The sequence below is a fragment of the Bos indicus x Bos taurus genome, chromosome 18, assembly GCF_003369695.1.
Source record: "Bos indicus x Bos taurus breed Angus x Brahman F1 hybrid chromosome 18, Bos_hybrid_MaternalHap_v2.0, whole genome shotgun sequence".
In the NCBI taxonomy this organism is placed as follows: domain Eukaryota; kingdom Metazoa; phylum Chordata; class Mammalia; order Artiodactyla; family Bovidae; genus Bos; species Bos indicus x Bos taurus.
Genome location: NC_040093.1, coordinates 19,272,718 through 19,339,702, shown reverse-complemented (window position 1 = coordinate 19,339,702; position 66,985 = coordinate 19,272,718). Strand labels below are relative to the sequence as shown.

At 51.4% G+C, this 66,985-nt stretch overlaps 6 protein-coding genes and 1 pseudogene across 10 annotated transcripts in view; 4 read left to right on the top strand and 3 right to left on the bottom strand.

The window, feature by feature from the left end:
* Positions 1-6,872, bottom strand: part of NPHS1 (NPHS1, nephrin) — a 19,812-nt gene extending 12,940 nt beyond the window's left edge. Inside the window, exons 1-15 of one of the 2 annotated variants that reach the window (XM_027514169.1) lie at positions 6,104-6,161; positions 6,005-6,035; positions 5,782-5,966; positions 5,583-5,705; positions 5,285-5,413; positions 4,706-4,787; positions 4,221-4,324; positions 3,917-4,044; positions 3,658-3,829; positions 3,313-3,470; positions 2,920-3,064; positions 2,695-2,819; positions 986-1,172; positions 660-789; positions 345-517 (exon numbers count right to left, since the gene is read on the bottom strand). In XM_027514169.1, coding sequence (XP_027369970.1) covers positions 345-517; positions 660-789; positions 986-1,172; positions 2,695-2,819; positions 2,920-3,064; positions 3,313-3,470; positions 3,658-3,829; positions 3,917-4,044; positions 4,221-4,324; positions 4,706-4,787; positions 5,285-5,413; positions 5,583-5,705; positions 5,782-5,966; positions 6,005-6,035; positions 6,104-6,161 — 1,930 coding nt within the window. The other variant, XM_027514168.1, reaches the window with a different exon arrangement.
* A 3,105-nt stretch (positions 6,873-9,977) lies between these two features.
* KIRREL2 (kirre like nephrin family adhesion molecule 2) lies at positions 9,978-19,206 on the top strand. Its single transcript, XM_027513654.1, has 15 exons — positions 9,978-10,329; positions 10,555-10,704; positions 11,292-11,441; positions 11,611-11,771; positions 12,674-12,824; positions 13,096-13,201; positions 13,322-13,470; positions 13,788-13,915; positions 14,008-14,140; positions 14,431-14,531; positions 14,690-14,909; positions 15,386-15,490; positions 15,810-15,910; positions 16,248-16,313; positions 18,262-19,206. Exons 1-15 carry the CDS (start codon positions 9,978-9,980, stop codon positions 18,595-18,597), a joined length of 2,409 nt encoding a protein of 802 aa, XP_027369455.1. The 3' UTR covers positions 18,598-19,206.
* A 1,187-nt stretch (positions 19,207-20,393) lies between these two features.
* APLP1 (amyloid beta precursor like protein 1) lies at positions 20,394-30,147 on the top strand. Of its 2 annotated transcripts, none has more exons than XM_027514216.1 (17): positions 20,394-20,648; positions 21,497-21,640; positions 22,454-22,586; positions 22,817-22,929; positions 23,163-23,296; positions 23,409-23,590; positions 24,037-24,167; positions 24,543-24,617; positions 25,491-25,649; positions 25,733-25,861; positions 27,352-27,451; positions 28,370-28,477; positions 28,737-28,760; positions 28,959-29,020; positions 29,252-29,314; positions 29,447-29,590; positions 29,692-30,147. In XM_027514216.1, the coding sequence occupies exons 1-17, from the start codon at positions 20,520-20,522 to the stop codon at positions 29,788-29,790; spliced, it is 1,929 nt and encodes a 642-aa protein (XP_027370017.1). In that variant the 5' UTR covers positions 20,394-20,519; the 3' UTR covers positions 29,791-30,147. The 2 variants fall into 2 exon arrangements, with proteins under 2 accessions (XP_027370017.1, XP_027370016.1); XM_027514215.1 differs by having other exon boundaries at positions 28,734-28,760.
* A 3,541-nt stretch (positions 30,148-33,688) lies between these two features.
* Positions 33,689-41,992, bottom strand: NFKBID (NFKB inhibitor delta). Of its 2 annotated transcripts, none has more exons than XM_027514348.1 (12): positions 41,136-41,236; positions 40,390-40,490; positions 40,150-40,210; positions 39,564-39,781; positions 39,121-39,311; positions 38,934-39,039; positions 38,669-38,815; positions 38,503-38,554; positions 38,262-38,410; positions 35,511-35,627; positions 35,054-35,218; positions 33,689-34,342 (listed from the first exon to the last, which is right to left on the bottom strand). In XM_027514348.1, the coding sequence occupies exons 4-12, from the start codon at positions 39,567-39,569 to the stop codon at positions 34,289-34,291; spliced, it is 987 nt and encodes a 328-aa protein (XP_027370149.1). In that variant the 5' UTR covers positions 39,570-39,781; positions 40,150-40,210; positions 40,390-40,490; positions 41,136-41,236; the 3' UTR covers positions 33,689-34,288. The 2 variants fall into 2 exon arrangements, with proteins under 2 accessions (XP_027370149.1, XP_027370148.1); XM_027514347.1 differs by lacking the exon at positions 41,136-41,236 and adding an exon at positions 41,889-41,992 and having other exon boundaries at positions 33,691-34,342.
* A 138-nt stretch (positions 41,993-42,130) lies between these two features.
* HCST (hematopoietic cell signal transducer) lies at positions 42,131-44,796 on the top strand. The gene is made up of 5 exons (XM_027514415.1): positions 42,131-42,296; positions 43,353-43,448; positions 43,839-43,862; positions 44,277-44,408; positions 44,636-44,796. Exons 2-5 carry the CDS (start codon positions 43,406-43,408, stop codon positions 44,674-44,676), a joined length of 240 nt encoding a protein of 79 aa, XP_027370216.1. The 5' UTR covers positions 42,131-42,296; positions 43,353-43,405; the 3' UTR covers positions 44,677-44,796.
* Positions 44,797-44,903: 107 nt separating this feature from the next.
* TYROBP (TYRO protein tyrosine kinase binding protein) lies at positions 44,904-47,810 on the bottom strand. Of its 2 annotated transcripts, none has more exons than XM_027514396.1 (5): positions 47,669-47,810; positions 47,263-47,289; positions 46,967-47,101; positions 46,766-46,812; positions 44,904-45,139 (listed from the first exon to the last, which is right to left on the bottom strand). In XM_027514396.1, the coding sequence occupies exons 1-5, from the start codon at positions 47,721-47,723 to the stop codon at positions 45,074-45,076; spliced, it is 330 nt and encodes a 109-aa protein (XP_027370197.1). In that variant the 5' UTR covers positions 47,724-47,810; the 3' UTR covers positions 44,904-45,073. The 2 variants fall into 2 exon arrangements, with proteins under 2 accessions (XP_027370197.1, XP_027370198.1); XM_027514397.1 differs by having other exon boundaries at positions 46,766-46,809; positions 47,669-47,809.
* A 1,170-nt stretch (positions 47,811-48,980) lies between these two features.
* On the top strand, positions 48,981-66,124 carry LOC113875321 (annotated as a pseudogene).
* Positions 66,125-66,985: the final 861 nt, after the last annotated feature.

Here is a 66,985-nt window from a genome sequence, read left to right as displayed (position 1 = left end):
GAGATTTTAAGCTTGTGGACAAGGGAGCAATTAAGTTCAGAGCTGAGATGGGGGGTTAGGTTCAGAGAGACCAGAGTCAGACTGAAGGATGGAAACAGGGTTCGGGATACGGGTCAAGGTCAGGGGTTAGGATACAGGACAAAAAAGGAAGATGGGGGATGGGCAGGATAGGAATCGGTGCAGGTCGAGTGTCAGGATAAAGAGCAGGAAAGTTTCTGAAGTTAAGAATGAAAGTCAAAGACAGTATCCAAGTATTGTACTATATTGAATTGTATATTGTAACCCAAGTATTGTAGTATAGGGTCAGATAGGTATCAAGAGGGATGCCAGGCCTGCGCACGTACACAGCACGTTGAGGCGGTAGAAGGCGCTCACGGTTTCCCGCAGCTCGGTGCTGTGGGCGCTACAGGTCACGCGGTGGCCGTGGTCACGGGATGAGAGTCTCAGAAGGACGCTCCTAGCGGCGGCGGAACCTTTGAATGGAGCCCGGCGGGGCTGGGCGGCCACATCTTCCAGCCTGCAGACCGGGCCGGGAGCGGGACCAGAGCTAGAGTCTGGGTACTGGGTGCCGGGTACCAGGCAGGACGGCAAGTCGGGCGGGGGCAGGTTTCTGACTGTAAAGGAATGTGATCAGAACCGGGGAGGGACGGCACACTTACCTCTCCCCCTCCTTGTCCCACGACAAGTTGACTGGAGGGTTGCTGCTAACGCTGACGCACGTCAAGTTTAAGGCATCCCCGGGGCGTAGCGTCGACGCGTTGGCCAGGATCGTCACATTTGTCGGGGGGACTTCGGGAACAGGTGGGAGGAGCGAGGCTCAGAGGTGAAGAGGAGGGACTCAGCCCCGCCCAGCCGCGAGTGCGTCCTGGGCTCTTCAGCATCCACCCCTCCCCCAGCCGCCCCCACTCTCCCACCCCACCAGCCAAGGCTCCCTCTCAGTTCCCCGCCGCAGCAGCCCTCCCAGCCCCGCAGTGCGCCCCCTCACACTGCACCACGAGCTGCGTGGACGCGCTGAGCTGGCCGGCTTTGCACGTGAACTTGGCCTGGTTGTCCGACGGACCCGTGATCAGCACCAGCTCTCGGGAGAAGATGCTCCCCGACTTCTCCACACTTCCCAGCTGCACCCGCCGTGGTTCCTGGGGCGGCCGCGGTTCGGTCACGGTGCGCGAGTCCTAAGGGCCGAGACTGACTGGGGGACCAAGGGGAGCCCTGCCATCCCCGCCTCCCGAGACGTCCCCATTAGGTGGGCTGCCTCCAGCCCAGATAAATAAAGCCGTTGTGTGGTGAGGAAAAGGCGCCCCCTTCGGTGAGCATCGGCTAAGGCAGAGGAATGGGGACTAGAATTGAGCAGACCCCACCCGGCATCTCTCCCGTCTACTGGGTCCCAGGAGCCCCGAGATTTTGCAGTCTGAACCTGCCTCCAGTCCCACGCTTCACCCCCCACTCCCGCCCCGCTCCTCTGCTCTCTGGAGGCCTGCAACTGTCGGTGCCCTCGGCCGACCCTCAGCCCCACTCCTCGAAATTCATTCCAGCTATATTTACCAAACCTCCTACACCGGGAAACTCCCTTGGAATTCCCAAACCTTTCCCAGAATTTCTTCATTTTTGCCTCTCCTTAACTCTTTTTCTTAAAATCCAAAGCTTCCTCAAAGATTTCGTTTGATCTTTCCTTTAATTCCATTCCCTGGTCACAGATTTCTGAATCCACTAATGGCTTCTTATTATCCTAGTCCTTTACTTGAATCCTTTGTGTTGCCCTAATTCTTGGCATTTCCCCATCCAATTAAACGAGAGTCCCTTGGACAGAGATCAAACCAGTCAATCCTAAAGGAAATCAACCTTGAATGTTCAGTGGAAGGACTGATGCTGAAGCTCCATATTTTGGCCACCTGATGCAAACAGCCAGCTCATTGGAAAAGACCCTGATAATGGGAAAGATTAGGGCAGGAGGAGAAGGGGGTGACAAAGGATGAGGTGGTTGGATGGCATCACCGATTCAATGGACATGAGTTTTTGCAAACTCTGGGAGATAATGAAGGACAGGGAAGCCTGGTGTGCTGCCGTCCGTGGAGTTGCAAAGAGTCGGACACAGCTGAGCAACTGAACAACAACAAAATGAAATTTAATTTCATTCCTAGAATTCCTAGTCTTTCCCCCAGAATTTCCACTAGATTCCTAGTTTCCCAAGATTCTCCAAGAATTCAGTCAGAATTCTTAAATTTTAATGAAATTTCATTTTCTTACTCCCAATCCCAAGAATTCGACTTAATATTAAAATTAGTGATTTTTCAAATGTTCTATAGAATTACTAGTCTTTCCCCTTTATCCACCTTTGTCTTTGTTTCTGGAATTCTTACTCTTTCCCTAAAATTCTAGCCATTTTACCTTTATTCCAAGGTTTCATCAGAATCTCCTTTAGTTGTAATGAAATTTATTCCCTTTTCTCTAGAATTCCCATTCCTGATCCAGAATTCTTTAATTCTAGAATTCTTACTATTTTCCCAGAATTTCCTCAGTTTTCCTAAGATTGGATTTAATTCTTACGGCGTTTGTCTTTTCAGTTCCCTGCTGAAACTGAAAATCTCCGGTATTTTTCAAGAAACTCAGGTTGCCCTAGACTCTGGAGGAGAGAAAGAGCTTCATCTTTCCCCCGTGTTCCTGGCCACCCCACAACCCTTCTTGCTGGGCACCAACCTTGTACCAGGTGAGGGAAGGGTCTGGGTTGCCTCCAATGGCCAAACACACCAGCCTCACCCGGTTCCCAGCCCGGAGGCGCTGCCCCTCTGGAGGGCCTTCAATCCACAGCTTCTGGGCAGGATCTGTGGGGAAAGCTAGGTAGAGTGACTTCTCTCTGGGCTGGGGCCTGAGGTTGAGGGTCTTGAAGGATTGGGGTACCCCCGGGCAAGGGTGGAGGCTCACATTTCACATTTAGGGTAAGCGACTTCTTGAAGGTCTCTTTGGTGAAAGCCTCGCTAAAGGCCTCACACGTGAGGGTCAGACCGTTGTCCTCCCGTCGCGCCAGGAATGTCAGGTTAGACATGGAGATGTGGCCACCATGCAGGCCCTGGCAGGGATCGGGCTTCAGATTTGGAGACTAGGGAACCCCCATCCATGATACCAGCCCAGGTCACAACAGGGACCCATGAATCATCTCCACTGACTCATTTGTTAGACCCAGGGGGCCCTGGACGCCAGTCCAGGCTCCCTAGGGATCAAGGCTTCCCAGATTCCAGACCCCTCCTCTCCCGGATCCAGGAGATGTGCCCTCAGCTCCCTCCACCCTTGGACCCAGGAGCCTGACCCCCGCCTCACGTCCATGACCGTCTCCTCGCTGGGCTGCAGCTGCCGCCAGCCCAGCCACCATCGCAGGAGGACCCGTGGGCGACTGGACTTGGTGATGCAGGAGAGTGTCACGTTCTTGTTCTCAGACTGGGACGCAGATCCCAAGATAGTAATGGCACTGGGGGGGACTGCAGGGATGAACGGAGGAGAGACACTAAGCTGGGCTGGAAAGCTCACAGATCAGCCCAGACAGACAGGAGACTGGGGACAGATGATGAGGTCTTTGGCATCCGACCGGCATGGTTTGGGGGCACAAACAGATGGTTCCCTGGGGCATAGACTGACAACAGATGGGCAGCTGGCACCAGGACTCACAGGTGACCTGCAGCGTGACCCCACGTTCCTGGATCCCTGAAGATACACTGTTGTAGGCCTCGCAGCTGAGCCTCGCCCCATGGTCTTCCGGCCTCACGATCATCACTAAGAGGCTGCGTGCCACCGCCTGAGCATGTTCTGTGCCCCATGCTGTGGACACGGGCTGGCCATTCTGGAGACACGGACAGGCCTGGGCCAGCTCGGAGCCAGCGCCTGGCCCCCACCCTTCCCCCCACCTCCATGCCGCCTCTGCCCTCACCTTCAGCCACTGCAGTGTGGCTAGCGGATTCCCCCCTCGGGCCGTGCACAACAGCTCCAGGCTCTGCCCTGCCCGCACCTGCCCCTCATCCAGGCCTGGCCATTCTATGACGGGCGGCCCTGGGGGGACTGGGGAGCAACTGTCACTCAGTGGGCCCGGGGAGTCCATCCATTCTTTTCAAGTCCCACAACCTGCCGCTGAACCCCCATGTTTCCCCCTTGAGAACCTGAGCCTTCCATAATCCCTGTGCTCCCCGGGCCCCCCATTTCCTGTTCCCCAACAGCCGACTCAGTTCTCCACTTACACAGAACATTCATGGTGAATGAAGCCTTGATAGGGGTATCCAAAGCTGGGCTGGATCCTTCACAGACCAGTAACTGCCCATTATCCGAGCTCTGGGGTGTCACCCTAGGGTGGGAAATTGGAGTTCTTAAGTCAGTTATCATCTGAAATTTGGGTAGTCAAGGTAGAGAGGTGGGGATCCCAGGTCCCTACACCTAGTTTAAGTCTCTATGGTGATTTCCTTTAGGATCTAGAGCTCCGTGGAAGAGAGCTGAGGGTCAGCAGTGAGAATGGAGGTCCCAGAGGCCCACACCTGGCCAAAACCTTTGTACTTGATACTCTGGAACTAGGGTTCCTACAAAGAAGTTTTAGAGCATCCAGGTGGGGAATTGGGTCCCAGATGTACCTACCTGACCCAAGTTCCCATGCATGAGTCCCTAGGATATGGGGTTTTCATGGAGAAACTTGGAGGATCAGGCTGAGCGGGGGGCATCCCAGTTTCCATACCTGGCTGTGGCCTCCGTGGTGAAGAGTTTCTGCTGGGACCCCTCATTCACATTAGCAGAGATACCGGAAATTGTTTGTCCACCTTGGGGTTAACAAGAAGGCTAGACGAGTGGCAGGTTTCCCCCAGGGTAGATCCTGGAGGCCTGGCCTGAAAGCCTTCAGGATGAACATACAGCCCCCTCCCTCCTGGTTCTGGAGGCGAAACACCAGCTTCATTCTCTCTGCACATTCTGGCTTCCTTGAATCCCGGAGGCCCCAGGACTGGGTCCTGGGCCTCTCCTGTCCCCTCCCCTCCTTGCCAGGTTGTATCACCCACCCCTAGCTTCTCGTGTCTGCACCAAAAAGACACACATATCTCTGTTCGGAGCCTCAGCCTCTTCCCTGAGTCCTGGTCCAGCAATTACGAAAATTCTCAGTCCTTTCCCTGGATGTCCCCTCCCACTCACTGGGGCCCACACCACCCTCAGCATCTCCCCATGCCTGCTCCTTCATCCCATCTCAGGAGGGCCCTGATCACAGATACACCCCCTCCCCACTCCAGGGGCTTCACACTGCCCCCACCAGTTCACCCACACTCACTCAAGAGAAAGGTGATGTCAGGTGCTGGCTTGGCGTCCCCAGACACACAGCTGACCGTGTACTCCTGCCCAGCTACCCATGTGACTGTGCTCCCTGCTTCAGGGGTCAGCTGAAGCACCTTGGGGGGCACTGGTGAGAAAGGGTCTGGGGTGAGCTGGAACCGCCCAGAGGGATATAAGGGTTTGGGCTTTGAGTCTGAGGAAGCGGGGGCGGGGCTGGAGGCTTGGACTCCCCAACTCTGGAGATGGTGAGGGTGGAAGTCCAGACTCATGGGTCCTGGGGGGTCTCTCATTCATACCCAGGATGGAGAGGATCACTCTGGGAGACACGAGCTCAGGGCCTGTCTCTGAGCGGCCGACCTGGCACTCATACTCTGCATCATCGCTGAGGTCACACGCTTCAATATGCAGGTGGAATTCACCTGCAGGTAGGACCCAAGGTCAGGGCCGAGGTCAGCCTTGGCTGGTGGCTCAGGATCTCAGGGTCTGGCCCCTTACCTTTAGCAGGGTCTCCCTCCAGGCGATACCGCGGGAAGCTGGGGATCCTAGGATCGGGGCCGAGGAGCAGCCCGTCTTTGGCCCATTGCACCGCGCTGCCAGGGGCGCGGACCCCGCACCGCAGTTCAGCAACAGCCCCCTCCACCACTGTCAAGTTTTCGGGCAGAGCCCAGAAGCCTCGGGGGCTGAGGCCAGGATTGGCACCTGGGTCAGGCCTGGGGACACAGAGGTGTCAGTAGGAGAGGGCAGAGAGTCTGTCTGGAGAAGGGGCCACGGGAATGAGGGCCACCTGGCTCTGGTCACAGCCCAGGCTCCCACTCACCTGTCATCAGAAGCCCCAGGAGCAGTAGTGCAGCCTTGAAGTGGGTGCTCAGGGCCATCCCAGGTCCTCTGTCTTTGGTGTCTGCCGTATCCACGCCCACCTCCTGTGTCTGCCTGCCTTTCTCTGGGTCCCTCTTTATGTCTGCCCCTTACTTTTCTCTTTGTTTCTCTTTTTCTGTCTCCTTCTTTCTTTCTCTATTTCTCTCTTCCTGCCCTTTCTCTATTTCTGCTGTCCCTCCTGTATTCTATCTCATGCTCCTTCCTGCTCTAAGGTTCTCTTTCTCTCTCTCAGTCTCTATCTCCTTTCCCAAAGTCAGTCTCTGTTGCTCTTTTTTCTCTCATGCCACTCCCACCCCTGGTCTCCACTCACAGCCCCTCAGGGAGGACCCACCGCTGAACCCGGCAGGCCCCGTGAGCCCAGGAGAGCGAAGATGCAGTCAGTGGCAGAACTGGGCCTGTTCTCAGTCGATCTCGTCCTCACACTGCTCATCCTCACCTCCCCCAGGCACCCTCTTGAGTCTCCAGCTTCAGGCCTCTGCCGGAGGGCTCCTCCCAGCACAGCTGGAGCAAGAAATCCCCTGTCAGCACATGCCAGGCACATCCCTCGGTCCCTCCCTAGCCCCCATGACCCCAGGGGCCTGTCTTGCCCAGGGGTAAATGGGAGCAGGTCAGACCCAGGAGGTCCCAACACAGCATGGGGAGCAGAGAGCTGGGCCTAGCCTGGGGGTAAGACTCCCCCACTTTTCCTACCCTGGTACCTGACCTTCAAGTCCCTTCCTTACTTTTTTTTTTTATTAAAAACTTAAAAAAAATAATTTTATTTGTATATTTTTTGGCTGTGCTGGGTCTTCGTTACTGGACAGTTTTAGTCTAGTTGCAGACAGTGGGGGTTACTCTGTAGTCATGGTGCACAGGCTTCTCATTATGGTGGCTTCTCGTGTTGCGGGGCACAGGCACTAGGGCATTCGGGCTTCAGAAGTTGTGGCATGCGGGCTCGGTAGTCGCCTCTCCCGGGCTCTAGAGCACAGGCTCAATAGTTGTGGTGCAGAGGCTTAGTTGCTCCGAAGTATGTGGGATATTCCTGGATCAGGGATCAAAGCTGTGTCTCCTGCATCGGCAGGTGGATTCTTTACCACTGAGTCACCAGGGAAGCCCCTCTTCCTTCCTTGAGTAGACACCTCCCTCTCGAAGAGATTATGAATCTCTGCTGAGGAGTGTGCAAGTATGTGTGAGAGACTGGGAGAGTGCATATAGCTGTGCACACACATGTGAAATGCACATAAGTGAACATGCCTGGGGAAGTTGATAGTGAACTGTGATCTGTGAAAACTTGTGCAGTGTTTGTGTGTGTTTGTAAATGTCTCAGGTGTAAACGTGCTGGGCAATCAGAGTGGGTGGGAATGAAAGGTAGGGTCCGAGGCCACCAGCACTGAGCCCAATGTGCAAACGCTTTGGCACGGGTCTTGTGAGTTCTAGTTCACGTAGCTTCCCTCGGTCTCTTTCTGTCTCTTCTTTCCTTCTGGATGTCTCTGTCTCTCTCCCTCCCTCAGTTCATCTTGATTTATTTTCTTTTCTCCACCACTTTGAGACTGTCTCTCTCTGACCCGGTGTCTTTCTCCCCATCTCTCTCCGTTAGGTGGTTACCTCTCATTCAGCCTTTAACTCCGTCACTGTCTGTGCCTGTACACGTCTCTGTTTTTCTCTTAAATATTAATTTATTTGGCTGTACTGGGTCTTAGCTGTGGTGTACAGGATCTTTAGTTGTGGCATATAAGCTCTAGTTCCCTGACCAGGAATCAAACCCAGGCCCCTGCATTGGGAGCAAAGAGTCTTAGTCGCTGGACCACCAGGGAAGTCCCATTGTTTTTCTCTTTCTGTTCTCATCTCTACCTCTTTCCCACCCAACGCTCTGTCTCTCACACACACCAGGAGCTCAATAAATATTTGTTCTCAGTCAGCCTTGGACTACGCCTCTTTCTTTTATTCGTTTCTCTGTCTTTGAGTCTTCCTGTCACATATTTGAATTTTATAACCATATGCTGGTTGGCCTGCCCTCCCCACCCCAGTGTGCGCCTATACACCCACACGGGATAAGCTTCTTCTGCCTGCTGATCTCCTGCAGGAATTGGAACTGCTCGCTTTCTCTCTCTCTCCCCTCCATGACCCCCATCTGGTCCTTCTCCCTACACAAGATGAGGCATCTAGGCTGAGCCCCCACAGCTCCATCCTTGACTCTAATCTAGTCTGTCTTCTTCCCTCCCATTATTAACTCCTTGCCCTCCTCCCACGTTTCCTCTCCCAACTGGCCTCACGCCTCCTGGGGAATGGGCTGGGTGCACAGCTGGAGGTTCTGTCACCAGATGGTGTCCCTCAGGGCCCGGGCATAGGGCTGTCCATTGCTGGGACCTTTAATTAGCACGAACCTTCCACCCTCCACCTTGGATATTTTCCTTCTCTAGATGCTCCTGGGACCTCAAACTCTCCATCTTTCCATGCCTGTGGCCCCCAGAGAGCCAGGAGGGGGAAGTGATGTCAGGTGCCTGGAAAAACAGCCTTTCTACCTGACTTCCACCCCCATGACTCAGGAGTCCTGGCCACAAGCCCAGCCTATTTCAAAATCCAAGGGCTGAATCCCCAAAACAGAAGCCACTCAGACTCCAGAGCCCAGGTCACTCCTTCCCAAGGACCTGGGGGTTCAGGCCTGCAGTCCTTCCCCCCTAACCCCATACACACACACACACACACACACACACACACAGGACTTAGGGCAGATGTTCACTGTCGGCTGATTTTCAAATCCTTCTGGGCCTGTGAGGGGGTGGGAGAGAGATTGGTGGTTAAATCCACTGACTCTAAGACTTAAGAGCAGATTTTCTGACCTCAGGTCATCCTTTCCCACTGCACTCTGCTTCAGGCAGGGGCCCTAGTTGAGTCCCCAACGCCTCAGAAACTCGGGGTTCAGGCCATTAACTTCTCGCTCATGAGAGGTCTGAATCCCTAGTCTTAGCATCCTGAGTGGGGGTGGTGTCCATGTCCCTGCTATTTAGAGACACAAGAATCTGAGCTCAGAACAACGGAGTGTAGATCCCCAATCCCTACAGGTTTAAGAATGTCATACCCAGAGTCCCAGGCCCCTAGTTCCCCTTCTGTCGGCTTCGGGTTCCACCCACCTGCCCCGCCAGCTGCGCAGCGCACCGCCGGCCTGCAGCGTGGGAACGCCCCAGCTGGGCGACATGCAGCCGTCAGGACAAGCTGCGCGGTTCCCAGCCTCCCTGCCTGACTCAGCCCGGGCACCGCCGCCTCCCAGCCGTCGCCCGGCAACCACTGCTGAGTGGGGCGAGGGGGTGGTCCAGAACTGCAGGGTCCTGGGAAAGGAGGGGCGGGGGTTGGGGGCCTGGATTCCTGGATCTTAGGACGAGCTGTGATTTGCAGCGGTAAAAAGGCAGGCATTGAAGGCCTTTTGAGGTGGGGAGAACTGAACCCTCTCTTCTCGGGGGTCCCAGCAGCCCCCCAGGCAAACATGGTGCCCTCTTCTTGACCCACAGGCCCAGAGGAGCCCCGGGCCCCGCCTCCCCAGGGCGCGGAAACTAGCGAGTCCCCAAGGGTTCCCATTTATAGCTGCGTTTCCACTCAGCGCGGTCCCTCCAGTACCCGGGTTGAGCAAGTTTCTTCCACTCCCTCCCCTCCCTCCTCCTCACCCCCAGCCATCCCCCAACCCCGGCAAGGTGCAGGTGTCCAACCCAGACGGTACCCCCGCCTTCGACCCAGGTGTTCCAGCTCCCAGACCTTAAGGGGGCTGGAGTGTCCACCCGCTGGGGGGGGGACGCCGCTCTGAGTGCCCCCATTCATCCGCGTCGGGCCGCGGGAGTTTCTCAATGGGAAGAGGGCGGGTCTCCCAGGGGGCGGGCCGGGGCGGGGCGAGTGGAAACCAGCCCTCCAGGGTCTCTCCGAGACCTGGCGCGCCTAACTGGCAGGCGTTTCAGAGCGGCGGAGTCTGCGGCGGAGCAGACGAGGGGACCTCCAGGTCAGAGAGAGGGGAGCTTCTAGCCTGGGGCGAAGAGTCAAGAGCGGAGGGGACTCCAGGCCAGAGTGGTGGGAAGTGTGCTCCGAGGAAGGAACTGGCAGGGAAGCCAGTGCAACAGCAAGTCTGCTGGATCTTGGGGGACACACTTAGGATGCTCGTGCCCGTACTCCTCGTCCTCTCCTTCTGCCTCAGGGGGCGTGCAGGTACCGCTAGGGCCCGGCGCAGATACATACAGGAGAGGGTCGTTTGCCAGCTGTCGCTTTGCTGGGATAGATGGGGCTGAGGGTCCAGACTCCTGGGTCTGACGGAAGAGAACTCTGGGAGCCTGGGCTTCTGGGTCTGAGGGCAGAGCGGATTGGGGACTGGATTCCATTGGGAGCGCCTGAATATGCTAAGCTCAGCTCTGCTCCCTCGCCCCACTCTCCTAGGCCTGGCACCCCACTTTCTGCAACAGCCAGAGGACCAGGTAGTTCTGTTGGGAGACGAGGCCCGACTGCCCTGTGCCCTGGGCGACTACCGGGGACTGGTTCAGTGGACTAAGGACGGGCTGGCTCTAGGGGGCGAAAGGGACCTTCCAGGTGAGGCTTTACTATCTCTTCAGGGAGGGGCTGGCTCCAGGGTGAGGATGCTGGGCTTGAGCTACAACTGAAATTTCTAGTTTGACATTTTCAAGTTTAGGAAATTAATGGGCTCCGGGAAACATTTGGGTGTCTTGAATTTTCAGGATCTTCTTTGGAGCTGACCCATGGGGTTTGGAAATTTTTGTTTTGATTGTAAAATAGTGCATCAGTGCCAAATAGCACATAAAACATAAGTGGAAGATTTGTCAAATAATTCTAAAATAGATATCCGTGTAACGACTACCCAGCCCCGTTGCCAGCTCCCCAGAAGCCCTCCTTATTCCCTTCTCTCGTAGCTCACTCCCTCCCTACTACCTACAGGTAGTATCTACTCTGGTTTTTATGGCAATTGTTTTCTTGCTTTTTCTCCCCCTGAATTTATCATCCCCTTAAGTTTGTAGCGACACTGGACTGGAAAGGATTAGTGTCTCTCTGGTCCAGCCCCCACTTTTGGTAGTGTCTTTCCGGTGTGAGATGCCTGGGGATGGAGGCCTGGGACCAGGAACTCAGAACCACAGTGTGACTGTCTCTGTCCCTGACTCCAGGCTGGTCCCGGTACTGGATATCAGGGAATGCAGCAAGTGGCCAGCATGACCTCCACATTAGACCCGTGGAGCTAGAGGATCAAGCATCGTATGAATGTCAAGCGACACAAGCCGGCCTCCGCTCTCGACCAGCCCAACTGCATGTGCTGGGTGAGGACTCAGCCCACTTATCCCTGGGAGCCCCGGGGAGGGAAGGTCACCACCCTGGGGAGCCAGGAATATCAGAGTCTGGGGAGAATGAAGGAGAGGGCAATTAGAGCTGGGAAGATCAGGGTCTTTAGGACCCAGATCCAGCTCTGACCCCAGCTCCACCCTACAGTGCCTCCAGACCCCCCCCAGGTGCTGGGCGGCCCCTCTGTGTCTCTGGTTGCTGGGGTTCCTGCGAATCTGACCTGTCGGAGCCGTGGTGATGCCCACCCTACCCCTGAGCTGCTGTGGTTTCGAGATGGGATCCGACTGGACGGGGCCATCTTCCGCCAGGTTAGGTCCAAGTCTCTGTGCCAGCCCTTCCTTGCTCATTCAGGGAAATTCAGAGGTCCACTCAGACCACAGGCTCATGTAGAGGAGAAGGGCATGAGAAGGCAGAGATTCAAGGCTTGGGATCCTTGGTATGTACATAAGCATAGGGACTCTAAGGCTAGACTGTGTGTGCAAGCTAAGTCACTTCAGTCATTTCCGACTCTTTGTGACCCCGTGGTCTGCCAGGTTCCTCTGTCCATGGGATTCTCCAGGCAAGAATACTGGAGTGGGTTGCTATGCTCTCCTCCAGCGGATCTTTCTGACCCAGAAATTGAATCTGCATCTCTTATGTCTCTTGCATTGGCAGGCGGGTTCTTTACCACCAGTGCCACCTGGGAAGCCCCCATAGGGCTAGACTACCTGGGTTAAAATCCTGGCTCAGTCACTTGTTAGTTGATTGATCTTAACCTCTCTGCCCCTCAGTTTACTTATGTATACAGTGGAGTTAATAGTAGTATGCACGTCTAGGATTACTGGAAGATTAAATAAAGGAATATTTATAAATGCCTGGAAGAGTGACTGACATTAAGTACTACCTAAAGGTAGATGATGGAGAAGGCGATGGCACCCCATTCCAGTACTCTTGCCTGGAAAATCCCATGGACGGAGGAGTCTGGTAGGCTGCAGTCCCTGGGGTCGCTAAGAGTCGGACACGACTGAGCGACTTCACTTTCACTTTCCACTTTCATACACTGGAGAAGGAAATGGCAACCCACTCCAGTGTTCTTGCCTGGAGAATCCCAGGGACAGGGGAGCCTGGTGGGCTGCCGTCTATGGGGTTGCAAAGAGTCGGATACGACTGAAGCGACTTAGCAGCAGCAGCAAAAGTAGATGAAATCATCATTATTATTCACAACCTACAGACTCCTTTGAAGGAAGGAACCATCGGGTCAGTGGAGAGCATCTTGTCTTTGACCCCTTCCAGCCATGATGATGGAGCCACCTTGGTTTGCCGGGCCCGGAGCCAGGCCCTGCCTGCAGGGAAGGACACAGCTGTAACACTAAGCCTGCAGTGTGAGTGCACTCAGACACTGGGCTTTGAGCTTGAGGTCCTTGGAGAAAGAAGAACCTGGGGATGTGGATTTCAGGGCATGAGAAAGGAGGGGGCTGTGTACCTCGGTTCCCTGGGGGGATTGGGAACTGGAAGCGTAGACTGCTAGCTGAAAGGGAGGAGGGACTGGGGATCAGACTCCTGGGGTGGAGGAGCTGAGAACTGGACTCCTAGGTCATCAGTGGAGGTGTTCCATGTCCTTGCCCACTACTGCCCATTGACTTACCTCTACAGACCCCCCAGTGGTGACTCTGTCTGCAGAACCACAGACAGTGCAGGAGGGAGAGAAGGTCACTTTCCTATGCCAGGCCACAGCCCAGCCTCCTGTCACCGGCTATAGGTGAGGACCCAGGTCATTTCTCCCCAGCCTGGAGGACCAGCTTGGGGAGGACTGGGGCTAGGACCTGAGTAGGTGTGCCTGAGGAGCCAGGACAACACTAACACCCCCCCATCTTCGCAGATGGGCAAAGGGGGGCTCCCCGGTGCTCGGGGCCCGAGGGCCAATGCTGGAGATAGTGGCTGACGCTTCATTCCTGACTGCGCCGGTGTCCTGCGAGGTCAGCAATGCAGTGGGTAGCGCCAACCGCAGCACAGCGCTGGACGTGCAGTGTGAGCCGGGGCGGGGCCGTGGGTGTGGCCAAAGTGGGGTGAGCAGAATGGGACAGGGGCTACAATGAGGTGTGGCTACGCTGGGGATGGTGGGCCAGATGTAGGATTTAGGCGGGATTTGGCTGTGCTGGATCAGTGCCAAAGTGGAGCAGGGGCGGGGCAAGAGTGGGGCAGAGGCTTGTGGGCCGGACTTGCGCGCCGAGTTAACTGGGGGCTTCAACCCAATGCGCCCTGTGGGTGTCGTTTCTGAGTGTCTGCTCTGGAGTCAAAAGTTGCATCCCTCCCTGGTCATGTGGCCCCTCTTCGGTCTCCTCCAGTTGGGCCGATTCTGCAGGCAAAGCCGAAAGCCTTGTCGGTGGACGTAGGAGAAGACGCCTCCTTCAGCTGTGTCTGGCGCGGGAATCCGCTCCCACGGGTAACCTGGACCCGCCGCGGGGACGCACAGGTGAGGCCAGATCTGGGGCTTGTGGCCGAGGCTGGCGTAGGGGAGGGACTTCCTCCCAAGATCGTGCCCTTGACGCCCCTTCCCTTTCCCAGGTGCTGGCCTCCGGGCCCACGCTGCGTCTTCCCGCGGTGGGGCCCGAGGATGCAGGCGACTACGTGTGCAGGGCCGAGCCGGGGCTCTCAGGCCGGGGCGGTGGCTCTGCAGAAGCTAGGCTGACTGTGAACGGTGAGAAAGAGGTGCTCCCTAGTGGACCCGGTGGGTTCTGGGTTAAGAAGTGGGCAGAGGGGATGAGGTCTAATGGGAGTGGGAGTGGCCATGAGAAGGGGTTGGGGGTGCCTGGGGATTGCAGCTGGACCTACAAACGGCTAGCCTCAGTAGGGTTCACGTTTGTTGAGAGGAGTGGGATGGTAGGTTGAGGTTAATGGGAAGAGCTGAGGCCTGACCCCGCCAGCTTGAGAATGGGCTTTGGGGAGGGCGAGGCCTTTCCTCTGACTGGCCCGCAATCTCCAAACCAGCTCCCCCAGTAGTGACCGCTCTGCACTCTGCGCCCGCCTTCCTGAGGGGCCCCGCCCGCCTCCAGTGTCTAGTCTTCGCTTCCCCCACCCCAGAAGCAGTGGTAAGGAAAGTCCCCGTTCTCATGACCCATCCGGCCACCAGGACCTCCTAGACAGACTCCCCAAACCGCTGTGGTTACCTCTGACTTTTCCCAGACCCTGCCCACACCTTCCCGCCCTCCTGAGTCTCCTCAGTGACCTTCCTCTTTTGTGCTCCCAGGTCTGGTCTTGGGATGAGGGCTTCCTGACGGCGGGGTCACGGGGTCGGTTCCTGGTGGAGACTTTCCCAGCCCCAGAGGGCCTCAAGGGACAGGGTCCAGGCCTGATCTCCGTGCTACACATTTCGGGGACCCAGGAGTCCGACTTTCACCGGGGCTTCAACTGCACTGCCCGGAACCGATTGGGTGAGGGAGGCACCCAGGTCAGCCTGGGCCGTAGAGGTGAGATTCTGGGCCTGAAGACCCCAAATCTGAGGTTTTCAAACCCTCAAAATGCCGCAGTTTCCAAATGGAAGACCCTCAAAGGCAGAGCCTTCAAACCTTGGGAGCCTCAAAACTAGGAGTCCCTTGAATCCTGAGATCTGCCCCCCTCGACAATAATTTAAATACAGAATCCTAAACTGAAAGACCTCTCACACTTAGGGGCTCCAAAGAAGGCAACCTCCAAATATAGAGAATTGCAAAATAAAATACCTTCAAACTTTATGGCTTATTAAAGTCAAGGAATCTAAACTTATGAAACCCCAAGTTCATGTGCTCTTAAACCCAGAGACGCCAAGCTAGGGGACTACTAAACTTGGGAATCCCCAAACTTGCTGACCTTTGACCAGAGGTTCCCTTACTCAAGCCCTGTTCCCCAGTTCCTGCTCAGTCATCTGCTCAGCCTCCTCAGGAACCCCCTCCCCTTCTTCCCACAGATTTGCTGCCCACTGTGCGGATTGTGGCCGGAGTGGCCGCCATGGCCATGACTCTCCTTATGATCATCACTGGGGTGGCCCTCTGCTGCTGGCGCCATGGCAGGGGTCAGTGTCTGAGCCCCACCCCAGACCCCCACCCAGGCCCTGTACACTGGCTGCTCTAGCCTTGGGGCTTGTCCCAGTCCTGCCTCTCCAGACCCATTTTGGGCTTGGCTCGCATTCAAAGCCTGGTTCCCAGCTCAAGCTCTAACTCCATCTCCTCAGGGTCACACCCCTTACCCTCCTCGGTCAGTGGTCTCTTTGATTCCCAGCCTTCCAGCCTGATTTGCCCCAGTCCTCTCTCCTCCTGCTCACTGGTCTCCACAAACCGTGACCCAGCCCCATCACTTACCTTTGCCACCGCCTCCAATGTCCCTGGCCTCAGCCTCTTTCTCCAAGCAAAAGAACCTGGTGCGAATCCCAGGGAGCAGTGATGGCTCCAGTTCCAGGGGCCCCGAGGAGGAGACAGGCATCAGCAAAGACCAGGTAGGATGTGAGGGTCCCCAGACCTGAAGGTACCTCAAAACCCAAATAATAACCCAGTCCCAGTTGTGATCCCCATCCCAATCAGGCCCCCAAAACTCAGAGCCCTAGTCCCAACAGTGACCCCTAGATCCAAATGTCCCCCAAATCCAAGAATGCCCCATCCCAGTTATTCCCTAGCCCTGTCCCTAGGGCTCCTTGTTGTCCTATGTCCAGACCCCAGCTCCCAGGTGCCCTTCGCCCTTCCTCCCTGGCCTCAGATGTTCAACCGAGGGTCTCTGGGGTCTGGCATCCCCTGCAGTGTAGTCTACACTCCCTCTCACTAAGCACTATATCCTAGGGCCCCATCGTGCACACGGACCACAGTGACCTGGTTCTGGATGAGGAGGGGGCTCTGGAGACCAAGGTGAGTGCTGGGAAAAGAGGGGCTCCCTTCACTGTGTCTCCAGCTCTCTCTCCACTTCTGTTCCCTCCTTTTTCATTCTGGCCCCTAGGTCCCTCTATCCACTTCTTATTTTTTTAATATTATCTATTTATTTGGTTGTGTTGGGTCTTAGTTGTGGCACGCAGGATCTTCGATCTTTGCTGCCTTATGCAGGATGTTTTTTAGTTGCGACATGTGAAATCTAGTTCCCTGATCAGGGATCTAACTCTGAACTGAAACTCTGCCTTGGCCTTCTGCATCGGGAACAGGGAATCTTAGCCCCTGGGCCAGCAGGGAAGTCCCCCTCCACCCATTTCTTGCTGCCTCCTGGGCTGTCTCACCCACCTCCACAGTCTCAGTTGGTTTGTCTGCTGACTATGCCCACATATCTGCCCCGGCTTGGCCTGCATCTTGAGCCCCAGGTCAAGGATATACCCTGCCTGTGCTTTCCCCCTCAGAGGCCCACATCCCACATGTGGCCTCCTAGATGCCTCTCCCTGGTTGCTTCACCCAGGCCCCTTCTGCCTACCAGGTTCCACACTAGCTTTACATTTCCCCAAACTTGTCCCTCCTTTGGGGCCCCATTTTTTGGGGGCCCCAGTGACCCCAGTTCCCAGCACAGAGCCCTTCTCTCTCTCTCTACCTAGCAGATGCTAGTCTCTTGGCCTGAAACACTCCTGTCTTCAGGTGTGCACGTGTGCTAAGTCGTTTCAGTCCTGTCTGACTCCTTGCGACCCTATGGACTGCAGCCTGCCAGGCTGCTCTGTCCATGGGATTCTCCAGGCAAGAATACTGAAATGGATTGCCATGCCTTCCTCCAAGGGATCTTCCCGACCCGGGGATCAAACCCACATCTCTTATGTCTCCTGCATTGGCAGGCAGGTTCTTTACCTCTAGCGCCACTTGGGAAGCCCCCTTTCTTCACATACCTACCTAATTCTCTCCATTATTCCTCTGGTGTCAGTTCAAACATTTCTTCTTCTTCGTTTGTTTTTAAGATTTATTTATTTATTTATTGGCTGTGGTGGGCCTTTTGTTGCTTCCTGCAGGCTTTTCTCTAGTTGCAGAGAGCGGAGGCTACTCTCTAGTTGCGGTGTGTGGGCTTCCCATCTTGGTGGCTTCTTATATTGCAAAGTTCGAGCTCTAGGGCACGTTGCAACACATGTGTCCAGTAGTTGTGAAGCATAGGCTTGGTTGCTTCATGACACATGGGATCTTCCTGGACCAGGGATCAAACCAGTGTCCCTTGCACTGACTGGTGGACTCTTAACCACTGGGCCACCAGGAAAGCCCTCAAACATTTTTTGTGCTGGAAAACTTTTGCTTCTCTCCTCCTATCCCGATCATTCTGTTTCACCTGTCACAGCCATGACCACCATGGTCTAGGCTCCCCCACCACAATCTGAAGGTTCTCCCATCACTGTTCCAGTCACTCTGCCCGAATTTCCTCCATTGCATCCCTGACCCTTCCTGGTTCTGTCTGGTGACTCATCATTTCTCCTTTGACCTGCGATCTCCATGAAGATGGGACCAGGTCTATCCTAGAGACAGATGTTCCCCAGCAGCAGCACAGGGCATGACACAGAATCAGAGCCTCGGGGCTGTTGGGCAAATGCATGAATGGATGTCTTGATCTCCATTTCTCTCTCTTATTCCCTCTGCATCTCCTTCCATACCACCATGCCTTGGCAGACCTCTGTCTCTGCCTTTCTCTGTCCATCTCTTTCTGTTCTTTCATCTCTTGTTACTGTTTTTCTGTCTCACTTTGCCCTTCTACCAGTCTATATGTCTCTGGATTCTCTGCCTGCTCCTCCTTCCATCTTTTTGTCTCTCCCTAGATCTGGTTCTATCTCAGTGTCTCTCTCTATTCACTTACCCTCACCCCTGTATACCCTCACATACCTTACCAAGTCCCATTTTGTCCCCTCAGGACCCAACCAATGGTTACTACAAGGTCCGAGGAGTCAGTGTGAGCCTGAGCCTTGGAGAAGCCCCCGGAGGAGGTCTCTTCCTACCACCCTCCTCCCCTCTTGGACCTCCAGGAACCCCTACCTTCTATGACTTCAATCCACATCTTGGCATGGTCCCTCCCTGCAGACTATATAGATCCCGGGCAGGCTATCTCACCACACCCCATCCTCGAGCTTTTACCAGCTACATCAAACCCACATCCTTTGGACCCCCAGATCTGGCCCCCAGCACTCCCCCCTTCCCATATGCTGCCTTCCCCACGCCCAGCCACCCACGTCTCCAGACTCATGTGTGACATCTCTCCAGCTGAAGAGTCCTGGGATCTTCAACTTGCACAATGGATTGTCCTGATTTCTGAGTAACCAGAACAAACTGGCAACCCTATCCTTCCAAAATTGAACCTTGAGGGGAGGGAAAGATCATTGCAGTTGCCTGGGTCATTGCGAGAAAGCCACTGGGCTTGCCTCTTCCTCTGTATAAAAGAGATTCAAGAGGGCAGATGGGCCCTTTGCAGAGGGATGGGGACAGGGGTTATGGGAGTTAGGGACAGAGAAGGAAATTGCTTCCAAACATTGAAAGAAGAGATTTCAAGATGGCCACCCACATTAAGAAGAAAGGCAACATAAAGCAGATCAAGATACAGGACCTGTCCTTGCTATCCCTGAGGGGTACTTTGTTTCACCCATGGAATTGCTGCCAAAATGGCCATTCATTCCCTGGGAATCCAAGATGGCCACCATCTTGATTCTTTCTACCTTCCTTAAAGGCCCTGGAAGAACCGGACCCAAGGAGTAAGGACAGGGTGAAAGCTGTTGTGGTGGTGGGAAGGGGGAAAGGAGTGGTGTTGGAATCTGGGAATGAGAATATTTATGTTCAATTAAAAAAAAAAAAGTTGCAAAGTGAATATCTTAGAAATACCCTGGCATTATTACTGTCTATCAAGGAAGGGGTCCATCAAACCTGCCCCAAGGCCCTTCCTCTTACCCTAGACTACAAAGTGGCTGTAGAAAAAAAACATGAGCCACCCCGCAGCCCTTTACTATCCACTGAGCACTGCAGTCCAGCACGTAAAGAGTCGGACACGACTGAGTGACTGAACTGAACTGAACTGATCTGAGCACTCTAAACTCTTCTAAGATACATCTAGACAAACAAACATATGCAGATGCACACACATGACAGGACTGCCCCGGTCTGCTTGGGGAAGACAATTCTACACTGTATTTTGAGAAGAGAAGGAAGTGAACCCTGAAGGGGAGGCAGCAAAGGAGAAGCTAGGGGTGGGAAAAGAGAACTATCCTGATCCTCAGAGCAAGAATGGGGGTTGACCCTCATCTTGAGGTGATGGGTACCTGACTCAGCTCATCCTTAAAGAAAGGGTCTGGGGGCTTTGGTTCATGCATCCTTGATCTAGGAATTAAAGGTCTATGTGACTAGGGCTCCTGGAAAGCAGAGCAGAGAAGACTCGTTGATCTTAGGGAGAAAGGGTCGAGGGCTTGGTCTCTGGTTCAGAGAGAGAAGGTACCTGGGACCCAGGCTCTTGGATCTGAGGGAGAAGAGGACTGGGTGTCAACTGCTGTGGGGTTTTGTTTGATTGTTTTTTTTAAATCAAGCCATTTTATTGAAGGGTTTTGGAGGAGGGTCGAAAGGCTGGGAGAACAATGAGATCTGATCTTTTCCTGGCCAGAATCTCCCCAGCTTCACAGTCATTTAAAGTTCAACTGCTGTGTTCCTGATTGAGGACATTTTGGAGGCCTAGGACCTCAAGAGGGGACCTCAAGAGGATTTGGGGATGGGGTCGGGGCTCCTGTGCTGGCGTCCCTGGAAGAGAAGGAAGCCGTTTAGTGAGGGTCTGGGTCCGTGGGAGGAGAAAACTGGAGGTGACGGTCTTGGGGAACTCAAAATCCACAACTACGAAGCCTGTGACCCAGACTCCCCGGTAGGCCCTTCCATAGGCGGGACGCCTGGAGTCTCAAGGGGGCGGGGGCCTGGCGCAGGCTCCCACCCGGGGGTTCCAGGCTGCTCAGCTGTGCGCAAAGCTGCCATGCTATTGTCCTGGCCGGGAAGGCGGGGCCGGCGCGGGGCGGGGCTGGCGGCGCCGGCGCAGCTCGGGGGCGTCGGCGGAGGAGGCGGCGGCCGTGGCGCTGGGAGCTCCTGTCACCGCTGGGGCCCGGCCGGGCGGGAGTGCTGGAGACGTGAGGGCTCGAGGGCCCGGACATGGGGCCCGCCAGCCCCGCCACTCGTGGTCTGGGCCCGCTGCTGCGGTTGCTGCCACTGTTAATGCTGCTTCTTCGCATGCAGCTCGCCGAAGGGAACCTGGCCGGTGGGAGCCCCAGCGCGGCCGAGGTGAGGCCCGGCCGGGCCCTAGGGGGTGGGGGAAGGGGCGGGACCGGGCCTCTGGACCCCTGGGCGGGTAGGTCCGGAGCAGAAAGCGCAGTCTTTTCAGCCAGGTGGCCACCCCCCAGGCGCCCCTAATAGCACTAGGCATTCAGAAACCCGTAAGTCCAGGCCCCAGCGTCGTCCCGAAGTCTAGCCCCTTCAGACCCTCTCGACCTAGGTGACTCAGCCCCAGCCCCTGCCCATCTGAATAGGACCCGCCGGGCAGCAAGGCACCTAGAGCCAAGAATCTGGGCCCTTTTTATCCTCGGGACCCATATGAAGGCTCCCGCAAGGCTCCCAGAACCCAGGAGGCTAGACCCCCAGTCACCGCCCCCGCCCCAACCCAAGATGTAGCTCTCCATCCCCCAAGGACTTAGTGTCCAGGCCTGCAGGGCCTTGAAGCCAGGCCTTGTGGTCTTTCCACTCGAGAATGCGAGCGTGAGCTAGGGGCGGAGGGAGGAGGGGCCAGAACGCCTGGGTTCTGGCCCCTTCTCCCCCGCCATTCAAGTTTAACCCCTTCGAGCTCCAGTGCGGCTGCGCTGGGATGAGGGCGGGGCTTGTCTCCGCGGCAACAAGGCCGTGAGAATCCCGGGAGACCCCGAGTTGCCATAGCAACGGCAGAGCTGGGGCGGCCCCCGGCCCAGTGGGAGCTGTTTCCCAGGGAACCGAACCTCCACAGAGGCGGGGGCGCGGTGCTTGATGGAGGGGGCTGATGCTGGGGGTGTGACCATCTGGGTCCTAGGGAGCAAAGGACCGGGGGACTCACATGTCAGCGTCCCCCGTTCCCTCGCTGATCCCTCCGCCTCCACCCCCAGGCCCCAGGGTCTGCCCAGGTGGCTGGACTATGCGGGCGCCCAACCCTTCACCGGGACCTGCGCACCGGCCGCTGGGAACCAGACCCACAGCTCTCACGACGGTGTCTCCGGGACCCGCAGCGCGTGCTGGAGTACTGCAGACAGGTAGGCGGGACCGACTGAGAGGGGCGTGGCCAGCAAAAAAAAAAAACGGGTCCAAGTTGGGACCAGGTTGCCCTTAAGAAGCTAGCCGTGCAAAGGCAAGGTCCGAGGAAATGAGGGGTTCAAGAAGGCATGGGAAACTAGGGGACATGGCCAACAAAGAGGCAAAGTAAGGATAGGACAGGACCTGTTTTTGAGAAACTAGGTCAAGAAAAGAGAAGAACTGTGCAAACACGGCCAGCTGAGGACAGTGTCCAGTGATGAGATGGAATTTAACAATGTGGTAGACACTTTAAAGAGCAGGTGTAGGTGGGCATGGCAAATAAGAGGCGGGGCTAAGACATAAAGACTTCGTGGACTCGAGTGGGAAAGGGGTGGAACCCAATGGGAGAGTGGAAAGCTAGGAGGTGTGGCTATGAAAAAGCAGGTCTGACACAAAGAGAAAAGATCCTGAGAGACCAGAGGCGAGGCTTAAAGAAGGGTGGAATCTATGGGGAGATGAACTTGATTGGAGGAAGGGGCAGAAGCGACTAGAAAAGAGGTGGGCTTAGAAGGACAGCTTTGGGGTAATGGAGGGACCTTCATAAAGAAACCCGACAGGCAAAGGGGCGGAGCCTAAGGATGGAAGGGCGAGGTACTTAGGGGCGTGGCCAATGGCTTGTGGGACTTATATCTAAGTCCTGTTCTACAGAGAAGCAGGGCCTAGGGAAGAGTGGATCTTTCGAATACTAGAGCCTTTAAAGGGACACGCCAGCGCAGGGGCGCACGTGGTAGGGGCGGGACAGAGGGCTAATCGCCCCGACTCGGTGCCCCTAGATGTACCCGGAGCTGCAGATTGCCCGTGTGGAGCAGGCGACGCAGGCCATCCCCATGGAACAATGGTGCGGGGGTACCCGGGGTGGCCACTGTGCCCACCCCCACCACCAAGTTGTGCCTTTCCACTGCCTGCGTGAGTCACAGGCTGAGGGGTTGGAGAACGGAAGGTGGGGGGTTGGGTGGTAGTCTCCAAGGGGTGAGAGTCTGGCCCTGGTCTCAGGCTCACATTAGGGAGCTAGGTGCCTGAGTCCACAGTGGGACAGAAGCCTCTGAAGATAAAAGATCTGGATTATGGGGTGGGGGGTGGGGGGTAGGGCTAGTGGCTGTGGGAGTGTTTCACACCGATGCCGCCCCATTTTCCAGCCGGCGAATTCGTGAGCGAGGCCCTGCTGGTGCCTGAAGGCTGCAGGTTCTTGCATCAGGAACGCATGGACCAGTGCGAGAGTTCAGCCCGGAGGCAGCAGGAAGCGCAGGAAGTAAGGACCCAGCCCCTCATCCTCCCACCCCTCCCTGAGAACCCAGGATTCCAATCCCCTAACACCCTCCTCCTCCACAACCCGAGTCTGAGCCTCAGCCTCCTCTTCCCAGTGGGACAGAACCAGGAATCCAGGCTCCAAGCCCCATCAGCTCCTAAGACTCAGGCATCCAGGCTCCCCCTCCACCCTTCCTTACCCCCCAGTCCTGGTATCTATGCCCACTCTTCCCACAGGCCTGCAGCTCCCAGGGCCTCATCCTGCATGGCTCAGGCATGCTTTTGCCCTGTGGCGCGGATCGGTTCCGAGGTGTGGAATATGTGTGCTGCCCACCTCCAGCGACCCCCAACCCATCTGGGACAGCAGTCGGGTGAGTGAGAGGGCACCCTCCAGGCCCAACCCTCCAGGCTCCTGAGGCAGGAGATGGAAGCCTGGGGACCTGGGCCCAGGTGCTTATGTCCTTGGGTCTTCTGCTCCCTCAGTGACCCCTCCACCCGGTCCTGGCCCCCGGGAGGCAGAGTTGAGAGGGGTGATGATGAGGAAGAGGAGGAATCCTTCCTGCAGCCAGTAGATGATTACTTTGTGGAGCCCCCACGAGCTGACGAGGAGGAGGAGGACAGAGTCCCACCCTCAAGCTCCCAGACCCCTGCAGGGGTCAGCAAAGGTGAAGCCATCTCTAAACCCCATCCTCTCCACCCTAGAAGGAGGATGATTTAAGAGAGCTTTGGTGTAGGGGCATTTGAGAAGGGACCTGCTGGGGAAAAGCCCTGTGGGGGGAAATGGGAGGGATGGGAATGGCTTTGGATAAAGTAGAGGTGGAAGGGCCACCCTGTGAGGAATGCAAAGGGTAAGGGTGGTTTGGGAGTACCCAGAAGTGGAGGAGCCATTTGGTATGTCTGAAGGATTATTTGGAGGATAGTGTGATAGATTCCTAAACTTTGCAAGAACAGGTCCAATTCAGAACCACATCTCCTGTGATGCCAGGCAGCAGCTATGGTTGAAGTGAACACACGGGGGTCTCCACTGCGCTCTAGGAAATGCAGTTCTCTGGGAAGGGAAGCTGACCTGGAGCTGGGCTTCAGGCTGACTCCTGGATTCCCGGCCTTGCAGTGACTCCCACCCCAAGACCCACAGATGGCGTGGACGTGTACTTTGGCATGCCTGGAGAAATCAGTGAGCATGAAGGCTTCCTGAGGGCCAAGATGGACCTGGAGGAGCGCAGGATGCGCCAGATTAATGAGGTGATGGTACTGCGGGCCCCAGGATCCCCCATAACACAGAGCTCCCTAATTACCAGGAAATTGCTCAGGGACACGTTGAGACTACCTCTCAAGGTTCCCCCAGCCTCTATCATCCCCCAGCCCTCCACCCACTCCTAAGATGACCAAGGATCCCCAAGCCACCTAGAGTCCCATTGAGACATTACCAGATTCCATGGAAACTCTGATGCATGGTACTCTTCCACTTTAAATTCCTTTTGAATCCTCTCTCTCTTGGTGATCCAAGAGGCCGTGGGACTTAAGGGATCTGGAGACTCTGAAGAAGGATGGGATGTGGGGACTTAACTGGGTACGGCAGAGTGGCTTCTAGGATCCTGAAGCTCCCCTTGTCCCCAGGTGATGCGTGAGTGGGCCATGGCTGACAACCAGTCCAAGAACCTGCCTAAAGCCGACAGACAGGCCCTGAATGAGGTAGGACAGCCTCCAGAGTGTCCTACTTGGGTACTTGGGCCTGTCCACTACCTGGGGCATAATGAGCTTCAGCCTGGCTCAGGCTTTTTCTGGCCTCATCCAGCTTCACCCCTTCCTACTGATATGGGCTTCTCCTGGCCCCACCCCTACACTTGACTCCGCCCCTCTTAGCCTACATCCAATCTGACTTTGCTTTGCTCTTCCTCCTCCCACTGGCCATATCTTACCCTGTCTTAACTTGATCCTAACCTCTGAGGGCTGGCTCTGGAGACCTCTCCCAAGCTGGGGTCCTGCAGACACAGCCAAGTCCTTTTCAGCCTCTCGTTGATGCTCAGCCCTGCCCCCCCACCCCGACTCTGGCCCCTCTCATTTCTCTTTTACCCAATCCCTCCTCAGTAGACCCAGCCTCCTCACTCTCCCACCCACCTCTCTCAGCCTCACCTTGGCACAGCCCTACCCTGTGTAGACCCGGCTCAGCTTAGCCCCATTCCCTGACTCCTGCTCCTGCTCCACTCAGGCTTATTTAGTTACAGCCTGTCTCCAGGGGGCCCTGCCCAGGCCTAAGCCCCACCTTTCCTGCAATACTTGGTCCCTTTCAGCTTCACACAGGCCAGCTCTCTTCCTACACTCTTCCTACCCATACAGGGGGCTTCACTCGGGCTCCCAGTAGAGCTGGTTCTGCCCCTACTCTACCTGGTGCCTCCAGCCAGTCTCCTGTCTTCCAGTCCCACCCCAGGTCGACTCTGCCCAGGCCTGGATCCACGGCACGCCACCCCACTTATGGTCCAATAGCCCTCCCTTTCCAGACTCCCTTTGACCTGGGTTTCATCCAGCTGTGCCTCTCACCTGACCCTGTGCCCACCCCGTCACCAGCACTTCCAGTCCATCCTGCAGACCCTGGAGGAGCAGGTATCCGGTGAGCGACAGCGCCTGGTGGAGACCCATGCCACCCGAGTCATTGCCCTGATCAATGACCAGCGCCGGGCCGCCTTGGAAGGTTTCCTGGCGGCGCTGCAGGGGGATCCGCCTCAGGTATGGGAGCCGTGGGGGGTGGGCGGAGGGTAGAGGGTGGAGAGGGCTGGGACGGGCCTGGGCAGCCTCCATCCCTTCCACAGCCAGAGCGGGTCCTGCTGGCCCTGCGGCGCTACCTGAGAGCTGAGCAGAAGGAGCAGAGGCACACGCTGAGGCACTACCAGCACGTGGCTGCCGTGGACCCCGAGAAGGCCCAGCAGATGCGCTTCCAGGTGCTCAGCTCTTCCAGCTCCCAACTCTGCCATCCCTCGGACCTTGGTGTCTTGGACCCCATCCCTCAGATGCTTCCCTTGCCCCTCAGATCCTCTTTCTTTTTTAGCAGTTCATTTATTTATCTATTTCTTTGGGGCTGAGCTGGGTCTTTGTTGCTGTGCAAGGGCTTTCTCTAGTTGTGGCAAGTGGGGGCTACTCTTCCTTGTGGTGCTCGGGCGTCTCACGGCAGCGGTTTCTCTTGTTGTGGAGCACAGGTTCTAGGCGTGCGGGCTTCAGTAATTATAGCCTGGGGGTTCAGTAGTTGTGGTGCACCAGCCCAGTTGCCTCATGGCATGTGGGATCTTCCCGGACCAGGGATCGAACCTGCGTCCCCTGCGTGGGCAGGTGGATTCTTAACCACTGGACTACCAGGAAGTCCCTCAGACCCTCTATCTGCCCCTTGGACCTCCTTCCTCTCCCTGGATCCCCGCCTTCTGTGCCTGGGACCCATTCTAATCCCTCAGATCCCTACTTCCTGACCCTGAAACACTGCCTCCACCACCCACTGTGCCTCTGACCCTTTTCTTGTTTTTGAATTCCCACTTCCTGTCCTTTAGATTCTTATTTCCTGTCCTAGAATCCGCCTCCTGTGCCTAGAACCCTGTTCCTGTCCCTCAACGCTCCTTCTTCCCTAACTCTGCTTGTTTCTCCCTAAAACGCTTGTTCAGTGCCTTTAGATCCTAATTCTTATTTTTTGGATACTCTCTTCCTGTCCAAGAATACCGATTCCATGCTCTTGAGCTCCAAGCCTTGCCCTTGAACCATATCATCTCTAACTTTTTTTAACAAATTATATTTATTTTTAATTATAACATTATAATTTATTTTTAAATTTTATGTATTTACTTTAATTATAGCAAATTATAATTTGTTTAAATATAAACAAATTATATTTATTTAATTTTTGGCCACACCCTGTAGTACATGGGGTCTTAGTTTCCTAACCAAGGATAGAATCTACATCTCCTGCATTGGAAGACACAGTTTAACCACTGGACCACCAGGGAAGTCCCCACATGACTCTCCAATTCTACTTCCTTCTCCAGAACCCCCTCGAACCTTGCTTCCTACTCCCCAGACCCTACTTTCTACCTCTCCCCCAACTCATCTCCACTTCCTGTCTTCTATATCATAGTTGTACCCTAGACTTACTGCCTCCTGTGCCCAACTTTTCCTAGCAACTACTCCTTTTCCTTCTTCCTTACTTTCCTTCCCAAGACTCTCACATCCTATCTCCCGTACATCTTTTCCTTTTCATTGTATTTTGCTTCTCCCCATCCAGTTTCCTGCCCTCCATGGCCCAATTCCTGGCTCCTGTACCCTCCTTCCTGTCCACTGTTAGGTGCTACTATTCCTGGGACCCTCCTGACCTTCCTCCTTCACCCTGCCTCAGTCTCCCCTTCTGTAGCCCACACGGCTCAGTTCATCCCTCACACTCACTCCCCAACAGGTGCAGACCCACCTTCAAGTAATTGAGGAAAGGATGAATCAGAGCCTGGGGCTGCTTGACCAGAACCCCCGCCTGGCTCAGGAGTTGCGGCCCCAGATCCGTGAGTGCCTGACCATGACCCTCCAACCTTTGACTCCCCTGCCATTTCAGTTATCTGTTCCTATGTAACAACCCCCCCCCAACCCCGACACACACATACAAACTTAGTGGCTTGAATCAGTCATTTTCGCTGCTCATGATTCTGCCATCTGGGTTGTGCTGGATGCTGCTTCCGTGGGTCTTGTCGGTAGATAAGCATGTCGCTGGCTTGGGCTAGCAGGTCAGCTAGGAGCTAGGACTCTGGCATGAATGAGCATCTCTCTCTCAAGAGAGGCCTCTCTTCTCCATGGAACCCCTTCATGTGGTCTCTCCAGCAAGGCACGTGGACTTCCGAGGTGGTTCAAGCTCCCCAAAGCACCGAAGTAGAAACTGTCAGGTCTTCTTAAGACCTGGGCCCACTTGGTTAAAGCAAGTCACAAACCCAACCCAGGTTTACACTGTGGGATCTATTCAAAAGCATGAATACCAGGAAGTGCAACCCCCCCAGAGCCCCTAGATCTATTGTAACTTCCTCCTGGATGTCCCTAATTCTCCTGCTCTGTAAGGAGGCCATTCTCTGTTTACTTGGCTACACCCTGTCTTTGTTGTGGCATGCAGGATCTTTAGTTACGGCATGTGGGCTCTTAGTTGCAGCATGTGGATTCTCGTTCTCTGACCAGGGATTGAAACTGGGCCCCTACACTGGGAGTGTAGAGTCTTAGCCACCGAACCACCAGGGAAGTCCTAAGGAGGCCGTTCTCTTGAACTTCAACCTCGCTTCTCTAACATTCAGCTCCCTACTTTCCCACATCTCACGTATGGCTCCCCCCAATCATGCTGTTGTTAGGGTGCCATTCATTCACCCTAACAGGCAAAACAGATCCTGTTTTGTGGATCCCCGTGTTCATGAAATCACCCCCTCTCTGCATGTTCCACTCAGAGGAACTCCTCCACTCTGAACACCTGGGCCCCAATGAGCTGGAAGCCCCTGCCTCAGGGGGCAGCAGTGAGGACAAGAGTGGGCTACAGCCCCTGGATCCCAAGGGTGGTGAGTTAACCCAAATGCACATAACCCGAGACTTTGGGGGACAGGCCCTCAACCTCAGTTCTCATCCCCTAAAGTCTGGAGGTGTCTTAGCCACCGGGTGAGCAGTAGAGGGTGGAAAGGAATGTCTGGGGTTGTGGAGGCCTCTGGAAGGTCCTAGATCCTTCTTCCTCGGCCCCCGGGGAGTGTCCCCACACTTTCTTCAGTGATGCTCTCCTCTCTTCACGGTTCCACCTGTCTTGTCTCCTCTGGCTGCCAGCAGATACCCCCATGGCCCTTCCCAAAGGTGAGTAGCTCACAGAGTAGCCCCTGGTCACCACATCCCTCTGAGTCCTGGAGCCCAAAGTGGAAAAGGGCCCACATACTGGCAACCCCAGGCCTCCTGGGGTGGGGTCTGGTGCCCCTCCAACCCCTTCCTCAGGCGGGGGTATCACCATTCTGGACTCTCAGGAATGAGATAGGATTTGGGGGTTATGGTCCACAGAACAAGATGCCACGTCCTCTGGGAAAGACAAGATGACTCCCCTGGAGCAGTACGAATGGAAGGTAAGCCAGACAGACCTGTGGGCACCTGAGGCAGGGCGGGAGAGGGGCCTGGATTCTTAGGTCTTCAGTAGGAGTGCGCGGGGGGCTTGAATTCCTTGGCCTTGGAGGGAAGAAGGGACTGAGGACATGGAGTTCAGGGTCCTAGGGGAGAAGAGGGCTGGGGGATGCCCTCCTGGGCCCAGGGGAGGAGGGGGCTGGAGCCCAGACTCCTGACACCTCCTAATCCCCCAGGTGAATATGTCCATTCCAAGGGGCTTTCCTTTCCACTCATCGGAGATTCAGAGGGACGAGCTGGTAAGAGGAGGAAATATTCAGGGTACTTGGGGGGAGAGGTCAAGAGTCAGTGGCTAGACTGTGACTCCCAAAGCCACACAGGGCCCTGGTCAGCCTCAAAGATGACCCCGGTGCCCTCTCCTCCCACTGCAGGCCCCAGCTGGCACAGGCGTGTCCCGAGAGGCCGTGTCTGGTCTGCTGATCATGGGAGCTGGCGGGGGCTCCCTCATCGTCCTCTCCCTGCTGCTCTTGCGCCGGAAGAAGCCCTATGGGGCCATCAGCCACGGAGTGGTGGAGGTAAGGGGCACAAAGACCTGGAGTGGGGAGGAGCCCCAGAGCCCGGGAGATCTGTGGTTGGGTCCCTACAACCCACTCTCCCACCCCTGCCCCCATTGCAGGTGGACCCCATGCTGACCCTGGAGGAGCAGCAGCTCCGTGAACTACAGCGTCATGGCTATGAGAACCCCACCTACCGCTTCCTGGAGGAACGACCCTGAACCAACCCCTCTTCACCCCTTCAGATGAGCCCAGACCTTCCCTCTTCCTGGAACCCCTGAACCCTAACTCCCAGCCTGGGGGAGAGGGTGAAAAAGTTCATTTCAGACCCTTTGTGAGGGGGCTGGAAATTCTTATTTCCCCTTTCCAATTCCAAATTCCATCCCTAAGAAACCCCTGGGTATTCCCAGCTGCCCTCCCCACCTCCTTGAGACCTCCTCACTTTAATTTATTTTGTATGTTAATTTATTGTCCTTAAGGTGACCAGCAGCTTGGTCCCAGTGTCTGTTGTTCCCTGGAATTCATCCTCCCATGTGTCCTCCACTAATACCCCAATAAAGTCCTCTTCCCCACCAGGCCATCCTTCGTCTGTCTGGGGGAATCAGGGTGTAATCAGTCCTGGACATTGGTGTGCAACCCCGCCCAGACCTTCACATTTTTAAACTGTGTGTGCTCAGTCGCTCAGTTGTGTTGGACTCTTTGCAACCCCATGGACTGTAGCCTGCCAGGCTCCTCTATCCATGGATTTTTTAGTCAAGAATAGTGGAGTGGGTAGCTATTTCCTCCTCCAGAGGATCTTCCCAACCCAGGCATGGAACCTGCCTCTCCTGTGTCTCCTGCATTGGCAGGCGGATTCATTACCAACCGGGTAGATCTTTAAATTTGGGCGGGACCTTGGAAGGGGGCGGGGTCCAGAATCTAGGATAGGCTCTCCCGCCCACCCAGGAGCTTTCCGTGGTACTGAACGGACTGCCCCTTCTAGGCCAGTATCAGCTAGGTTTCAGGCTGGACTCCAAGGAGACTTTGCAAATTTCACCTGCCTTCTACTCATACACAGTCACATACAACATCCATCCCTGACCTGTGAGCTCAGTGAGGGACAGGGAATCTTGAACTGTACTTCCCATTCCTGAGTCTTCATCCCTTCTTGGGGAGGCGATAGGAATCCCCCTGGAGTGTGGAAATTCAACCACGTGTCCCAGTAAGACTCAAGTGTTGTCTGCGAGTGCATCCCATTTTGTGACATGCCAGAGCTATCCCTCTATACATTACTTGTTTCAAGAGGGTTGTTATGAGGATTAAAAGGAGTAATGTTTGTTGAGACACTGGAATTGTGCCTAGCATTTTGTAAGTATTTGTTGAATAAATTCTAAAATGACATGGGAGCAAACTCATAGCACCCTGTGGCAGGCACGGATCCAAGGGCTTCACATGCACTGGCACACTTAATCACCCCATGAAGTAGGCACTAGAGCTATCCTCATTAATAGATTAGGAAATGGAGGCAAAGAGACATTTCATCACATTTTCAAGGTCGCCATCTAGGAAGCGTTGGAGCTAGAAATTCAACCCAGAAAACCTGGCTCCAGTGCCCACTCTTGGCCATTTTGCTAACCTCCTGGCTAATAATCCATGTATGTCCCATATGGTATTCAGGTTGCTCACTGCAAAATTTCAAGTGGTACCATTCATCTCCTAGACATTGCAGATCGCATTTTTACCACAGCTTCCCAGCAGATGGCAGTAATATGTTGTGTCCCAATATCGGGATAGCAGTTTTCTGACAGACCTAAGGGAGGGAACAGTATTTCTATTTTTCCCAAAGGACCAATGAGCTCACAGTGGTGAGCTCTACATAATATATACATATAAATATAGGTCATGTATATTAAATATAGACGTGAAAAGTATTGGGAGAAAGATGTCTACATGATGCAAGCTGGACACAATGTTACAGTTTATTAAGAAGCAGTTTCTGGGACTTCCCTGGCGGCCCAGTAGTTAAGACACCGTGCTTCCACTTCAACAGGCACGGGTTCAATCCCCGGTTGAAGAACTAAGATCCCACATTCCTCATAGTGCGGTCAAAAAAAAAAAAAAAAAAAGAACCCAGTTAGAAACATCATTCTGATCTGGTTTTAACATCAGGTCAGAAATCTATAACTAGCACTACTATCAGGGGAAAACCTGCCTTTCTGTTTTCACAGCCAACAGTGATTAACAGGCTAACAATGGGTAAGGAGCTCTGAGCAGGTGGCATAGAAAATCAAAGGCCATTTTGCTCAATATGCTCAGTGCATAATTCCTTAAGAATATTTGCATTTTAATGGATATACTTAAGAGTAATTAGTTTAAAAAGTTTTATTGAAATTCCAGCAGGAAAAATAACTTTACTATTGCTGATTTGTTGCTCTTGTATCCCTAAGCCACTCTTATTTTCCCATTTAAAGCAATTTAATTCTTCTAGTAAAGCAGTTTTCTTAGAGATATGTTGGGCTTCCCAGGTGGCTCAGTGGTAAAGAATCTGCCTGCCAATGCAGGAGACTCAAGAGGTGGGTTCAATCCTTGGGTCAGAAAGATTCCCTAGAGAAGAAAACGGCAACCCACTCCATATCCTTGCCTAGAAAATTCCACGGATGGAGGAACCTGGTGGGCCAGAGTCCATAGGTTCGCAGAGTCGGACACAACAGAGCACACACAAACACATACAAACATGTTATCGTTGGTGGTGTCTGTGTGTGTGAATGTGTGTTTTGAAACACGTTGGGATACATATATGTCAACAGAATCTAAGATACTATCAAAAATAATACCATTATTTTGTGTACCACAAAGGAAAAATATGCTGACATTAAACTAGGTCACATAATTGACTGTAAGATGAATTCCTATTAAGTTCTCCCTAGAATTGATGAAATGTGACATATTTCTATGAATTTTTCACGGGTCAGCTGCGAATATGTGAGTACACACAGAGGCGCACACGTGCTGGTCCAAAGCAGCTCATGTGGGAGACTTGCGCTAGCACCGCCAATGACCCCACCTCCCAGTCTTCTTGTCCGTGGGTAGTACCCTCCTCCCCACAGATTCTGGGCTTGGCACATGACGGACTTTGAGCAGTGTGGTGTCAGCAAGCATGATGTAAGCAGAGGCTTGTTCTCTTGGAGCTATCATGTGAAGGGATCCTGCTACCCTCCTGGAGGGACCAGAGAGAGATGCTCGGTTCACTCTCAGGGGTTTCAGCCATCTTGATCGAACTCTCAGACATATGAGTGCCATTGTCCAGTCCAAGCAGGCCTCCAGCTGACTGCAGCCACATGAGTGACCAAAGCAAGACAGCAGAACTGCCCAGCCCAGCCCAGCCCAGACTGCAAAATCATGGCCATCAAAAGCGGTGGCTGTTTTAAGCCTTAGGTCTTAGGGTAGAGACACGGGGCCACACCCTCGAGTGTGCTTGGTTTGCTGTCCGAGAGAGGCTCCAAGCAGTGGGGGCTAACGTGGGTCAGAGGGCTCTCTGAAGGGATGAGATTGGAATGGAGGCCAGAGCAGAGGCTGTGGGGCAGATATGAGAAGAGGGCATTGTGGAGGCCTTCTGTCTTTAGTTAAGGTTTCTCCAGAAGCAGAGGCTGAGGTAAGGATTTGAGGACATGATTACCTGGAAGGGGTGAAAAACACTGGTGGGGGAAGCAGGAAGTGACACAGAAAAGGAAAAAGCTGCCACGAAAGGGCATGTTAGCAAGCCAGAACCACTGGGTAGAGAACTGGAGGTTCATCCCGTCAGGGAACTTTGAGAGCCCGTGTAGAACACACACAGTCATCCCCACTGATGCGGTGGGCCTGGAGCATTTACATACCATCTCCCTTCAGTCAGTCACTGGTTGAGGGCTACTGGAGTGGGAAGAGGCAAAGTGGGCACCAGTGGTCTGAGAAGGCCCACAGGCAAAGACTCGCGTGCTGGCCCTGGCGGTCAGACCACCAGGCGTTGAGCGGGGAGGGCGACAGGACGTGGACTTGGCCCCCCCACGGTGTTTGCTACAACACCCCACCCAGACACACTCACCCAAACACAGCTCCTCAGTCACTTCCCTGCACCCATGATGAGCGATTAGACAGTAACGGTTCCAATCCAGGTTGAGTTTAATCGGGAGCTTCAGAGAGGGGAGGGGATTCACTGGAAATACCGACATCTGAGACAGGGGCCTGGTTGAGTTCCGACTTTAAAAGACCTAGGGGAACCTAACTTAGGAGAGTCCTTCCTATGTCAGGGACCTGAAGGGGCTGGGTCCCGGGGAGTTCACTGGGTCATCTTGGAGCTCTACTGGGATGGTACCAGAAGCTATTTTGGGGGATACTCCAAGTAACATGTAAGGGAGTTATATCTGGGGTTCCAGATGTAAAGAGCTGAGTTAGCAGAGGGGACCCCAAAAGATCCTGCTGGGGAAAGGGGGGGGTCTAGGGTGTTTCACAGAAACAATCAAGGGGCCTCGATTTCACAGAAATCATCAAGCGGGCTCCTTGTGGGTGGGAGAGGGGTATCATATACTGCCCCAAATATTGGGGACTGTTTACCCCTAGCAGCCATTTTGGGGTTTTAATGTAAGACCCCAAAGACTGGACATTGTCTACATACATTATCACGGATTTGCAACATTAGCATACGCTGGTTGTCCCACAGGACGGTGGGGACTGGAAAATCAGTCCAGGTTCTGGGTTTGCGTCCTAAGAGGACAGGCCTGGGGGTGCCACTCGGCTCCTCTTCAATAGCTGCCGGAGCTGTGGACAAAACAAGATGGGGAAGAAGTTTGAGAGGCTGCGGGAGAGATGGGGCAGGCGCACCCTGTGAAGTTGGAGGTTAGAGAGAAGTGAGTCGAGTCAGATGGGTTTGAAGGTCAAATGTGTGGGAATGGGGGTGAAGCCTCGTGCACACAATGAATCAAGGCTCCTGAGCAAAGGTGTTGCTGGCTGGGAGTTCCCACCTTGTGATTAGCATTGAGGACTGGGAGTCCAAGGGGAGAAGCTAGGAGTCAGAGTCACATTTGAGGGTCAGAAGTCCCACTCTGAAGTCAGGACTAAAAGTCAGGGGGCTAGAGGTTATCCTGGGGATCAAAGGTCATGCTTTAAGGTCAGGATTCAGGGTTAAAAGTAGAGGTCATACTCTGAGGTCAGGGTTTAAATAGATATCAGGAGGAGTCACCTTATCAGGCAAGGGAGCAGACACTGAGGTCCAAGATCACTTTTGTTTTGGCTGTGCTGCATGGCATGTGGGACCTTAGTTCCCAGACCAGGAATCAAACCCAATCCCCTTGCAGTAGTAGTGGGAAGTCTTAACCACTGGACTGCCAGGGAAGTCCCTCAAGGTCACATTTTGAAGTCGGGGTCGGAGAAGGGTCAAGGTCACCTTCTGAGACCACAAATCACCCTCTAAAGGCAGAAATGGATGGGGTCAGAGGTTCACCCTGCAGTAGGGGCTGGCTCAGTGCTCACCCCCTCGGGGCCCGGCCCAGGCCGTAGCAGGTGGACAGGCTGCTCATTCTCCAGGTTGCGCAGTGTTGGATCCGCTCCAGCTGCCAGCAGGCACCGCACAATGGCCTCCTGGGCCGGCCCAGGGGGCAGGGCGGCTGCCATGTGGAGGGCGGTGTTCCCATGGGCCTGGAGACAGTGAGGGGAGGACTGCTAAGGATGCACTCAGCTGGCTTGGGCTCTCGACCTAACACTCTCTATATTGCCACGTTCACGTCCCACATGTCCCCTCTCACGTCCCAGAGCCCTGCTCCACACCACATTCCACACAGCCCTCTGTCTATGTCCAACATGTGTCTCTGGTCTAGGTCCACATGCTATACATCGTCCCCTCCACAGCCACAGCCCACAGGACCCCCAGCATCCAGCTGCCCGTCTCTCACATCTCACCCAGTCTGCACATTCCAGCCCAGGCCCCTACCTTCATGTTGACAAAGGCCCTCGGGTCTCCCCGTGGCAGTGCCAGTAGCAGCTGAACCAGGGTCGGGTTGGCAGCCTGCACAGCCAAGTGCAGAACAGTCTTGTTGCTCTTGATTTCCTGTGGGGAGGGAAATGGCAGAGGTCAGGCCAGTCCTCATACCCAGGCCTCCAGCCATGGAACCCAAGAGCCTTTAGAGACTCTGTTCCTCTTTTGCAAGCACCCATATGTACATCGGAGAAGGCAATGGCACCCCACTCCAGTACTCTGGAAAATCCCACGGACAGAGGAGCCTGGTAGGCTGCAGTCCACAGGGTCACTAAGAGTCGGACACGACTGAACAACTTCACTTTCACTTTTCACTTTCATGCATTGGAGAAGGAAATGGCAACCCACTCTAATGTTCTTGCCTGGAGAATCCCAGGGACAGCGGAGCCTGGTGGGCTGCCGTCTATGGGGTCACACAGAGTGGGATACGACTGAAGCGACTCAGCAGCAGCAGCATATGTGCATTATACAGTTGTATGCACTGTGCACTCTACAAGAATACCAGATTTAAGGGGGTGCCACTCAGATAATGGAGCCGTGGTAAAGACTTTGCCTGCCAATGCAGGAGACACAAGAGACATGGTTTTGATCCCTGGGTTGGGAAAATCCCCTGGAGGGGGAAATCGCAACCCACTCCAGTATTCTTGCCGGGAAAATCCCACGGACAGAGGAGCCTTGTGGGCTACAGTCCATGGGCTTGTAAAGAGTTGGACACAACTGAGCAATTGAGCGAACACAAGCACACATTCAGATCATAAGCACCACTGAACTGTATATTCATTAAGACAGTTTTCCAGCTCAGGTATCATTGAGAAAAAGACTCCTTTTCTAGTCCTCCAAAGGAGCTCTCTGGATCTCTGGACTAGCAGCTGCCCTGGCCAGCCCACATTCTACTGAACACCATAAAATGCACCCACATCCCACATGGACTATTTTATCTACAAGGATGACAGCTGAGAAGCATTTATCAGTGGACTATCTAAGCCTATATCTACTTCCATATTGAGTAGCTCTCTTCATATTTTGAAGCAAATAAAGACATTTTCCACAATGAAACTTTATTATGTGCCTTCAAAGAATCCCTAATGATAATAAACATGAAAAACTATGTGTTTAGACATAGAAAACATACTTACTAAAGGGAAACAGGGTGGGGGAGGATAAATTAGGAGTACTCTTGCCTGCAAAATCCCATGGATGGAGGAGCCTGGTGGGCTGCGGTCCATGGGGTTGCTAAGGGTCGGACATGACTGAGCAACTTCACTTTCATGCATTGGAGAAGGAAATGGCAACCCACTCCAGTGTTCTTGCCTGGAGAATCCCAGGGACGGGACAGCCTGGTGGGCTGCCGTCTATGGGGTCGCAGAGTCGGACACGACTGAAGCGACTTAGCAGCAGCAGCAGAAACAAACTACTACATATAAAATAGACAAACAAGGTCCTACTGTGTAGCACAGGGAACTAGACTTAACATCGTGTAATAGACCATAATGGAAAAGAATATGAAATAGAATATGCATATATTATACAAATAAATCACTTTGCTGTATACCTGAAACTAACACAACATTGTATATCAACTATACTTCAATAAAAATTTTTTTAAAAAGGAAAAAAAAAAGACATATCATTGCAATGTGTGGGCTTTATTTGGATCATAGTTTTTTTGGTTTTTTTAATGAAAAAAATAAATGTATGTTACTGTGCTTGCATGCTCAGTCACTAAGTTGTGTCAGAATCTTTGTGATCCCATGGACTACAGCCTGCCAGGCTCCTTTGTCCATGGGATTTTCCAGGCAAGAATACTGGAGTGGGTTGCTATTTCCTTCTTGAGGGGATCTTTCCAACCCAGGGATCGAACCCTTGTCTCCTGCTTGGCAGGCGGATTCTCTACTGCTATGCCACCTGAGAAGCCCATATGTTACTTTAGAGCCGAACAAAAATTTGAACACAAGATATTTGATATTATGAGACTGTTAATTTTTTTAAGGTGGAATAATGGTACTGAGGTTAAAAAGAATCCTTATCTTTTAAGACAAATATTTATGGGTATAATTTTACCCATAAAACTATAAGCTTGGATTTACTTAAAAATAATACAGGGAAGTGGAGAAGTGAATGGAATAGGACTAGCTTTGAGTTGCTGGTTATTTATGTTGGGTAGGTGGAGTTTATTATATCAATATAATTTTCTGTACTTTATCTGTGTTCAAAGTTCTTTAAAACAAAAAAAATCCAAAACAACGAGTGGATGTGTAATTCTTTCAGCCAGCCTTTGAAGGAGCTACTGTCAGGAAGGAGGAGAATATATGTAGTAAGAGCTGGATTATAGGGTCAGGCCACCTGGGGTTGGATTCCCTCTCTGACACTTACAAGGTACAAGATTTTTGAGTCCTTGAGCCTCAGTTTCATTATCATTAAAATGGACAAGGCAATAATAGCACACACATCAAAGCATGTTTGTGAGGATTCAATTAGCTAATCGGTGAAACTCAGTGTTTAATAATTGTTAAGTGCTTGATAAATATAAGCTAAAATCATTAATATTATTCCCAGTTGACAACTGGGACACAGAGAAGTGAAGTAACATGTTTAAGTTCACGCCACTGACAAGGGGCAAGTCAGCATTTATTTAGCTTTCTTGGACATTCAAGAGCTCCCATCTCACATGCCCTCTGGGGGCTAGCTGTCCACTGCCCAGCTCACCTGGCTGGTGTGATCCGCACCCATGTGCAGCAACATCTTGACGCAAGCCAGCCTGTCCTGGGCCTGGGTACTCAGTACTGGGGGATATAGGTCAGGTGGGTGCATAGCCACGTTGAGGGCCAGGATGGCTGTGTGGAGTGGGGTGAGGCCTGCAGAGCAGAGACAGTGAGGACTCTATATCTGGAGCACTCCCCTGACCCAGCCCCACCTGCCACAACACCCTGCCCACCATTCAACTTACCCTCAAAGTCTCTGGCTTCTATGTCAACTCGAACCCCTGAGTTAATTACAGCCTGGAGGAGAAGGCAGAGAGCTGGCTTAGAGTCTCTCCAGGCCATGTAGCCCTGAAACTCAGGATCTAGGCAATCTAGCCCATCCCATTCATCCCATCTGCCAAACGGACATACCGAGAGGACTCTTGGGAGCCCATACGTAGCGGCCACGTGTAAGACAGAACGTCCTTGATGGTCAGTGGCGTTGGGTTCCGCTCCCAGGTTCAGTAGATCCTCCACAATCAGGGGTTGGTTGGCAGCAGCAGCCACCAGAAGAGGGGTCTGCAGGTGTCAGGAAAGGTCAGTCTGGGCCCCCCATCCTCTACCCTCTGAAAACCAGGGACCCAGGCCCTCAGCCCTTTTGTCCTCAGATCCAGGAGACCACGCCTCCAGCCCTCACCTTGCCCTTATGCTCACGAATGTCTAGATGTCTGTATGCTTGGAGCATCTCAGCTGCGGCGTATGCTGCCCAGCGCAACCCCCGCGCAGCAAACAGGTGCAGGAGCCTAGGGACAGGTGGGGGGCAGCAATGAGCACAGCACCCCAACTGAGCAGGGAGCCCGCAGACTCCACTCCCCTGTACTCACGTGTCTCCCTCCTCATCCTGCGCCAGCAGCTTTTGGGGCCCTAGAGCCAGCATGTGAGCACGGGCGGTGTCCAGGGATGGTCCAGTGACCACAGGAGGCAACTGTGGAGGTCCTGAGGGGAGCCCAGAAGCCCTCCAGGATCCTGCCTGTGGCAGGGAAGGGTCTGCATAGAGCCGAGTGTCCAGGGGGTCCTGAAGGGTACAGAGGGTGGGGAGAGCCAGTCAGCTGAGAATTCCCTCTTTCCACCACACACATATACATACAGAGTGCTAGGCAGTGGCTGGATGTTCCATCTGCCGCCAGTAACCCTGGACCTTTGGGCCTCGGTTTTGCCCATCTGAGGAATGGGCTCCTGACCCAGACATCTCAGAATGCTGTGCTGCATAAGGGCAACTGGGCATCTCAGGGACCCTTCAGCATCCAGTTCCCATTGTCAGTCTCACCTCCATCCCTAGGGGAAATGAACACGGCCGCCCTGGGTCCGAGGGTGAGTAGAAGTCAGGAGTCAGAAAACTTTCAGCAGCAGAAGCAGGATAAGAGTAGAGGCTGTCCGTGTAGGCAGCATGCTTGTTGGGGTCCCAGTCTACAAAGCCAGTGGGGGGTGCCAGGCTGCCAAGTCCAGAACCCACAGTCTCCTGGTGTGCTGGGAAGTGAGTATGGCCTGTGTGTGAGAGGAGGAGGAGAGGCAGGCCTGGTTACCAGAGCCAGGGAAGTAGCAGCCCAGACAGGAGCTGTATGAGGGCCCAGCGTCCCCAGGATACAGAAAGCTAGTACTTCTGGGGCACCAAAGGGCTGGAGGTTTGGACTGTGGGAGCCTAAATGCCTGAACACTGAATGAGGGCCTAGACTCCAGGCTGGGAGCCTGGACCCCAGGACTACGTGCATAAACTACTGAGCTCCAGAGAATCTGGGAGATGAAACTTCTACCAGGTCTCAGCAAGAATGAGGGCCTAACACCTAAGTTCTGGAAAGTTCTAAGAGCAGGGATGTTTGAGTCCCTGGGGGAACCAAGTGAGTTTCCAGACTTACCAGCTTCACCCTCATTCACAGATGAAGTCAGGGGCTGGGCCAAGGGAGGTGGGAACTGTCCCTGCAGAGGCCGAAACGAAAAGAAACAAGGGGGAATTTATCCAGCAGACTTCTCGGTACCCATTCCCCACCTACAAGGCATCTAAGTCAGGACTACATCTCTCGTCAGCCCTGAGGGCCCTTGCCCACCAGGACATGACCTCATGGGAGTTGTAGTTTATAGGGCGTCCTGGGGCTCACCGGTAGCGCACAGGCGTCTGGCTGCTGCTGGCGGCGCCTCTGTTCTTCTAGCAGCTTCTTCACCGTCTGTGACGGGCAATGGCTGCGCTCATTCCGGCTCACTGAGGGGTGAGGAGGGAGGGAAGTTATCAGGGGTCTTTAAGTCACCCAAGGGCGCGGGGGAGTGGATCTGAACATCCTCCTCGCCCTCCCGCGCGGAAAAAACTGGCACACTGCTGTCGCCTGAGAACTCCAAAGCCAATCTAAGATTTCGGGTGCAGCGCCGCAGCCGCCTCCGCCGTTTCCTTCCTTTTGCTCCGCACTTTCCCCTCTGACCCAACTTTCCACCAGCGTCGTGGAAACTAAGGAAGGGGGTGGAGGGCGCCCTCTGCAGCCCCCCTCCCTCTGACCGCCACTTCCGTGAAAAATCCCACCGCACCCCACCCCCAGATCTCTCAGTCCTGAGGAATTCGGGGGGATGCCGGGCTTCCCTTCACAGAGACGCACATGCAGGTTCCCAAATCTCTCTGCCCTAGAAGCTGCCCTGATACTTTTCCTCGGGAAACCAGATATCCGAGTCCCCAGCCTCTCTCCCTGAGGAACCACGAAGTCGACAGCCCCTTGGCTCTTCAGGGATCCAAAAGTTCGGACCTTGCCCCCTTCTTCAGACGCAGGAGTCTAAACCCCACCCCAAAGGAGTCTGGGAGACTCTCAACTGCTACCCCAGGACCCACGAGTCCGGGCCTCAGCCTACTCCCCTCTAGGACCTGGGAATCCCAGTTTCCAGACTCCTTGTTCACGCTACCCCAGAAGCCTGGGCCCTCGGCCCTCACCCGGCTCGGGCGGAAAAAGGGTTAAGCGCGGGAGGGCGGACTCGGAAACAGCCCAGACGCGACGCGCTGACGTCACGGCGCACACGCAAGGGAATCTTCCACCTCCCGCTTCCTCTCTACCCCATACACCAGGTGTCCGGCTCCGAAACGCAATGCGTGGCCAAGCGTGGCGCTCGTAGAATCCCCGCACATGGGGAATTCCTGCTCAGCCCGGGGACCCGGGCCGGGTGGCGATTCGGGAAATCCCAGGGTGGGAGCAGGGTCACGGGCCGAGAGCATCCCTGCAGCCAAGCCTCGGACCTTGCCTATCCAGACCTTGGCCAATTTCAAACGCCCCCAAGGACTCAATCCAGCCTCTTCTAGAGTATGGCGGCTGGGTCGCCAGCCCCTCCTTCTAGGACCCAGGCAGGGCTCGGGGTTCCCAGCACTTTCACTCCCAGAACCTAAGATTCCGGATCCCCAGTCCTTTAGCTCTCCAGACACGGAACCCAGAATCCCAGCCGCTCCGGCATCACGACCCAGGACTCTGCACCCTCTGCCCCCTGCACACGTTGGGTTCTCACTCTCAGCTTGATGCTAGACCCTTCACTCTTGATGTCCATCTCCGTCCCTCAGAACCTCAGGAGTCCGTTCCCCAGCCCCTCTCTTAGGGGCCGAGCGTACTTCACCTCCCCGCCCCCCAGTTACCTCGGGGATTCCGTGGTGCTGATTGCGGGCCCCCAGGGCCCCGGCCTCGGCGCTGCGCCAGCCTCGCTGCTTCCCCGCGGAGCCGCCGCCGGGTCCCCGATCTTGGGCCGGGTCCCCCCGCGAGTTTTTAAACGGAGGTTCTGGCCCCGCCCAGTCCCGGGCAGGGCCCCTCCCACAAGCCCGGGAGTCCCCGCGGTGCGCTCGAGCGAATCTGGTGTCTGAATGGGCGGGCTCATTTGAAGGCCCGACTCCGAAGTCTCCTGGGAAAGAGGAATTGGGAACCCTATCTTTGGTCTGAGGGAGAAGATTCCTGGGGTGGCGGACTCCTGAAGGAGGAGGGAACTGGGGACCCGAATTCCTGGATCTTTGTCCAAGTGGATGTTGGAGGCCTTGACTTCAAGGCCCTGGGTTGGTGGAGGGTTGGAGGACGCTGCCAGTAATACCAGGTCCAGGGAGAAGGGGGCCGGGGTTCTGGACTCCTTGGTCTCACGGGAGGAAAGGTCTATAGGTAGTGATATAGGTGGTCTCAAATTTCCCCTCTTCCCCACATCACCTTCTTTTTCAGAGGCCAGTTCTCATTTGTTCATTCGTCGTTAAAAAGAATTTATTACTGCAAGGGAGGCACTTTGCTGGGTGCTGTGGTGTAGCTGTGAACCAAGCAGGCAGGAATTCCCAGCCCTAGAGCAGACTGTCATTCCAGTGGGAGGCTCGTTTCTCAGTTCCCATCTTGGTGACCATGTAAATCACATTTCTCCCCTGCGTTCAAGACTGTGCTCTCCTAATTCTCCTCCCTCACTTGCTGCTCCTTCCGTTTTCCTGCCTGTTTACTCCTCTTCACCCTTTCTTGGTGCTGGGGGAGGTAGTGTTGCTCCTCTGTCTCTACTCACTTCCTTGATGATCTCATCCAGTCTTATGGCTTTAAATACCATCCATGAGCCATCAGTCCCCAAATTTACATCTCCAGACCAGACATCCCGTGAACTCAAAAGAGGCCGCTGTGGTCATTCAGCTTCTCCACAGGGAGCTCTATCAGGCATTTCCAACTCAGTTTGCCAAACCTGGGCACTTTTTCATCTAAACCTGCTTCCCCTCTTTCTCCATCCTGTCAAAGGATTCTCTGTCCTTCTTAGTTGCTCAGACCAGAATCTTCGGTCATCCTGGATCCCTCTCTCTCATACACACTCATATCCACTCCATCAGCAAGTTTTGTCGTCTCTACTTTAAAAATCTTGCCAGAATCTCCCCAGTGCCCACACCCTGGTCTACCTGTCACGTCTCACCTGGACAGTCGTAGCAGCCTCACTGGTCTCTCTGACCCTCCCCCTGGTTTGTCCCTGAAGGCAGTCAGAGGGATCCATTACCTCTCCCCCTCCCACACAGACACACAGGAAGCAGGTGGCCTTGTCACCAGCAGGGTGACATCCGCTACTATTGCTGCCTCTCCACTCCCCCATTGTTCCTCAGGACTTCTCTGGACCTAAGCCCTTTGAGAGGTCCCTTCCAGCCCCCAGCCCACCATGGTCCCGCCAGGCAACATCCTGTTCCTGCTTTTGCTCCCAGGTGATGCCAGTGGTTACGGGGGCTGGAGGGGGTGGTGTTAGAGTTTTGTGAACAGGACAGTTTGGGGTGGCATCTGAAGGGAGGGGTGCTGAGGGCGGGTCCTTCTCTCAGTGCCCTTTCCTTTCCAGAAATAAACTTCTGGGCCGCTTCTTTGGGAAGGGAAGCTGAATTTGGATGGCTGCCTGTCCACCCCCTTCTATTGCTGGGTCTCTGCCTCTACTTCTGATTTCCTGTCTCTCTCTGGGTCTCTGGGCGCTCCCCTCCCACTTGGCCCCTCTTCTCATTTGATCTCTCTGGAGTGGAGGTGATTTCTCAGGGCATCTCCTTTCCCTGCACCCTGTTTTGAGAACCACCTCTGCCCACTGATGTGCCTTCCCTCTCCTTTCACAGTGGCTACAGCTCAGATGACCCCAGGTGAGAAATCAACACCCACTCCCCTTCACGGCATCACTTCAGGTCCTCCTTCCATTCCTAAAGTGTGGCCTGTGAGTCCGGAATCTCACTTCTCATCCTCTAGTTGGAGCCGCCAGAGGATCTGCAGCCCTCTCTGGGTCCCCACTTCACCATCCTCATCACCAAACTGAAGGCCCAACAATGAGCCAACCCCCCAACCTGTCTTCAGGGGTACTCACTGTGCCCAAAGCACAGTCCTGGGAGCCCTAGGACATCCCCAGCTTCTCTCTGAATCTCCATCGCCCCTCTCCTTCCCCAGGAATTCTGGGACATCCACCCCCAAAGGGATTTCCTTTGTATCGTATGCCTGAAGCCCAGCCTTGAGTGTCTGGAACCCCCCTCAGCCGCCTTCTTGTCTTGGTCCCCACCCTTCAGGTTCCTGTTCCGGATGTGGGCCCCTCTCTCTGCCACTCCTGGCAGGCCTTGTGGCTGCGGATGCTGTTGTGTCACTGCTAATTGTGGTGGTGGTGTTTGTGTGTGCGCGCCTACGCAGCAGGCCCACCCAAGGTGAGAGTAGGGACAGGGCTGGGCCTAAAGGGACAAGATGTCCCCAGGGAGGGGGTCCCCAGGGTGGGGCCCCCCTTGGGCAAGCCCTCGAGGTTCCGGGGAAACCCTGGGGGCGGTGCTTGGGGGAACTCCTGAGAAAACCCCTGAGGCTGGGGGTCCCCAAGGGGGTGGAAGTGTGGGTGGGAGGTGGGTGGTCAGGCCTCGTGTTTGCTCTCCCCCACCCCCAGAAGATGACAAAATCTACATCAACATGCCTGGCAGGGGTTGACTTCCCTGTAACTGCGAGTTTTGACTTCTGACCCTCTCATCCTGCATGTGGGTGGCAGCACAAGAAAATCCACCCTGCTTTGGGGCTGGAATAAAGCCATTGAAATACGTCTTGTTCTAATTCTTTCTCAAAGGCTCCTTCTCATTTACCTGTTTTCTGGGTCCTTGATCCCCCAGGACTCCATATATCCCTATCCCATCAGCCCAGGGATCTGGAATAACTCAGCATTGTTTGTGTCCTCCAATGTTTATTTGGGGGCAGTAGTGGGGAGAGGTCTGACATCTCATGGAGGCCACTCTGTGGATCTGTGTCTTGATGGGATTAGGAGTAGAGTGCTGCGCATGCATCAGGAATGACTGGATCCAGGCCTCAGGTCGTTGACTGCCCTGCTTTGGACTCATTTGTAATACGGCCTCTGTGTGTTGAGGTCGCTGTAGACATCTGTCCTCTGGCCTTGGAGCTCCTAAGGGATGGACAGGGTGTGGACCATCAGTGAAAGGGCCACCAGGGTATGGACCAAATAAACTGAAAATCTAGCTTTCTTCCAGGGGCTGGCAAGGCCCCTGGCAGCTTTTTCAACTTTGTAGCCATGAAAGAGATCTGGGATTTTATTCAAGGGCATTCAATGTTCCCCTCTTCCCTGTGCCTCACCATTACGCCCCAGGCAAGGGGCCTTTGGGTGTGCTCTTCTCTCTGCCTGGAACACCAGTTCCCCAGATATTCCCATGGGAGGTTCCTTCTCCCCCCTTCTAGTCTCAGCTCATGGAATTTTCTCAGAGAGGCATTTCTTTTTTCCTTTGACCACATGGCATGTGGAACAGAGATCAAACCTGGGCCCCCTGCATTGGAAGCACAGAGTCTTAACCACTGGACCACCAGGGAATTCCCTGAGAGGCATTTCTTGGTTTCCTCATCTCTAGTTTCTCCTCCTCACACCCCAGTCATTGTCACATCAATCTGCTTTATTTTCTTCACACTGCCTCCCCAAGTGATCTTGCTAGTTTGCTTCAAGACTGTCTCTCCAGCTAGGATGTAAGCTCGCCAGCATCTAGCCTAAACAAGCCCTCAACAAATTTCACCAAAGGAATAATAAATTGGGGCTTTGCCCTAAAATGTCACTGCCTCCCAGTAACTGGGAATTCCCTTGAGTCTTCTGGTCCTCATGGAGCCAAACTTGAGATTCTTATACTTTACAGAGAGACTTTCAAGCCACAAGTGGGACAAACCAGAGCTGGTTGCAGACAAGTAAAACAGACTTCACAGAGCAGGGTTCACAGTGGGGGTGAGGTAAGGGTCTGTGGCCCCAAGATGCCGGCCTCAGATAGAATCCCTAAAATCACATACAAATGCCTGGTCTGGGAGTTCATCTTTCTGGAGAGGGTCTGTTTGTCTTCCATTAGATTCTCAGAGGAACTCATGACCCCGTAAAGGGTTAAGAATAACACTGACACGGTGTGGGAGATGGAAAGATGACATTTGCATCATGGTTCTTAGTTGCGGCCTGTGGGATCTAGTTCCCTAACCAGGGATTGAACCTGAGCTCCCTGCATTGGGAGCGTGGAGTCTTAGCCATTGGACCACCAGGGAAGTCCCTGTATCACAGCTCTTAAGGAGGGTTTCAAGGATACTTGCACTGCCCATAGATTATATACACAGTTTTACATTTTTAGTATGGATTTTTCAAAGGATTTTCTCTGGCTTTTGTCAGTTTCTCAAAAGGAGACAAGATCTGCTCCCTGCCCCCCACTATTAATTCTAAAACTCCTCATTTTAAAGTTACCAAATTGGGTTGAATTACATCCTCTGCTCTTCGGACTTCTCTGAGAAATCAGCATGTCCTGGGCTGGGCTTTTCCTGCCTTCTGGCTGAGGCAAATCATCCCTGAATTTCCCCTCCGTACATTTTAAACTGAGCCTAAGGTCATGACTGATCACTGAAAGCAGTTTTGGACGCTTCATCTTCAATGTTTGAGGAGCTCCTGAGAAAGTGGCTTCAGGGTCTGGGTTCTGCGGGGACTGCGGGAGGGCCATTTCGGACAGACAACCACAGGGCTGGAGTGAGAGATGAAGGAAGAACTTGGTTTCCTTACCTGATAAGGCGACTCTGTCTCCGGGATGTGCTGTTTCCGGGTCACTGCTTGGGGGTGGGGTGAGAATTGGGACTATTTTCTTGTTCCAAAGTCAGTCCCTCCATGACCTCCCTTTGGGTGGTTGTGACTTGGGAGCCTACCCTTCCCTTGCCAGGCAAGTCCTCAGAGGGTCCCAGGCCATCCCCAGCCAGCCCCACTCACCCTCCGTAGCCCCTCGCCCCCGAGGGACCAGCCGACCCAGGTAGTACACAGCCAGAGCGATGAGGAGGGTCAGCATCAGGTCCCCCAACACGATCCCTGCCAGCACGCCCGGGCTCACCGAGGAGCAGTTGCATTCTGGGAATGGATGTGGTACAGGAGTCAGGGGAGACCACCGGGAGTGGGAATTGGGAGGAGGTGTCAGTCATCGGAGGGGATGTGTGGAGAGACTGGGGAAGGGTCCAGAGGCGGAGTGATCTTTGGGAGGTAGGGCGGGGGATTGCAGGGTCTAGACCTACCACTCTGGGCCAGGACGAGGCTGAGACCTGAGGAGAGGAAAAGAAGGTAAACTGAGACACGAGTCTGTGACTGCGGAGTAGGCATAGAAGCTGGGGAGGGTGTCTCCTGATCCCCGGCGGGCACGAGAGGGACCTGGGGGCTGTCCTCAAGGCCTCTGGACTGTGTTCCTTCTACATCGACTTGTCCTTTCGCAACACTCTTAGAGTCCCCTCCCTCTGCTTCTCCCCGAGGCTAAATCTTGGGGTGGGTAGGGGCGCAGGCTCTGGGAGAGACTCATAGGGTTTGGGGGGCTGGGGATCTGCTGCAGTTCCAACACTCCCCCGCCCCACTTCGATTCTCTCTTTCCGCCCAGCTCCATGCCCTGCCCTGTGCTGAGCCCAGAAGCTGCAGAAGCCCCCAACTCACCACCCACAGTCAGAAGGAGAGATAGGAGCCTGTCGGAGGGTCTAAGGCCCTCCATGATGCAGGCAACGCTGCTGGACACCACAGTCCAAGGCGGGTGGGATGTGGCGTAGTGTCCAACCCAGTAAAGGAGGAAGTCTGAGGTGGGTGGTGGCAGGAGGGAGGAGGGGACAATGGGGGAGGAGGAACAGAGACAGGCAGACATCATCAAAGAGAATCAGGCCCAGACACCCCAGGCTGCAGCCTCCAGTGGTTAGAATGAAGGGCAATGGGCGCATGTGTCCATTCAACCTTCACCCCCAGACAGAGGTCTGCCATCGTTGTCACAGGAGGGGCTCTGGCTGACTGTGATTGGAGCTAATCTCTGCCTCTTCCTGGCTGGACAACCTTGAGCAAGTCACTCAACCTCTCTGGGCCTCAGTTTCCTCACCTGTAAAACAAGGAGTAAAATAGTACCTACTTTGAAGGGTGTTGTGGGGTCTAATGAATTTGTATCTCTAGAACAGGGTCTGACCCGTGTCAGCTTTTTATAAGCACCAGTTATATTTACGTGACAATCAGAACCTTGTAATGTTCATAGGATATTAAAAGAGACCACCAGGATATGGGTTTTAGTAATGCACAGGCACCCTGTCCAAGTGTTAATGCATTTAAACCCAAGCACACCATTCTGAGGTGGCTTCCCTGGTAGCTCAGTTGGTAAAGAATCCACCTGTAATTCAGGAGACCCTGGTTTGATTCCTGGGTTAGAAGATCACCTGGAGAAGGGATAGGCAACCCACTCTAGTATTCTTGGGTTTCCCTGGTGGCTCAGATGGTAAAGAATCCACCTGGAGTGTGGGAGACCTGGGTTCTATCCCTGGGTTGGGAAGATCCCCTGGAGGAGGGATAGGCTACCCACTCCAGTATTCTTGCCTGGAGAATCCCCATGGACAGAGGTGACTGGTGGGCTACAGTCCATGGGGTCCGGAAGAGTCGGACATGACTAAACAATGAAACACAGCACACCCTTCTGAGGAGGTAGATGCTTTTATTCCATTTTAGAGAAGGATAAAGACACTCACCCAAAGAGACACAGCAAATAAAGGTGGACATAGAACCCAGGACCCAAAGACAGATATCTGGCCCTTAAAGAAAAAGAGAAAAGAGCCAAGATGGAGGCGAGGGAAGGAGAAAGTGGTGACCAGGCAGAGAAAGAGGGAGAAGACTAGGCAGTCACACAGATCCACACAGCACAGACACAGGCCTAGGGCTTTGGGGTGAGGCAGGTGGGGGCAAGAGGTGACACTCAGCCAGGCTGGGCTGCCCCCGCCAAATGAGGAAGTGGCTGGAAGCCCGTACTGAGGGAGGCCACCCAGGAGATGACAAGGACTTTTAGCCCCAACAGGAGAGGAGCCACAGCTAGGGAAGGAGGAACCTGAGGTTAGGGGCTATAGGGGGATGGGCCAGCGGCAGGAAGCCCCGTCCAGGCAGCACACCCACAGCTCCCCGGGCCTGGGCTCAGGACAGAAAAAGGGGAAACTGAATGCCAGTCATGGGACAGAGTCTGAGTGACCTGTTGGAGTCGGGGGTGAGTATTTGGAGTCCGGAAGAGGGTCACAGCCGAGCCCCAGGCGGCACTGGCTATTAAACACTGCCACTGCCCAGGCCTGGCCGAGTCCTGTCACAGAAGAATCAACACGCCACTACCACCACCAGGTCTGGAGTGAGCAGAGCCTGCCTGCTCAGGCGTCTCAACGTGGCTGAAGTGCAGTGAGCCAGGGGCAATCAGGGACCAGAGGAAGTTCTGAGCCAGGAGGGCCCTGATCTGACTCAGGAGTCAACAGTCTTCCTCTGGCTGGGCGTGGGGACCTGACTATTGGGGGCAGGGGTGGGAGCAGGGGGCCAGGATGCGGCAGCAGTGGTCCAGTTTCTTGTGAGGATTTTGTGAGGTCCGTGAGAATCAGGCCTGCCTAGCACACAGTAAATGCTCAGTGAATGTTAATCATTATCAATATCATTGTTGTTATTGTTACTAGCAATTCAAGGCTTCCCAGGTGACTCAGTGGTAAAGAATCTGCAGACATGGGTTCAATCCTTGGGACAGGAAGATCTCCTGGAGAAGCAAATGGCAACCCACTCCAATATTCTTGCCTAGAGAACCCCAAGGACAGAGGAGACTGGCGGGCTATAGTCCATGGAGTCACAAAAGAGTCGGACACACCATAGTGACTAAACAATTCATGTCTCCAGTTCTGGGCTCCCCTTCAGAAAAAAATCCTCCTTCTACCTCTTAGTCTCAGCCTCCTGATCTGATTCTTCCAATTCCAGCCAGGCCCAGGCTGTCCCCAGTCTAACAGCCCCACAACCCAGGCACCATCCAATCAGATGTGGCTGCAGGGCTGGGTCGGAGTCTTGGGGTCCCCCTTTGGCTGCTGAGATGTGGGGAAGTCCGAGGTGTTCCAAGGGAATGGGCTGAGGTGGTGGCAATGTGAAGCATTCCAATATTTTAACCACAGGTACAGCTGTACTCCCCAGAAATGGAAATGGCAGCCCACTCCAGTGTTCTTGCCTGGAGAATTCCATGAACGGAAGAGCCTGGTGGGCTGCAGTCCATACAGCCCATGGGGTCGCAAAGAGTTGGACACAACTGAGTGACTAAGCACAAGCATAGCTGTACTGGAACAGACCCTAATATGCCAGTTGGTCTCCAGCCCAGGGTCTCCATCCCACTGGGGAAAGGAAGAGACAGAGATGGAGGGCAGACCCCTCCCCACAGTGCCCAACTCCAGGAAGCAGGGCTGCCCCGAACCCCACGAGATCTGTAAAGTGTCTCAGACTCTCTTGGCAGCAGCCCAAGTGTTGGGGTTGTTGACTTTCCCAGAAAACAAGCCATGGGTTGAGTCTGTGACAAGCTCGCCTCTGTGGAAGCTACAGTCCCTTCCCCGACTCCCTGCTTCCACTCTCCCCACCCCCACCAGCGTCCACCCTCCCCCCAGCAGCCAAGGGAAGCTTTCTGAAAAGTGAGGCAAATCACTTATTTTTTTAAATGGCTGAAGGATTTGAACAGACACGTCACCAAAGAAGAGATGTGACTAGCCGAATAACACGTGAAAAAGCGTTCAACATCATTAGTCATGAGGGAAATACAAGCTAAAACCACAGTGAAACACCACTACACGCCCACTAGAGTGACGAAAATTAAAAAGACAGACCCTGTCAAGTGTCAGCAGACATGAGGAGCAGTTGGAAATGTGGAATAGAACCACCACCTTGGAAAAGAGCTTGGTAGTTTCTTATAAATTTAAATAGTCACAGGGACTTCTATGGAGGTCCGGTGGTTACGAATCTGCCCTGCAGTGCAAGGGGCATGTGTTCAATCCCTGATTGGGGACCTAGAATTCCACATGCCTTGCATGCCTAAGCTGCTGCAACACCACAATGGAATATCCTGAGTGTTGTAACTAAGACCTGACACTGCCCCCAAAATAAATACATATATTTAAAAATTTTAAATAGTCACCTACACATCAGATCAGATCAGATCAGATCAGTCGCTCAGTCGTGTCCGACTCTTTGCGACCCCATGAATCGCAGCACACCATCCAGCAATTCCACAAAGGAAGGCGTTTACTGCAGAGAACTGCAAACACATATTCAGGGACTTGCCTGGTGGTCCAGCAGATAGCACTCAGCACTCTCAGTGCAACCAGGCTGGTAGGGATGGGGCACCCGCGTTCAATCCCTGGTCCGGGAACCCACAACTAAGCCTACAAGCGTCAACTAAAGAACCCTGCACGTCCCAACTAAGGGCCCACGTGCCTCGGCGAGCACCCAGTGCAGCCAAAATAAATAATTAAATTTTTTTAATTAAAAAAAGAAAACATAAGTTTATATAAAGACCTGTCCATCTCTCTGTCCTCCCCTCTTTCCTCTCTTCCCCTTACTTCCCCTACTGGAGCTACACTGGCCTTCTTGCTGTTTCTCCAGTAAGTCAAGCTCATTCTCACCTCAGGGCCTTTATACCTGCTGTCCCCCATGCAGAATTTTCCTCTGGGCCTCTGGCCACTAGACTAAAGACTGTATCTCCTGGCTTCATTTGCATTTAAAAGGCCATATGACTTCACTCTGGCTGATGGGCCATGTTGGAAGTGAATGAGCAATGTATAGGCCATGGCTTTCATGGAAGGGTAGACTCCATCCTTCTTCAACTTTCTCATTTGCTGGAATTTCAATGATGGAGTGATCACATTAAAACAAGTGGACAAGGGCAACATAATAAGGACAAAAGAGCAACAGGATAGAAGGAACCTCGGTACCCATCACATTGGAGGAGCTCTGGACTCATGAGAGGGAGAAACTTCTACCTCATTTAAGCCACCCATGGTAGGTAGTCTCCAAAAACAGTCACCAAGATTTTCTTCATCTCAATATGCACATACTATCCCTCTCATCAAGAATTACAGAGGGCAAACTTCTCTGGTGGTCCAGTGGTTGGGACTCCACACACTTCCATTGCAGGGATAGTGAGGGGCACAGGTTTGATCCCTGGTCAGGGAACTAAGATCTCACATGCCATGTGGCATGGCCAAAAACAAATACATTTTTTTTTTAATTTCAATAAAACTTTATTTTAAAAAAATAGGATCACAAAACGGTCCATCCTGCCAAGTGGCAAAGGCTAGGGCTTACATAAGGGTTTGGACTTAAGTATCTAAATGCACACACTGGTCTAGACCCCACAGTGACATGTTTTGTAGACAAAGAAGATTGTGTGAAGCCCTGAGCTGTGAAACATGAACTCTGGGGAACCCCAGTGTGAATGAATGATCTTGCAGCCACATCTTTATGATTATAAGGAAGATTTATAGATGTTAAGCAGCATAGGTCACCCAGTACACAGTCTCCTACATCTCAGACATGTGCATATGTAACTTAATAACTCTCATCATAAGACCTGATACTGGGTTGCTCACAGCTCGTTTCAGTTCACTTTAGTTTCTCAGTCATGTCTGACTCTCTGGTACCCCAAGGACTGCAGAACACCAGGCTTCCTTGTCCATAATCAATTCCCCAAGCCTGCTCAAACTCATGGCCATCGACTGGTGATGCCATTCAACCATCTCATCCTTTATTGAACCCTTCTCCTCCCACCTTCAATCTTTCCCAGAATCAGGGTCTTTTCAAATAAGTCAGTTCTTCGCATTAGATGGCCAAAGTATTGGAGTTTCAGCTTCAGCATCAGTCCTTCCAATGAATATTTAGGACCAATTTCCTTTAGGATGGCCTGGTTGGATATCCTTGCAGTCCAAGGAACTCTCAAGAGTCTTCTTCAACACCACAGTTCAAAATCATCAATTCTTTGGCAGTCAGCTTTCTTTACAGTCCAATCCTCACATCCATACATAACTAATGATTCTTGTCTTGAAATTCAACAATATTGACGCAGGGACTGTCTTGGTGGTCCAGCGGTTAAGACTCCACCTTCTAAATCACAGAATGTTGGGTTCCTTGCACGGTCGGAGAACCAAGATCATGGGTGGCCTGGAGCAACTAAGAGCTCCTCAGCTGCAAGCCTCGGGAAGGAAACTGAGGTGTCCTGGTCACAGGGAAATCCCAGAGGACACAGCGTGTCCAGTGAGCAATCCTGGGAGGGCCGAGGTGCAGAGCTGCAAACTGAGCAAAGGTCTCCGCTCTAGCCATCTCAACAAATACATTTTTAAAAACTTCCCTGGTGGCGAACTCAAACCAGGGTTCTGTGACAATCTAGAAGGGTGGGATGGGGAGGGAGGCAGCAGGAAGTTTCAAGAGAGAGGGGATATATATACACCTATGGCTGATTCATGTTGATGTATGGCAGAAATCAACATAATATTGTAAGGCAATTATTATTCAATTAAAAATAAATAAATTAAAAAAAAACCCTACCATGGTGGTCTAGTGACTAAGTCTCCATGCTCCCAACACAGGGGGCCCAGGTTTGATCACTGGCCAGGGAACTACATCCCACATGACACAGCTGAAAGATCCTTTGGGCCACAACTAAGACAAACATATATATATATTTAAGTTACAGAGCCCATTTCCCTTCCCCTTGAATCTGAGCCAAATTCATGACTTGCTTGGATTTAGATCACAGTGAAAGTGCTGCTGTGCCAGTTCTGAGCCTGGGCTGTAGGAAACCTTACCGCTTTTGCTCTTACTCTCCTGGAATCCAGCTGCCATGCTGTAAGGAAGTCCAAGCTCCCTTCCTGGAGAGTGAAGTCATACAAAGAGGCCCTAGAGGATGAGATATCATGAGGAGAGAAAGGCCACAAGGATAAGACCCAAGGCACCCGGCAGACAGGAAGTGCCCAGGGCTCCAAAAGATCCAGTCATCTTGGATCTTCTGTGCCCTTCCAGCCACCAGCTAAATGCAGAGCCCCTTGAGTGACCCCCAGGCAATACCACATGAAGCAGAAGAATCATCCCATCAGCTCACAGTATAGAATCATGAGAAACAATGTTGTTTTAAGCCACTACATGTTGGGATGGTCTGTTACAAAGCAGACAATGGAAACAGCCCTGGTACTTTGGGGGACCTTGTGCGTGTGTGTGCATTAAGTCCCTTCACTTGTGTCCGATTCTGTGACCCCACAGACTGTAGCCTGCCAGGCTCCCCGGTCCATGGGATTCTCCAGGTGAGAATACTGGAGTGGGTTGCCATGCCCTCCTCCAGGGAATCTTCCCTACCCAGGAATCAAACCAGCGTCTCTTATGTCTCTGGCATTGGCAGGAGAGTTCTTTACCACAAGAGCCACCTAGGAAGCCCTAGAGGGCAGGGAACCTTGCAACTACAACCAACTCTGTAGTTTCAAATGCCCTGCTTGAACTAGCTGAGTTCACAGGGTGAAGTTTGTGAAGATTTGGAGATTAGTGCACACGTGATCAAAGAGGAAAGCCGAGCACCCAGATATCAGAGGGAAGGAAATGATGGAATTTTGGATGAATCTGAATGGACACACACCCGTACCACAGCTGCAAGGAAAAGTGGGAAAATGAATTTCTGAGGAGGTTGAATTCATAAGGTAAGAAATTCCTAAAAAGTAGAAGACAGCCAAAAAAAAAAAAAAAACTGAGATGATGTTCAGAGGGCTCTGGACGTCTGGGATAGAAGGCATGAGAATTGTCCAAAATACCAGGGGAACCAATCCATCCAGCCTGCCTTATCCTTCCTAGGTAGGATAATAGTTTGATTCTTTGGTTAAAACAAAAAGAAAAACCACAGTGAGATACTACTCCACATCTATTAGAATGGCAAACAACAGCAATAAATGGACAATATCTAGAGCTGCCAAGGATGTGAACAGTTGGAACTCTCATGCATTGTTGACAGGAGTGCAAAATAGTACAGATACTTTAGATAACAGTTCAGTTGTTTCTTATAAAGTTAAACATATTCTTACTGTATGATCCAACAATACCATTCCTAGGTATTTACCGAAGAGAAATGAAAACTTAAATTCACATAAAAAGCAGTTTGCCATATGAATAGTGGCTTTAGTCATAATGTCCAAACTAGAAACAACCCAAGTGTTCTTCAGCAGATGAATGGACAACCTGTGGTATATCCATACAATGGAATCCTGTTTGGGATGCGTGCTAAATTGCTTCAGTGGTGTCTGACTCTCTGTGAGTTGGACACAACTTAGCAACTGAAAAGTAACAGTGTATTTGTCAAACCCATAGAACAGTACACTAAAAAGGATGAATTTTACCCTATATTAGTTCTATGTGCATTCATGCTTGGTTGCTCAGTTGTGTCTGACTCTTTGAGACCCCTTGGACTGTAGCCCCACCAGGCTCTGCTGTCCATGGGATTTCCCAGGCAAGAATACTGGAATGAGTTACCATTCCCTCCTCCAGGGGATCTTCCCGACCAGGGATCGAATTTGAGTCTCCTGCATCGGCAGGCGGATTCTTTACTACTGAGCCACCAGGGAAGCAAGGTTGAATGCCTCATCAGCAGATATTGTTCTTTTCCCCTTCTACTGGAATAGCATTTGGAATCAGACATCTGGTCCCCTGGCCAAGACTATGTTTCTCAGTCTCTTTGGAGCCAGGTGAGGCCTCATAACTGTCTTCTGGAGGATAGAATGAGGCAAGAAACAAAGCAGGCAACGTCAGGTTGTGTTTCTAAAGGTAAAAGTGAGACTCTCCCTGTCTCTGCCCTTCCTCTTGGCTGGAGTGTGGCCCTGACGCTGGCAGTCGGCATGCATCTTAGACCACAGTGGCTGAGTTTTCATTCATAAAATGAAGGTCTTTTAAATATAATTAAGGTAATGCTTGATGGATTTACCAATTGTGGTTCACCCATATCATCAATGCAGTCATTACGAATGAATTAGAACTCTACAAGCTGATTTGAAGGGATTTTAACTGAGAAAAGCTAGATGCAGAGAAGTGATTCTATTGGTGGTACGAGTGCAGTGATTAAAATGAATCCCTTATAAATATATATGTATATATATGTTTGCATATTTGAGTGACAGTGGGGAAAACTACCTTAGGATACACTCAGGCTGTTAACGTTGGCAACACTGGTGACCTCGGTCAGGATAGGAGATGGGGAAGGGTAAACACAAAATAGGGTTGAATGTAAAGGAACTACGTGAAAACAACAGTGTGTATAACATGATGCCGTTTATATAAAATGATATATGTAAAACTGTGCATATCTGAATAGAAAGAAGTATGAATGTGTAGTCAAGTAAATGTCAACAGTGGTATCTCTGGGCAATGGGATTTAGATCATTTAGATTTTCTTATTTTTAAAAACTTGGTTGTCTTTTTTTTTTTACAGGGGATTTTTTAGTATATATAATTGGGGGAAAAGATATTTTAATTTCAGAAAGCATAACAAATTCAATTTTGCAGAAGAAAAAATAATAGGACTTTTTCTGCCAGGAATGGTGTTCTAAATAAACCAAAAACCATCTCCATTGGAGAACAGATAAAAATGCAGGATGAAATCTATGGGGGGAAAATTATTAAAAGCAGCAAAACACTAGTTAGAGGGAGGGCTTCCCAGGAGGTTCAGTGGTAAAGAATCCATCTGCCAATACAGGAGACATGAGAGATGCGGGTTTGACGCTTATGTTGGGAAGACCCCCTGGAGAAGGAGATGGCAACTCACTCCAGTATTCTTGCCTGGGAAATCCCATGGACAGAGGAGCCTGGCGGGTTACAGTCCATGGGGTCTCAAAGAGTTGGACATAATTGAGCACACACACCAATAAGAGGGTAAGGAAATAGTATTGAAAACTCTGAATAAAACAAGAGCGGAGTTCAAAACTCAAATGCCTTTGGGACAAATGCCTTCTTCCATGCAAAAGATGGTTTGAGCAAAAGTAAAGGCCCAGATCCACCCAGACTGGACAGTCTGAACCTCAGCTCTTCCTTTTAAGCTGAGACCTGAGGTCATCAAGGTAAGAATGAACCAGGAGGGACTTCCCTGGTGGTCCAGTGGCTAAGACTCTGCACTCCCAATGCCCAGGGCCTGGATTCAATTCCTGGTCAGGAAACTAGATCCTACGTGCCACAACTAAGAGTTCGTATGCTGCAGCTAAAGATCCTACATGACAAAACCAAGGCAGATGAGCCCAGGTGTCACAACCAAGACCGGGTGCAGCCAAATAAATATTTCAAAAAATCTTCTGATGAAGAGCACTACCAAAAACCTACAGCAAGCATCATTTATGGTTAAGTATTAAAATATTGGGGCTTCCCAGGTGGCACCAGTGGTAAAGAACCTGCCTGCCAATGCAAGAGACTTAAGAGACGCAGGTTTGAGATGTGGGTTTGATCCCTGGGTTGGGAAGATCCTCTGGCTGAGGGCATGGTAACCCACTCCAGTATTCTTGCCTGGAGAATCCCATGGACAGAGGAGCATGGCGGGCTATAGTCCGTAGGGTCACAAAGAGTCAGACATGACTGAAGTGACTTAGCACACATGCATTTAAATATTTAATGGTTAAATATTAAAAGTTTTCCTTCTAAGTGTGGAATAAGACAAAGAAAGATGCCTGTTGTTATTGCTTCTTTTCAACTTTGTCCTGGAAACCTTAACTCTGAAGTAAAGCAGGAAAATAAATAAAAAATTATTGGCATCATTATTAATAGATTATGTGATTCTGGCTAAAGAATGTTCAGAAGACTCTACAGACTAATTTATTAAAATTCATAACAGAACTTAGCTAGGTAACTGGATATAAAATCAATGTATAAAAATCAATTTTATTGCCACATACCAGTCATAAACCAAACAAAGGTGGAGAAAAGTAGCCATCTATATTAGCGTAAAGGATCAAGTGACTGGTAATAAATCTAACAAACGGTATGAAAAGCCTATATAAGGGAACTTTGTAAAAGACTTTTTAAAAAATCTAGATAATGGTTTGATATACCATGTTATTGGATTTGGATAGCAGTTTCCCTTGAATTTACCTATATGTTCTATCCATTCATAATCTAGATTTTAAAAGCTTTTTTCTGTGCAACTTGCAGGTGGATTCTAAATTTTATACTAAAATCAAAGAGCCAATTATAACAAAGATACTCTTGGTGAAAAAACAAGGAGATAGTTTCCACCCTAGCTGATATCAAAACTTTTTATAAAGCCAGACTTCTCTGGTGGTCCAGTGGCTAAGACTCCATGCTCCCAATGCAGGGGCTAGGGTTTGATCCTTGGCCAGGGAACAAGATCCCAAATGCTACAACTAAAGATTCCACTGCTGCAACTGAGACTCAGTGCAATCAAATGAATAAATAAAAATAAATATTTTTAAAAAGACTTGTAAAGCAATGGAAATTAATTCAATGATTGGTGAACTAGAGTAGAGATTCTAGAAGTATACCTATGTACATATGGCCCCCTGACTTGTGATAGAGGTTTTTACTGCAAAAAAAAGAGAAAAAGACGATCTTTTCAATAAATATACTGAGTTTGCTATCTAATTGGATGAAAATTACATTAGACTCCTACCTCATACTAAGCACAATAATCAACTTTAGGTAGATCACAGACCCAAATTGAAAAATAAAATGAAAAAGTTTTAAAAGATAATGTAGCATAACTGCAAGGAAGAGAAAAGATTTCTCCTTTTTTAATTTTTAAAAATTGAAGTATAGTTGTTTTAAAATGTGTTAATTTCTGCTGCACAGTTAAGTGATTCAGTTATACACAGATATATTATATACATACTTTTAAAATCTTCTTTTCCATTGTGGTTTAACACAAGATATTGAATACAGTTCCCCATGCTATACAGTAGGACCTTGTTGTTTATCCATTCCATATATAATAGCTAACATCTGCTAAGATTTCTTTTTTTTTTTAATTTTTTTTAAATTTTATTTTATTTTTAAACTTTACATAATTGTGCTAAGATTTCTTAATCAAGACTCAAAAAGCACTAACTACAAAAGACAAGATTGTTACATTTGGCTAATCAATGTTAATAATTTGTATTCATCAAAAGATGTCTTAGAGTGATATGGTTATATATTTATATTTTAAAAGGTCTTTATTGCTTAGAGATACTTACTAAATTTTCTTTGATAAAATAATAAGACTTTTAGAATTTGCATAAAATAACCCAAGGGGGAAGAAGTGCAGGTAGAGAGGAAATGAGATTGGCTATATACTGACAGGCTTCTCTGGTGGCTCAGTTGAAAAGAATCTGCCTGCCAATACAGAGGCGTAAGTTCGATCCCTGGATCGGAAAGATCCCTGGGAGAAGGAAATGGCAGCTCACTCCAGCATTCTTGTCTGGGTAATCCCATGGACAGAGGAGCCTGGCAGGCTACAGTTCATGGGGTCACAGAAAAGTGAGACATCACTCAGCGACTAAACAACAAATACACTGACAATTGTTGAAGCTGCTAATAAGCCTATGGGAATTCATTACACTGTTCTCTCCACTTTGGTGTATGTTTTGAGATTTTCCATTAAAAAGATACCATTACCAAATGGTCAGAGTGGGAGAAGATATTTCCAACATATGATGTAGACTAAGGATTTGAGTAGGGGATATAGAAGTAACTCCTTCAAAAACAAACAGCCAACCCCAAAAGAAAAGTGAGCAGAACTCTTAAGCAGACCCTTTACATAGGAGGAAATCCATATGGCAGTAAAGGTATCAATAGGTTCTGAAGTTCAGTGGGAAATGTGAATTAAAACACCTACCCCTCAGAACTTTCTGACTGGTCCAGAGGTTAAGACTCCACGCTTTCAAAGCAGGGGACAAAGGTTTGATCCCTGGCGGGGGAGCTAAGATCCCACATACCATGCGGTGAGGCCAAAAAAGGACACCTTCCCCTCTATATCTGGAAATGACAAAAATGGCAAAATCTGACAATACCACGTGTGGGTGCTAAAAGATAGGGAGCAACCAAAACTCCCATGCACTGCAGAAGGAGTGAGTGGCAGTGGTTTAACCACTTTGGGAACAATTTGGCATTGTTATTCCCAGTGACTCAGAACTTCTGCCTCTCTATCTATATCCTAAAGAGACTGGTGGATGGACACCAGGAAGCCTGTGCAAAGCTCTTCATAGCTGTCCTACTTGCAAAGCCCTTCAAGGGAATCAACACAAATGTTCATCAGAGGAAGATGGATACGTACTTTGTAGTAGATTCACACCATGGGACATTATGTGATAACGAGAATAAATATCTTGACTGCGTAGAATAAACACAGTAGGTACTAGTACTTGTCACAACATGGATTTATCTCACAAACAGAATGTTGAGTGAAAGGAAAAAGCATATATGAAAGAGTATATGCAATATGGTTCCCATTTACATAGAGTTTTAAAAGAGTCCAGATTAGACTATAGTGTTTAAGAAGCACACGTAGGTAGCAAGACTACTAAGAAAACCAAAGAAAGGATTCCATCAAGTCTAAATGGTGGTAACCTGTCAGAAAGGAGGAAGTTTTATGAATAAAATAGGACAAAACATTTTCTAGAATGCATCAATGACATCTTTTTTTTTCCCCACTGTGGATGTGTATGCATGAGTGTTCACTCAATGATTCATTATCCTGTGCTTTTGCTTTTTGTTTGGGGGGTTTTGTGGGCTTTTTTTTTGATAGGTGTTTGATATGTCACAATAAATAAAATTTAAAAGATCTTAATGCTTGCTCATTATGAAACTTTTGAAAAATACAGCAAGATACAATAATAAAAATGAAAAAAAAACACTTCACCTACATCTGAGAGACAATCTCATTACGGTATTTTGTTGTATTTCCTTCCTGTCATTTTACTGAATATATTTTTATATATTTCTGACCATATCATATGTGCAAATCTGCATGCTGCCCATCTTTGCAAACAGCTTGTATTTACCTGATCAGATCAGATCAAATCAGTCGCTCAGTCGTGTCCGATTCTTTGCGACCCCATGAATCACAGCATGCCAGGCCTCCCTGTCCATCACCAACTCCTGGAGTTCACTCAGACTCACGTCCATCGAGTCAGTGATGCCATCCAGCCATCTCATCCTCTGTCGTCCCATTCTCCTCCTGCCCCCAATCCCTCCCAACAAGGAGCTATATTCTCTTTGACTGGTCATTCGGGACCTGACCTCACTGTACACATCTGCTCTTTGCCCTGGGAAAAGAGCAAAGAGATGACCTTCAGAATAAAGTAGACACCAAAGCTAAGATTTTATTTCTCAATTCATCTATGCTCAAGAAGAACCATAGGATGAGTCTCCATTTTCCTTTTCCCCGTCCCACATGAAGAACATAGAATATGGATGTGGTGGGAGCAACCTAGGACCACTCAGGCCAGGGCACTCCCCTAGGAACAGGAGAGCCATTGGTCAAAGCAGCTTGGCTCTCTGATGCCATGAAGCCTCCATACTGACACCATGAAGCCTTGGACTGTTTATGCTTGGTCTATTGGTTCAGTTCAGTTCCATTCAGTCGCTCAGTCGTGTCCAACTCTTTGCAACCCCGTGGACCACAGCACGGCAGGCCTCCCTGTCCATCACCAACTTCCAAAGTTTACCCAAACTCTTGTCCATCGAGTTGGTGATGCCATCCAACCATCTCATCCTCTGTTGTCCCCTTCTCCTCCTTCCTTCAATCTTTCCCAGCATCAGGGTCTTTTCAAGTGAGTCAGCTCTTCACATCAGGTGGCCAAAGTATTGGAGTTTCAGGTTCAACATCAGTCCTTCCAATGAACACTCAGGACTGATCTCCTTTAGAATGGACTGGTTGGACCTCCTTGCAGTCCAAGGGACTCTCAAGAGTCTTCTCCAACACCACAGTTCAAAAGCATCAATTCTTCAGTGCTCAGCTTTCTTTATAGTCCAACTCTCACACCCATACTTTACTACTGGAAAAACCATAGCTTTGACTAGACGGACCTTTGTTGGCAAAGTAATGTCTCTGCTTTTTAATATGCTTTCTAGGTTGGTCATAACTTTTCTTCCAAGGAGTATGCATCTTTTGATTTCATGGCTGCAGTCACCATCTCCAGTGATTTTGGAGCCAGAAAAAATAAAGTCAGCCACTGTTTCCCCATCTATTTGCCATGAAGAGATGGGACCGGATGCCATGATCTTAGTTTTCTGAATATTGAGCTTTAAGCCAACTTTTTCACTCTCCTCTTTCACTTTCATCAAGAGGCTCTTTAGTTCTTCACTTTCTGCCATAAGGGTGGTGTCATCTGCATATCTGAGGTTATTGATACTTCTATTGGTTAGAGAGAAATAAAGTTCTCCTTTGTTTAAGCTACTGTTTTATTGTATTCTGTTATGGATTCGTATCGTACCTAACCTGAAAGTGAAAGTGTGAGTCCCTCAGTCATGTCAGACTCTTTGCAACCCCCTGGACTGTAGCCCTCCAGGATCCTCTGTCCATGGAATTCTTCAAGCAAACCTACTGGAATGGGTTGCCATTTCCTCCTCCAGGGGATCTGTGGTACCTAACCTAGACCCTACCTAAATGTTCACATGTAAACAATTTTTCGTGTTTCCGGAATCTTAGACACATCAGTTTTAATTGGTTCATAATATTGTATCCTGTGAAAGTGTTGAATTTTTCATTCACTCATCCATTCATTCATTTATTCCACATGTATTTGTAGAGTGCTTACTGGGCCCCTAGTTGGTGAAATGGTGAACAAAACTGCCTTCCTGGAGCTTACAACCTAGAGAAGGAAGACAAGTGATATACAAGAAAACAAATAAATCAACACAATAACCCTTCTCTACTTTCAGATACAGCATGTTCCCAAACATGTTGTAGAGACTAATTGCTCACTAACACCACTCTCCGTTGCCCCTTTGGGACTGGACTACATCCTCCCTTGCAATTGGTTATGTGAACCAAAGAGCTAGTGTGCAGATGTGTGTCCGACCTCCAGGTGTGATCCCCAAGACCTCCCACGTATGCCCCTCCTCTCTTTCAACATTCACTGATGGAGAGGATGAGGGGTGGGAGCAAGGGAGCTAAAGGAGCCCAGAGCTGCCAGATGGGGTAGCTCTACCCCACTGACTGCATCATGCTATCCTGTGTGGGGGGGGGGGGGGGGAAGGTTGTATCAAGCCACTGAGACTTGGGGAAGAAGACTTACTTCTTCGAGTAACAACTGCTATTAATTTGGGACTTCCCTGGTGGTCCAGTGGCTAAGACTCTGGGCTCCCAATGCAAGCGGCCCAGGTTTGATTCCTGGTCAGGGAACCATATTCCACATGCCGAAACTAAGACCTTGTACACTCAAATAAATAAGTAAATAAATTTTTTAACTGCTAGTAATTTACCTTTCCTCATACACGTGAAGAAAGGGCTCTGGTAGACTGCAAAAATGGCTCCAGTTTTTCACCCCTTCCTGTCTCCTTGCCCTTTGCCATCTGATTTCACAGCCACTTCCATCAAAGGGAGGAATCTATTTCCCCACCCCTTGATCTGAGTAAGTCTTGGGCCATGAGGTGGCCAATAGAATGAGGTGGAAGAAATGACTTGATAGTTGACAACAGTTGCTGAAAAACTGAAAATAGAGGGATACATAAATTTGTTTAGCAAAAAATACCTAGGAGGGCCCTTCTTATTACAGTTATCATGGACACTAGCATGTTAATTAAAGCTCCTGCATCTCACTTAGCTTCATTCAAGTCAGCATTTCCCACATTCATTTTATTAAGGAGGCTTTTATTCTCAAATACCAATTAATATCCCATGAACCTTTGTCAAATGCTAGTAGGTCATAGTTAAATTATTCCCAATTTGGTTTTGTTTGTTTTGCTTTATTAAAAAATGGTGCCATAGAGACTTCCCTGGTGGTCCAGTGGTTAAGAATCCACCTTGCAACACAGCGAATGCAGGTTCAATTTCTGGTCTGGGAACTAAGATCCCACATGCCACAGGGGAACTGAGCCCCCTGCACCACAATGACTCAAGCCCATGCACCCTAGAACCCATGTTCCGCAACAAGAGAAGCCACCGCAAGAAGTCAACGATCAAGCACAGCCAAAAATAAATATATAAATAAATTAAAGAAAAATTTTTAATGATGCCATAAAAATCCTTGGGGTGAAATCCTTTTCCACTTGCCAGATTCTTTCCAGTAGTGTAAATGATGAATTAACAGATATGAGCATTTTCATTTTTTTTTTTTAGATATGAGCATTTTCAAGTTTTAGACTTGGGGCCCAATCCTTCTCTATAAAAATCACTCCCCTTCACACCCCGATTGTGGTGAATGTGAACAGGGTCTCCCATTTCCCTGAACTCTCCTCACCAAAGGGAACCACATTTCAAACATCATTGCTGATTTGACAGGCAACGGGCTGCCTCTCAGTATTTCAAAGGGCAAATTATTTGAATATTACCAGGGATAAACTTGGCTTTTATCTTTTTTGGCTCTTTATGTTTCTTCTTTGAATTGTCCTTTCATATTAATTGCCCATCTTTCTTTTGGGTACTGGCTTTTCCTGTTAATTCCACGTTAATTTATTAATAGGTTTATCACTTTTCTGTTATACCTGTTGCAAATATTTTTCTCTACTAGTTCACTTCAATTTTAGTCATGCCTTTTTTAAAATAATAATTTTTGTTTGTTTTTAGTCGGTATGTGGGGTCTTAGTTCCCCAACCAGGGATTGAACCAGCACCCACTGCATTAGGGAGCAAGGAGGCTTTACCTTTGGAATGCCAGGGAAGTCCCTAGTCATGCCCTTTTCAAACATATGGGATACTCAACTTTGTATACAGTCAAATCTGTCAATCTTTTCCTTTATGATTTATTCTCTCTCTCTTTTTTAAACAGGATTTTTTCTCAGCCACACCCAGTGGTAGGCATGCGGGATCTCCAGGGATCAAACTCACGCCTCCTGCAGTAGGAGCATGGAGTCTTAACCACAGGACCGCCAGGGAAGTCCCTGTGATTTGCTCTCTTAAAGTTCAGAAAGTCTTTCCCAACCCAGAGGTTATTAAATATTTATTTCATCTTCAAGATTTTTATTGTGTAATTTTCTTCCCACATTTTACTCTAGTCCATCTGGAATTTATTTTCATTTATCATGCAAGATGAGGCTCCAAATTGATATTTTCCCCCAAATGGCTGAGACATAAACCCAACTGGTGTGACATTATGCTTCTGTTCAATAATAGTCTTGCTTTCTTTACTGTCTTTAGCCAGTCATTCTGGTATATTACCCAGGATGATTGCTCTTACACTGACATCACAGTTCATATTATATGAGTTCCATGATTTTGTCTATCTTGTCACCAGTGTATCCACAGTACCTTGGCATATGGCAGGATCTCCATAAATATCTAGTGAAAGAATAAATGAGTGAATGAATGAATGAGTGAGTGAGCAAATAAATGAATGTATACAATATGCTGGTCCTGATCTGGGCACTGAGTGTGTTTATGTTGGTGATAACATTCTGCCCGTTCCTCTGTGAGGCCCAAGGAGGAGTAGGAAACAGTTTAATCAGCTTATATCAGGTAGCCACTGCTGCATAATGAAATTCCTCACAACTAATGGCTTAAAACCACAATGGAGGGCCAACTCTTCCCTCAGGGGCAGAGTCAGGCGGGCCTAAATCGGCAGCCAGCCACTAAGGGCGCTTTCTTAAGCTCTGTGAGGAATGGCTGGGACGAGACCAAACAGACAGGAAGTTGGGCACTTACTTGTGGCAGTGCATAGCACAAGCCTTTCAGGAGGGAGAGAACACCCAGACTGCAGAGCCTGAGGCCTGCAGTCAGGTGTACAAGAGCTTAGCCTGGCTCCATTCAAACTACTGCAAACACAAGTACCCTCACCTCAGACACACAAGCTTCAGTGGCCTGTCCTTGGAAGAGTACAAACTGATCCTGTCCACAGATATGTTGGACGAGTTTAAGGAGATGAATAAAGGCATGTGGAAGAAACGGCAGAAGTTTGTCCCCAAGAAGCCCAATGAGAAGCACAAAGCCTAGGCTCAGGCCTTATAGCCCTGCCTACCTAACCATGAAGTCATGTATGTTACCATTATCAATAAAACACCCTGATTTTTCCCATTAAAAAAAAGAACAGCAACTTTATTTGCTCACTGTCCTGCGTTTCAAGAATTCGAAAAGGACGCAGCAGAGATAGTTGTCTCTGCTCCACAGGATGTCAGCTCTGGCTAGGACACCCAAGGGAAAAGAATCCAAGGGGCTTCTTCGCTTGTGAGCCTGGTGCTTTGGGAAAAGCTCAAATGGCTAAGGGATAACTCGAACAACTGCACTGGGGTCATACATCAGGGGCATCTATTCTCACTCTCACCTGGCTTCCTTAGGTCTCCACGTGGCCTTTCCATGTGGTCTCCCCAGTGTGGAGCTCAGAGCTCCTGAGCACACAAAAGCAGAAGCTCCCAATCTTAAGGTTTAGGCCAGAACTGGCTGCGGGGGGCGGTGACTTCTAGCGAGGCACACATCCAAGGCAGATTCGAGGAGAGAGGATTACATGAGTATGAATAGGGAGGTGTAGCTCTTTGGGAACCTTAGTATCAAACTGCCTTCCACTATTCAGTAAATGGCTCCTTATTGACCATTCACAAGGGCCAGGCTGGAAGCAGGTGCTGTTGGCAGGCCTCACAGACACAGGCTCCTGAAATGCAGTGAATGTGGGGGCCCAGGCCATTACTGGGCCCTGAGGCGGGTACCTCTCCCAGTCGGAGAGAGGGAGTGGGCTCCATTGGACATAACCCCAGGGATGTGCCTTAAAAGTGAGGAGACCTGGGGTACACAGGGGATGAACCACTTAGAGACTGTCTTGGTGAATCCCTAAAGTCTAAAGGCAGAGAGATGAGGCTGGGG

Bases quoted from the DNA above. Each gene is read 5' to 3' on its own strand.
- TYROBP (XM_027514396.1), bottom strand. From the start codon at position 47,723: ATGGAGGGCCTTAGACCCTCCGACAGGCTCCTATCTCTCCTTCTGACT. The intron at 47,290-47,668 runs GTGAGTTGGGGG...TCCTCTCCTCAG, and splicing joins TCTCCTTCTGACTGTGGGTG to GTCTCAGCCTCGTCCTGGCC. The intron at 45,140-46,765 runs GTAAGGAAACCA...TCCATCCCTTAG, and splicing joins AGACAGAGTCGCCTTATCAG to GAGCTCCAAGGCCAGAGGAC.
- KIRREL2 (XM_027513654.1), top strand. From the start codon at position 9,978: ATGGGAAGAGGGCGGGTCTCCCAGGGGGCGGGCCGGGGCGGGGCGAGT. The intron at 13,916-14,007 runs GTGAGGCCAGAT...TCCCTTTCCCAG, and splicing joins CCCGCCGCGGGGACGCACAG to GTGCTGGCCTCCGGGCCCAC. The intron at 14,532-14,689 runs GTAAGGAAAGTC...TTGTGCTCCCAG, and splicing joins CCCCCACCCCAGAAGCAGTG to GTCTGGTCTTGGGATGAGGG.
- HCST (XM_027514415.1), top strand. From the start codon at position 43,406: ATGGTCCCGCCAGGCAACATCCTGTTCCTGCTTTTGCTCCCAG. The intron at 43,449-43,838 runs GTGATGCCAGTG...CTCCTTTCACAG, and splicing joins GTTCCTGCTTTTGCTCCCAG to TGGCTACAGCTCAGATGACC. The intron at 43,863-44,276 runs GTGAGAAATCAA...CCCACCCTTCAG, and splicing joins TACAGCTCAGATGACCCCAG to GTTCCTGTTCCGGATGTGGG.
- APLP1 (XM_027514215.1), top strand. From the start codon at position 20,520: ATGGGGCCCGCCAGCCCCGCCACTCGTGGTCTGGGCCCGCTGCTGCGG. The intron at 24,168-24,542 runs GTGATGGTACTG...CCTTGTCCCCAG, and splicing joins GGATGCGCCAGATTAATGAG to GTGATGCGTGAGTGGGCCAT. The intron at 29,021-29,251 runs GTAAGCCAGACA...CTAATCCCCCAG, and splicing joins TGGAGCAGTACGAATGGAAG to GTGAATATGTCCATTCCAAG.
- NFKBID (XM_027514347.1), bottom strand. The intron at 38,555-38,668 runs GTATGTCCGTTT...CTTCTCCTCCAG, and splicing joins GGCTCCCAAGAGTCCTCTCG to GCTGTAATTAACTCAGGGGT. The intron at 38,411-38,502 runs GTAAGTTGAATG...TCTGCTCTGCAG, and splicing joins AGAAGCCAGAGACTTTGAGG to GCCTCACCCCACTCCACACA.